The sequence below is a fragment of the Quercus suber genome, unplaced genomic scaffold (assembly GCF_002906115.3).
Source record: "Quercus suber isolate HL8 unplaced genomic scaffold, Cork oak 2.0 scaffold_681, whole genome shotgun sequence".
NCBI classification, from domain to species: Eukaryota; Viridiplantae; Streptophyta; class Magnoliopsida; order Fagales; family Fagaceae; genus Quercus; species Quercus suber.
Window position 1 is genome coordinate 163,552 of NW_027070122.1, and position 66,500 is coordinate 230,051.

Genomic DNA, 66,500 nt, shown 5'->3' on the forward strand with positions numbered 1-66,500 from the left:
GGAATCCTATGTTGGTTAGAAAAATAATAATGAGATGAAGTAATTCCTATTGAGAGTATTAATCTCACACTGATAAGAAAAGAAGCAAGGTGGTGTGATAGTCCCTATAGATAGAGTGGTGGTGTAGTTTTTGAGTGTGAGAGAGTTAGAAGACAAAACTTTATCTAGTATGTTTCCCTGAGAGGCTGTGATTCCCATGAAGTAGTCACAATTCATGCAAAATATAACATACCCAAAACCCTAGAGTTCTCCCAAACAAAGCCTAAACACATATCACTTTAAGAACTTGTTTGAAACATCAAAATCACTTAACCTAGGACATGATCGAACCCTAAAGATCCGGAAACACCTAAAAATCTAGCACTCGTAATCCAAGACCACTCAAAACATCAAGATTACCCTAACCCTAAACCGGGTTCCTTACATTAGGGTGCATATTGTAAGGATTCAGACTTAAGGGGAAAATTAGGGATAAGGAAAAAAGTTGGGATGGGGAGAGGAGGGCGGGAAGGGAAGAACGTAAAGATAAAAATCAAAGAAAAGCAATAGAAGAAATTGAGTGAGAAATGTGCCTGGATTCATTATTGGAACAAAGTGCTTGAGTAAAGAAACAAATGAGTAACTAGATGCAGAGATAGCTGCAAGATATCCATTCCTTGATGTCTCCAAAAGAGGTTTGCTGACCTGCAAATGAAAAAAAAAAAAAAACACTAATCAAGTGCCTTAAGATCTTGAAAGAACAGTGTAAAAGGATAAACTGATGAACACAACACCTCTGGCCCATTGGCAAGTGAGTGCACAAGGATGTCGATGCTTCCAAAGTCCTGTTTCACAGATTCAACAACTTCCTGCAAAACATTAGAAACAAATTGGTTACCAGTGGTCAGTTGGGTCAGTTATCCCATTCATGTCTTTGCCAGTAAAGAGACCTGTAGCTCCTTACAAGAGGAGCATGCATTATAAGTTTTTTACATTTAAAGTTTGCAATTGACCATGAATTTCAATGTTCACCAAAATAAGGATTCAAACAGTTTGTGAAACAAATGCAGCTTAATCATTAGTAGGTTGAGTTAGATTAAATCCTTTTGCTATACATTTGAAAAGAAATTTGACATGTGACATGACAGATAAGACATAGTACAAACTTATAATCATATTAAATCCATCTACTTATTAGTTGAACTTTTATTCAACTTATTAACATTCATTTTTATCAATGTGAACCATGGTGTGATTTAATTTCAATACTTGATTAATTCTGTTGTTCTCTCTCAAGGAAGAAAACTAAGCACTTGTAATTTAATCAAGTCAGTGGCATTATTGCAATTTGGTTTGACTGATACTAATGTGCACACCAAGTGAAGACAAAATACTGAGATAACTTTATTCTATGTTGTGTTTAGAAAATCATGAACAGACATAGGAACTCATAGGCTCATAGGCCGATGGAATACTTTGGAGAACGGTTCATCACATGTTATGCCCAGGTCAATCTGACATAACAAATTGGTGATGTTTACTGAGTGGAGTTAAAAAAGTCTTTTATTCAATAATGACCACTGAAATTAAATAGTGATATATTCACAATAAATGATACCTGAACTGTCCAATTTGAGGATCCAGCATAGCGTTTGTTTGCTTTTACCTGCCCAAAACCACAACTAAGAATATCACCAAGAATACAATTGGACTTTATATCAATTATTCCAGAAATATATGGAGCTTTTCATTACATCCTCAGGAACATCTTCAGGATTGTCATAAACAGCATCCAATGGATACACTTTAGTAATTTCCATTAGAGAACCATCTGGTAATCTGAAAAATCAAATTTCAATTAGAAATCAACAGAGGCTTGGAGACGGTACCACAATTATTAATTGATTACCAATAATGCAGGAAACAGAACATCATATCTTACTTGCGTGACTCATCAAATTTCCCACGCCGTAAACTAGATTCAAAAATATTCAGTGCCTACATAAAACAAAAGTTTGCATTAAAAATTGTACACTTTTGTCATTACTTGAGACTCTAGAATCATAAGATCAAGATAGATCAATTTACATACCGGAACCCATGTACCAACAAGAATTTCAGCACCAGCAGCAGCAAGAGATTTTGCTATTGCCCATCCATATCCATTATCATCAGCTATGCCAGCAATAAATGCTCTCTTACCTGCTAACACAATGTCCCCGTGTTAAATGCAGCAGCATATATGTTACGTTCATATGATTTGGACAAGTACATCTTTGGCTTGACCTTGACGCTGGTGGTCATCCTAAAACATTTCTATTCAAGGCTCATAGCAAGAATGACAAAAACCTTCATGTAACACTTCCTGCCATTGTTCACTCCCAACCTCAAATTTGGGCTTTGCCTCATTGTTACCAGAGAACTGATTTTTGTGCTTTGATTCAATATCATGGTTCAGGTTTCTCCAACATTTAGACATGTGACTTATATATATATGGAAAGATTCTTTGCAAAGCCAAAAAAAGGTAATAACTACAACTACTAGCAAAAAAATTGAAGCAGCCAAGCAGGTGTTGAAACGCCACCCTTTTTCTGCCACTTAACAGCATGGCAACTCAGCAGACTATGTAAGTTTATAACAATGCTCATTTTACATGCAATATCTCAATATTTTTGTTATGCTTATGTGTGTTCAGTTGAGATACATATCAGAACTCAGGATATGAAACTAAATAGGCCTTTGTTGAGATTTCAGTGAGGTAATTGCCTTTTCAAGTCAGTGATCATGGGACACAGGAAAAAAGAGAAACCCCATCTATATTTTGCTTTGAAATGCTTGGTGAAATACCATCTTACAAGCAAAACATATAATCTTCCCAGTCAAAACCTCATCTGCAGTTGTAGACCTGGCCTTTACTTGCAGTATCAATACCATGCAACAAGGAAAAAGGTGGAGGAAGATAGTATGTGAAGCTATTCATTTCATATTTCTTATATATAGGGTGCTAAGCTACTACAATATTTATGAAAGAAAGGACCAAATGATAATAAAGACATCTTACAATGAAAGGGGAAAAAAATAGTTGTCTGACCTCTCAAATCAACAGGCAAGCCAGGCAGAGGCTTGTACTCTGCAGCACCAGACACTGCTCTTGTAACAGCCTTTTGAAATTTTACATTTCCTGATGTGAAGCTCTGGAAGAATGGCTGCCTTGATGAGATGTGGGAAGAGCTGGTAAGCCTTGTCCAAGATGCCTCTTTATGCTCAGCACTGAAATTTGCAGTGTTTGTCATAACTCTATTGCGGGAAGAAGATAAGCAAGAATTGATTGTTGTCATGAGCATGCCAGGGGTTGAAGTAGCCGCCATTTTCAATCACTTTTAAGACCTCCAAAAGTCAAAACAAAAGTCTGCAGTATTGAAAACGTTTATAGGTAATCATCAATGTAGTAAGAATGTTCATGGTATGATTTAGCGTATCATGATAATATTTGAGTATCTACAATGTCAAACGCATAATCTACCACACAGAATGTGAAAAAAAAGTATATCATGCCTGCTTTTTTCAGAAGTTCCTACATATAAACAAGTCAATAAATTAAGTTGAAAACAGATATCACTCAGCTCAAAACAAACCGGAATACACATAATATCTTAATTTCCCAATGAACTACACGCCAAAATAAAAGTAGCAGAATGAAGAAAACTGAACCATGGGCTAAATATGATCTATGTAAAATTCATCAGCATTACCAAGTATTAAGTATCAAGTATGACCAAGAAATTGGTGGAGATTTTCAGAATACATTGAAATCATGTTCACTAAAGCCAAAGAAAAATTGGTCACCAAAAAAAAAAAATAGCATATCAAAATATATGCCAACACTCAACCTGCAACCATGGTATATAAAACTATTTGAAAAGCAACAAATATTGAGAGCATTATATCCAAGATTACCCACAAAATGAACACAGATGTCAACAGAGATTCTTTTCTTTCAAAAACGAAAAAAAGTGATCAATTTTAATTCTGGGAAAGACTCAAATATGAAATAAACCCACTATTGAGGAGCCTAAACCCAATCACATTTATGTAATAATGAGAAAATAACAAGTCATTCAGACGTAAGTTTTAGACTCAACATTCACTGAGAAACCTGTACGCTCATTCACATAGAAAAGATCAGAACTCACCTTAGCTGTGATGTTTGGGATGCAGAAGTTTGAGCTGGGTGATTAGAACTTGGGAGAGAATGAGTGGTTTTTGTGTGTGTATTATATTTATTTATGTGTTTGTGTGTTAAAGTTTCGATGAAACCAATGCTGTGTTGTTTGATGTTTGTTGGTGACTGGTGGGAACTTTGGAAATGTCGAGTAATAGATCAGAGTGGTTCATGAGTTGTTGGTTTTGGCGCTCCTCAAATGACATTTATACCCCTGCTTGCTCGTTAAAACCAGCATGCTCCACATTTTAAAATTCGTGTGTTTCATGGTTTAGACTACAGTGTCCAGTTAACAGATCTTTTTTGAAAATTTTTTATGCTACTTTCATGGAAAAACTGTAAAAAAAAAATAATAATAAAATGATATATCCACAACATTTTTACAACAAATTTTAAGTACTAGATTGTTACTAGTTGTTATTGTTGAATTAAAAAAGTAATCTTAGTGCTGAATTTAAATTTGAACCAATAACAACTAATCATCTGTAATTTGTTGTGAAAATATTGTAGATATAGCACTCCTCGAAAAAAATAGTGTTTGTCATAAAAAAAAAATTTTTTGTTAATACAAGATATAATTTCTACTCTAACCTAATCCAAGTGTATATGTGTATGAAACTCCCTCTTAAAGACTTAAACTCTAACTCTCGCCCCTACACCCTACAAGTATTTATACTTGTAGAGTGACCACCGTACCAAGAGTGCACATGGTAAAAAATATTTAATAAATCAATGCTTTAAAGTATCCGTTAACTTTCCTATATTAAAACAAATATAAAGAAATAATTGAGTGGTGCTGTTTATACCATTAGATAAAACAAATAAAATCTCAATCCCAAAATGAAGAGTATCCTATAAGATGGAACAATGTTAAAGATAGTTCATGATGGAGTTCAGCTTTTTATTTTAGTGTAAAGTATAATTTACACGTGTTTTGATTGTTTCATTTAGTTCACAAAAATTTTCAATTACTATATTTAAATCCCTAAATTTTGGATTAAGATGAAATTGTTAGCATTTTATCCCAATTACCCTTTTTCACACGTGTGGAACATAGGAGCAATTTTATGGAGGAAAGTTCCTTATTCCCAAAAACCTCGTTTTATATATGAGCTTGTTCTCTCTCTCTCTCTCTCTCTCCTTTACTTGAATTGCTTTAATTGAATCCTTTCTTTCAATTAAGTGGCTGTGTTATTGCGTTTAAAATAAAATTAAATGAATAATCCTAAATTTTTAATACTTGGTTTGACTTGGCTCATTTGTTGTCCTAGTATCACCTCTAGGAATCCAAAATCTTATTTAGGCTTTCAGGTCCCATGCCTAAGTTAATTAAAATAATGAATTACATTTTTTATGTTGATTAGGCATGGAGGCTTCCATTTGTAGAATAAGAAACTTATGCAATTTCCATCACATATCTATTCTTTCATCATGTCTTCGTACTACATGTCTCAGGCTCCCCGTTGTAGTACTTCAGTTCAGTCAATACTCAATAGCATTGATTTCCTGCTGCGCAGTGGGTCATGATAGTTGTGGGAAATTGGTGCGCATATTTGCCAGAAAGATTTGGAAGTATAGCTCAGATACGCATAACATCTAGTCAACGGATGGATTCAGAACTCTATAAGAGAATTATGAATTTAATTAAACCATATCCAAATAATTTAGAAATAGGGGCTATCCATAACTTGCTATAATAAGATAGCAATGAAATGAAAATATGTTTGACTGCTATAACATAACTCTTACTGATTACTATTATATAAACACCATTCAGCATATACAACTAATAGAACTCCGCCCAAAAAATCTCTAAAACAAGTAGCATTGGTGTGGAAAAATGGGATGAGGAAGTTTTCACATTATCATGTAGTCTGATGTTCATAGCCACTTTAAGTTGTTCACATAGCAGCAATGCAAGGTCCATCATCCAGCATGTATTTCTAGGGATGTAAACTTGACAAAGATATCAATCGAAAATGGATTCACAGATGTAAAGCATTCAAAGACAGAACCCCCAAGGCTAGCACCTACTAAGCAGTACCTGCTACCAGTTGCCGCATGTCCTATGAATAGGCAAGCTCCTACAACATAATACAATAACGCAGCAAGCTATTTCAGGTAGCCAGGAGATGAGCAAAGCTCTATAAGAGAGTTCTGTCCACATTACTGAGGGCTGAGTACAAGATCAAGATCAACCATTGGGAATAGCCCACAGATCAGTCATCAAAATTAAGATTGTACACTTCAAGTCAAAAAAGTTCTTGTCTGTAGAGAGACGATTTAAGTATAAGATTGATGTCTATGGCGATCCTTCCCCCTTGAAGAATAAGAGGAACTGTGGTAGTCCCGATCTGAAAATAAAGAGGCTCAGATAACAGAACTACGGTTAAACAAGAAACCATATTGATTATGCAATACCAAAGGAAAACAAAATGTGTACCTCGTGACGAGGGATGTCTTGATTTCTCTGAATGTCCTGGGCATTCACAATAACAAGAGAAAGATCATATCACTAGATAATCAGAGAACAATTAGAAAGGAAGATCACACCACGGCACACCCATAAAACAAACAGGGACATGGCTACATCTAGGGTTGGCCCCTCCAAAATTTTTAAAATTTCTTTTATAGTAAATATAATTATCAAAAATTTAGAGATTTAATAAAATAGGTGTTGGCACTTGAAAATATTTGAGTTAGTCCAATGGTGCTCTTAGAAAAATGAAGGAATTTGCCAGTTGGTCTATTAATTATAGAGGCAAGGTAGTTTTTGTTTTCTTTGTTTCATTTTTATAATGTAAAATTTGCACTTGTATCTATTAAATTTTTCTATCATCCATGTCTTTGAAGACTTAAGTGATTACATTGAATTCTTTTATTTGCTTTGGTAGACAATTTTTGTAATTCTTATTGAAAATGAAAATTTTACAAATTTCACTATAGAGACGGTAAAAGATTAAATTTATTCTATGAAAGATTGTCATTAAGCATAAATTTTATAGGAGATACTGAGTTCTCTTTGTTGATATTTTTCAACAAGTCTAATATTAAACATTCAGAGTAGACAACTTTTCTCAAAAGAGTTTAAAAGATGATAAGTTATCCTAAAAATTATGTAGCAAATATATATACATCAAAGTTGATAATGTTGTATACAATTATTTATGAATTATGACTTACTCTAGTATTAAAGTTTATAAATCTATACACATACATGTTTGTAGGAGTTTATCTTGACTAATATATTAGTATCACAATTCGACCCCCCTCAAACAAAAAATCATGGCTACGCCCCTAAAAACAAATATTAAAAATAGCATCAGGTTCGTGAACAAAACTGGTTGTAAACATACCTAAATATTTTCCTCTATCCTTGGAACGGTGACTCCAATCCCTAACTCTATCTCTGTCCCTCTCTGTTTCCTCTCGATCACGTACACGGTCAAAATCCCTGCTCCTATCACGATCCCGGGCCTTTATTCTGCCCTCCTTCTCTCTGTCCCTTTCCCTCTCCTCTCTCTCCCTGTTTCTTTCCCTACTTGCGTCTGTTCTGTGGTCAGAATTTAATTTTGGCAGGGGCTCTTCTCTTGCCTCTCCCTCAACAGACATGTTCTTTAATTCATCATCATTTTTCTTAGACTCCTTCAGCTTGTCAAGGGGTGCTTTCAACAATACATCCTCGGATCCACCAGATTCAGTGTTAACAGTGGCTGAAGCTGACTTGATATTAGCTGTTGGGCTAGTCTGAGGAATTTCCTATAGATCAGCAATGAAATAAAAATCCCAACATGCTAAAGTGATTCAATTCTCCCTAGCCTGCAGAAATTCTTATAGAAATGCAATAAAATAAAAATTCCACCAAGCTAATGTGATTCAACTCTGCGAGGGGAGATCATATTTTAAATATGTGGCATTATGAGGTTGACCAAATTTTCTGCAGTCACCACAATTGCCATCCTTTCTCTAAACAGAGCATTCAAGTGCTGCTGTTCCATCTCCAAAATTTCGGTGGTCTAACAACCCACCTCTATAGCAAGAATCTCTGGAAAAAGGACAGCAGCAGTTAACAAACATAATGCCTCTTGCTGAGGAATTGGCAATTGCGAACACTGCAGAAAGGGTATTAGCAGAGGCTTTATGTTTCCAATGAAACTTAAAATTGTACATGAATAAAATAGAAGTACCTTCAGAACTGGCTGAGATTGTGAATCCCTCGACTGGCTAGAAAACGTAGAAGAGTCTCCGTCCTTACAGACATGGATATATTTTGCCTTGGGGAGGCTGTACAGCTCAGCCAGAACTCTGCATACTTCATCAATCCCAGACTTGTCTGCATCAAATACCTTCCACCATGGTGGATTCTCAGGAAGGGGTACTTGGAACCGACGAGCAGCAGCATAGACAACCCCGCAAGCCACAACCTCACTCTTGAATCGAACACACAAAGTTGTGCGCAAGCTGCTCAGATTTGAATGTTAAAATAAAATTAAACAACAAGATAGATTACTAATGGAAGTGTAAGCCACAGTGAAAGACATGGAACAACTGCAACAATCAGCAGACATTAATCACCACAAAAAAAAAATTTTGGGTGCTTTGGAGTTCGACCTATTATTCTGAAGCATAGAAGAATGCAATTGTCTTACAAACTACAGTGTGACTACCAACTAAACAAATAACAGTCAAGATGTCTTCTGCATCAAACTATATGCATGGCCAGGGCAACATAAAAAAGGCAATTTATAGATTCAAGGAGCTGAAGGCATTAAAGAGAGGCCTAAATATAATATGGGTCTAAAAAGCAAGAAAAGCATAATCATAAAAAATATAACAGAATATGGCCCTAAATAGGTGATTGGAGAAGGATTCATGTAGCCCACCAAAAATAAAAGCACCATACATTGTCCAAAGAGTATTTAGTGTACGCTCAAACATACTAGTCGAATTATGAACACTTCCTACAAAAATCTAATACCATACAATGTAGATTCTATATGATACTAAAGACATCTATGAATAGTCTTTTTTTTTATTTTTTTGATAGTTATGAATACTATCTATATAGATATGTAAACTAAATGACACTTTTTGTTATAAGTAAGACTTAACTGAAGAATACAAATTTTAGATGCAAAGTTTCCTTGTTAAATGTATAACCAAATAATAAGAAAAGAGAGTGCATAACTTTTGTCCATGAGTAGTTAATTTGCAAAAATTACCTATCATTTGCTAGATTCCAAACTTCCTGCCTCAGTTCTGTAGGTGTTTCAAGAATGGCAAGGTAGTTAAATATGAATTTATGAGGATGTTCAACATGACAAACAAATCCCATCTCTTTCAATATATGTCTTTCTGTTCTGCTCAAGTCAGTCTTGAGGTCATGATACTTCTGTTAGAAAAGAAATAAGAAAAACAAGGAAACCATGAGAATTTACGGCTTTTTTTTTTTTGGGGGAGAAAAATAGGAGGACTATATAAGTGCAAAGACACCTTAAGTGCTAAAATTAACCACCTATTCAGACAAAGCTATTATACTTGGTGGTTGCCAAAAAGAAAAAGAAGAACAAGTAATGAAAAAATTCAACTCTTGTGCCACAGAAGAAAATGATTAAAAAAAAAAAAAAGGTAATTCCATGGAAAAGAAGGTGAGTGCTTAACCTGTGAACCGATCTCCAAATGCTCTATAGGTAAGTTCTCCATCCTACATTCCATTCTGTGGAAAACAATAAGGACTTGTCTTGCTTTCATTGGGCTTTCCTCAAGCTTTGATGCAAGCCACACGCAGCTCGCAGCAACTTTCTGCAAAAAATTATCATATCCCAGAAAATTAAAATATCCAATTTAGAAACACAACTATTATTCATTTGTTGCCAAGAAAATGTAAGAATAAAAATACATTCTGGAAAACATTTTTAATGAGAGGTGGAGTGAAGGTAGGGTTCGAACTCATGACCACCTTCATTGATAACCTGATAAATCACTAATTGTCCCAAAATCTTCAACTATTAGGAAATGGTGAATTTAACCATAATTCTAACAGCTAGAACATCATGGATACATTTCAAAGAAACCCTTTTCTTTCCTACATTTATTCTCTATGTAAAGAGAGAATGATAAGAGACAAAACTTAACCTTAACATTGAAGCGGGCAAACGATTTCTTGCAATAGAAACGATGGAATAGAACCTGCCCGGTCGCCACAACCTGAGGTCTGTAAGTAAAAAGATTAAGGTAACATATGAACCAACAAAATTAAGAAAAGTAAACAATTTCATAAACCCACCATATAAAGAAATCAAAAAAACAGGATACAGTTTAAGCAAGATGCCACTTTTTTGGATGAGATCACAGCCATAGATTCGTAAGGTAGTTTCAGTTGCTTCATCAATGCCATCTTTCCGAGAAGGTGAGTTCTTTAGTTGCTCGTCGGTTAAGTAGAAATTGTCAATCGCCGTGTATATCATTCTAAAACAAATAACTCAACCAAACTGCCACAACATAGCAAATAAAAAATTTTAGCATAAAATACCCATCAAATTTTTTCAAATTTTTTTTTTTTTTTAAGTCACAAACTTGAAACTGTGTATAAACATGAATGAAGCATTTAGATTGAGAAAATTTGGAGGTTACCTTAATTATTGTATGGGTGCCGAACCTTGAGGGTCTCTAGATCCTATCGCCGTTGAACTCGCCGGAGGGTGGCTGGTCTGGCCGTTGGGGGTGTACCGGTGCTATTGTGGTGAATGGTGATGGAGACTGCAGAGGCCGTTGGGGGTTTCATTGATTTGGTTTTAAAGTTTCTTAAAATTATTATTTTTGAAAATAACACTAAAACCAATCTATTTTGTTAAGTAGCATAGTTTTGAAACTATTTTAGTATCTAACAACTCGAGCCCAAAATACTCAATTTTGGAATTATAAATCGAGTATATCTTACTTGATTTTCCCATCACACAGCAATTAAGGTGAATATTTGGTCCACGTAGGCATTGAACTCGAGTTAAATGGACTTGAGCCCTGTCATATAAAAATTGAGTCCTTAGGAGTTAGGACTTGATTTAGTGTTGCTTCCATTTGCTTCAAGAATTGGAGATGAACTTTCTTATTCTTCCAAACCTCAAAAACCCATGAACAAAACCAAATACAAAACTCAAAACAAATACCTGATCGGATCGAATCTTCTCCTCTAGCAATATCTTTTCTAGAACTCCAACGTGTTTTTCTCTTCCACTAGAGCGGCAGCAACATAATCGGAGTGGCAGCGATAAATCACACTCACATTAAGTCCGATCTGATTTCCCTTTCTTGAAGCCTTCGCCGCCATCGCCTAAAGCTTTTTAGAATCGCTACCTAGGTTGCTTCTCCTCTAGCAAGATCTTCTCTAGACTCCAACGTGTTCTTCTCTTCCACTGGAGCGACAACGAGATCACCAGAGCGGCGGCGAGAAGCCACATCCACATTAAGTTTGATCTGATTTCCGTCACCTAAAGCCTTCGTTGCCATCGCCTAAAGCTTTTGCCGCCTAGGTTGCTTCGTTATTGCTTTTCTGGTGCTTTGTTGTTGAGTATTAAGTGGTAATAATTGCTGGGTACCGAAATTGAGCCTTATAGACTCAATTTCAATTTAAAAGAATCGACTCTGTAAGGCTTGATTTTCATGCCTACGTGGACAAATTTCCACATCAGTTGCAGCACGATGTTGAAATCGAGTTCAGTGTACTCGATTTAGCATTCCATAATTGAATCTAACAAACTCAAGATGCTAGTTTCTTAAATAGTTTGTAAACGATGCTAACTAATGAATATGTTTAAAAAATGATGTTATTTTGAAAAAAAAAAAATCCTTCTTAAAAGCTTTGGGTTGAATCGAGTTTGGATTAACAAAACTACCCAAGTAAGTGGATTTCTTTATTTCGATTTTTTTTTTGGCTTGTTTATCTCTCCATTTTATATTTAATTAAGTTGCATTTATTTTGTGGGTTCTAGTTAACTTAACTCAAACATCTCTAAGGATTGAATAAAAAATTTAGGGTTCAATCCCCACTTACACCAAAAACCGATTGGTGTCTTATCCTATGATTTACATCCTTTTTGTTCTCTCAATCTTTATAAATTATTGATCTAAGATATCGAAAACTCTTGCTCTTTAGTATCTCTTGGCCATCGAGTTACCGCCCATTCATCTCTATTTCTACTTTGACTAAACTTACATTCAATGCACTCTATTTAATTATACTTAATTGAAAACCTTTAGATTCTAGGGTGTCTTGCCAAATTTCTAACTTGACATTAACTCACTTTTACTTCTCCCTGCTAAAACTATATCATATGCAAAAAAGTATACACCAAGTGAATGTACTTCCTCTTAAATCAATTTAGTGAACTTATCCATCACTAGTGCAAAAATGTATGGGCTTATTGCCGATCTTTGATGCAAACCTATAGTGATAGGAAACTCACTTTGTGATTCCTCCACTTGTTCTCATACTAATTACAACGTTGTCAAACATATTTTTAACAACTTAATATACTTCAAAGGAACCTAATTCTTCTCCAATACTGACAACATAGCCTCTTTAGGTTCCCAATTACATGCTTTCTCAATATCAATGAAAATCATATGAAAATCCTTACAGGCCTTTCTATATTTTTTCATTAGATGTCTAAGTAAGAAAATAGCTTCCATTTTCGTCCTAGCATAAAACCAAATTGATTATTTGATACTGTTGTTTCATGGCTTAACCTATGTTTGATCACTCTTTTCCATGGTTTGATGGTGTGACTATGTGACTCATAAGTTTAATTCCTCAAATAATTTGTATAGTTTTAAAAATCCCCTTGTTCTTGTAAATAGGTATTAAAGTATTTCTCCCCCACTCATTAGGCATTTTGTTAACACTTAAGATGGCTTATATAAGGCAAGAATCAACCTACAAAACATTATCAGCAATTAATATAAGATAAAAGCTTCTAACAAAACATCAGACAATGACACAATAATGAAATTCACAAAGATAGTTTTGCAGTATAAAGTTGATCTCCCAGCTATTTAAAAACTTTTTTTTGGCAATTTTTTAATACTAATTTATTTGACTTAATTTCGTCAGTTTTTATTAATTAAAAATGGCTCTTATACATGCATTTATACGAGGAGAAAATAAGGCAGTCTACCACTCAAAAAACAAGTTAAAACATATAAAGAAAAGGACATAGAACTCATACTGAAAAGAATGACAAGTATACAAAGGCTACTGACAAGGACTCATTAGGAGACATTAGCAAACACACCCTCTTTCTTTTTCCTTTTCTCTTCTCGTGGAAGTAAAGAAAAAAAATCTTCATAAAAATTATATGTCTTGCTATTTAAGCAAGATAAATTTCAACATAATAACATATACATCTTACCGAGAGAATGGTGGGTTCAATTGCTGTAACAATCCACTAAAAGATGGAGAAATTACCATTACATTATATCTTACTGGATTGGTGGGGAAGTGCTTAAGACTTCAATTTAGCTATAAGGTACAGTATAAATCATTAAAAGTGGGGGAAAATATAAATCTCAATGTAACATCCTTAGTGCACCAACTCTTTTTCAGGAAAATGGTTATCTTTTGTACTTCATTAATAAAACCTCTATTCTGTTACATAGCATTTTCATTAGACCAAAGCACAGCATGTACCTGTATAAAAGCTATGAATTCCCAGTTCATTAGTGCAGTTTCAAATTATTATCTCGCACAATTGTAAATTTTATAATAATTTACAAACATTAGAAAAAGATAAGACAGCTCAAATTTTTATTTAGATGAGAAAAAGATTTGAACCTGAAAAACTTGGTGCATGGCTTCGATTTGCTTCCTACACCAGATAAGGAGTCCATTTCTGTTGCAAAAAATTAGTTACATTTTCTCAGTTAATTCCTCTGGATTCTTAATGTAATTACTCTGACTATCAGAAACTCATTAAAATCTTAATTTCGTAAAATTTCACTCACAAAAGGGGGAAAAAGTTTCTTTTCTACAAAAATAAAAGTCCAAATAGTCTATAAGAACACATTGTTTAGTTACCTACATGTAATCAATAGGTATATATTTTAATGAGTTGGTTCTTCTGTTTCCAAAGTGAAAAAGGGCAATTTTAACTATCCAATGCCTTAATAAAGATAGAGTGCTAGTGCATTAAAGTTTAGGCCAACCTAAATATTATTATAAACTTTCCACTTCATTCCCAAACCACCCATAATTAAGAAATACCAGTGAAAATAAAGAAGTTTTTTTAAAATATTAAGTGAGGAGGGATTTGAACCCCAGAAAACTCTGTTGGAACTTGGAAACACCAGAAAGTGCGAGTTGGCTACAAGATTCTTGGCAATCACATGTTTTTATATTGCAACAAAGCATTGAAGGAATTCCCAAACATAAAACCAAAGAAGGATTGCCTAACTTTTTCCAGTTTAATCTTTTGCAAAAGAATACACAATTTTTTTTTCTTTTCAAGGAGTAGGACCCAGATGAAAATTTCTCCGGTAATCGATTAAGTAGTTCATAGGAACATCTTCTCACATGCATTGTTAACAGCTTCTTCAGTTTTCCAACCCTTATATTCAAAACCTTTTTAATGAGTTTTAATCAGAGTCTCTCGCAAACACTATTAACATATAATAGAAGACCCTTCAGGCTATTCCAAAAATAAATAAATAAAAGAAAACCCTTCAGGACCACTCAGGCCCTAGAGCTTGTACACAATTAAAATTATAAACTTTTAGCATTAATTGCCCCCCATATGCAAAAACAACTTGATTACGTACTGCTTTAAATTAAAAGCCCCCACAAACAATTTATTAACTATCGCTGCACATACACGTAGCTAAGCTAAGTAACTCAATTTTTACAAAAAGAAATTTTTTTTTTATAATAAATTAAAAGTAAAAAATAAAAACCTAAAAAAATTTAGAACTTAAACAGAACAAGAAGCAAGAACAACCCAGCTCAGTAAAAACAAAGAAAAAACTAAACCCTAAAACAAGTTCATAACAGTACTAAAACATCACAGTTTTCCGCTACTTTCTCAGAAACCAAGCAGAGCAACACAGCATTGGAACATGTCATAATTGGAAGAGAAGAGAGGAGAGAGAGAGAGAGAGAGAGAGAGAGAAGTACGAACCTTGCTTGGACTTCTTGAAGCCGCCATTAGCGTTGAAAGCAGCTTCAGGCCTTCCTCTTTTGCGAGTATCCATTGGTGATGTTATCTCACAGATCCAGATCCAAGCACAGCCACAGATATATAGTATTTCAGAGATACAAAATAGAAACCCTAAAAAGAATAAGGCTAATAAAGAATGAGAAAGAAGTAACAAAAAAAAAAAAAAACCCTAGAAGAAGAAGAAGAAGAAAAAAAAATGGAAATAGTAAAACCCAGAGGAAGAAGAAAAACCCTAAAAAAATAGGGAAACCCTAGAGTAGAGTAGACGAGGGTTTTTGTGGAGGAGAAGAAGCTCAAAGGTGGGGTGACCGTGACCCGTGAGGTTCCTAAAAAGAAAGAGAGAGAGAATAAAGGTCGTGATGACAGATTTATATATTAATACTATTTATTTTATATATATTTATTAATTATGAAAATTATTATTACATTATTACTCCTAGTGGGAGTTGGAGTAATTATAGGCGGTAAATAATTGGGGCTTTATTTATAAAAAGTTAGGGTTACCGAACTGAGAGACTGTGATTAATTGTAGTAATTTAAAAAAAAAATAAAAATTAGCTTTGGGTTGAACTAAAATTTAAAAAAAAAATTATAATTATAATAATTATTATTATTATAAATTAAGGCTTGTGTTTAGAATAAGGCTTCGAGTCATGTGCGCTTGGGTTGGGTCGGGTCTCCATCACATGAGCAGAGATAAAATCTTGGAGGGCTGATCAAAAAATAAAATAAAAAATCTTGGAGGTTTTCTTTTTCTTTTTTTTTTTGAAGGGAGGGTTTTCATTTTTTATTTTGGAAAAGTTTGAATTAACTTTTTAGATTTATCTAGGCATGTGCATTCAATTCATCAATCATAGTTTCATAAAAATTTTAAAAAAAAACATCAATCATAGGAATCGATTTAATACAACCTAATTTAACTTCTCGTATTGATTTTTTGTAGGNTTTGCATGGGACATGTGACTTCCGCTCTGCGATTGGCCCTGGCTAAGGCGCACTGTGTGTACGCTACCCTCACGATTTTGTCTCCCCTCCAGGTTGGCGAAATGGTCCACGTGTTGGGATGCCCTGGATTCTGCTTGCTGTTCACCTTGTCCTGCCATCATCAACTGTTGTTTTCACTCTTGCACAAGCTTTCCCACAGACGGCGCCAATTGTAGGGTCAGTTTTTGCGGCCAAGCCCAAGGAGGTATGGATTCGGAACCCACTGAGCCCAAAACAATAAATTTTGTAGAGAGTGGGCGAAAGGGCTAGGCAAATAATGAAAATAACAGTATTAAACAACAACACCAATGCGAGAAGTTGAATTAATGTGCTCTCGGACTAATATGAGCATTCTGTCCGAAGAGATGTTTTTCATTGATAATCAAAGGTTACTATTTCTGGAGCTACAACCATCTAATATCTCCTTTCTCTCTCCTGTTTTCCCCCCTTCTATCAGGGGTACCCTTCCCTTATATAGCATTACCTTCTTACATCTCCTACGTCCACTTGTTCATCATCCAGGCTCCCACTTGAGTACATGTCCCATCATCCCACCTTTAGCCTTATGTGAGTGGCGGTAGCTGAGAAAGCACTGTTCAGGTGTCCTGTCCACATAAATGCGGCCAGAAAGGTAGGTACAAAGTGCATTAAATGTGGTGGTTGAAGTATGCCTCCTTGATATTTCTCCGTTGCCGTTATCTTTATGTGTGTCCGAGGTTCCTCTCCCTCTTGACACTTGTCAAATAGATCACTTGAACCTCCCATACTCGTGCTTGATCAAACCTCTTCGGATCCGAGGGCTCATGACTACTCGGACATATGAGCATCTCCTCGGATGGAATACGTGTTCATCTCCAGGCATCCCCCATTGGCGTGGGCATCCGACTGAAACCCCATCTCCTCGGATGAAGAGTGTTCCTCATTCAGGGCCTTGGGCCCAATAAGTTGGGCTGGGTTTTTTCCCCCCACAATAATTATTTGTTGAATGATGGACAAAATTGTTGAATACAATCTAATTTTTTTTCATAAGCCTAACAAATGGACCCTCTTAAAACCCCATTTTGACCCTTATTGTCATTGGAATGCTTAAATTAGTTTATTGGATTGCACACCAATTTTATAATTTTATTTTGCGTTCCCTACTTCTTCTTTTTATTGTATATAAGAATAATAAATTTAGTGAGTTCCAGTTAGCTCAATTGGTAAAGTCTCTAATGGCCTGTTTGGATGTTTAAAAATGGAGGGGGAGTAGAGTAGAGGGAGGGAGAGTAATCCAATTACCTTATTTGAAAGTTTTTTAAGGAATGAGGGGAGGGGTTTGGAGGGATTTGGAGGGGTTTCAACTCCCTCTAGCCCCCAATTTTTAATTCCCCCAAATTGGAGAGATTTGGAGGGGAGTAAAGTACATAAACTATTGACCAAGTAAATTACCTAATTTACCCTTATTATATTAACAAAATTACACAAGGGGAAGGGCTAATTACTCCCTTCCCCCTACTAATTTTAAAAACATCCAAACAAGGTGGAGGAGAATCATTCTCCTCTACTCACCTCTCCACTACTCCCCTCCCCTCTACTCCCCTCTACTCTCTCCTCTCTAAACTTCCAAACAAGCCATAATAGGTGAATAAGAAATCTCGGGTTTAATCTCCACCTACGCCAAAACCAATCGATACCTTGGTACGATGATAAAGAGTTATTATTAGAAGCTAAACTATAGATTGAAACTATCTCCAAAAAAAAAAGGAACTATAAACTTGAATGGTGTTTGGTGCATTAAAGATGAAGATCAAGAGTGTTAGTAAAGAAAGAGCATATTAAAGAATTATTTAAAAGCTATATTGGTAAACTTTAATGGAAATGATACAAAATATTGGAGCGATTTAGGTAACCCAGATTTGGGTAACTCAGTGGATGATGAAAACCATACATTTGCTCAACGAATTAGGATGATTTTGGTAAAAGATACATGAAAATGGAAAAAGTTGTGGGACCTAACGGAATCCCATTGAAGTTTAGAAGTGCTTAGGTGATGTGGGTGTATGTTAGTTAGTTGACAAACCTTTTCAATAAGACATTTTCAATGAGTTTTTTTTTTTTTTTTTTGGCATTGTTGCTTAGGTTTATTGTCACTAGATTTGAATAATTATTAGAACCAATATCTTTTATTTTGTTGGTTTCTTCAATTCTCAGAAACACATACAAAACACAATGATAAGGGATTGATTCCTTAGAATAAGACAGAGGATTATGATGTAGGAAGAGGGTAGAATTAAAAGGATTAGAATGGTGAAACTTAGTATTACTTTGTATCAAAATAGGGAATAGATTGTTGTCTGTGGTTTACTGAATTTCAAACCCTTTTGGCTTCCAAGAAAGTTCTGATTTGGCCTTTAAGGCCGGTTATTGTTCACCCACACACACATATTGATATCTTCATTCTTGCCCAACTGCCTTCTCTCTCTCTCTCTCTCTCTATACCTGTCCTAGATGCCTAGGAAGGCAAAAGCTTGTGGTTTTAGCTGTGCTCTATATTACAGTAAAGAAGTTAATCAATAGGGCAATTGTACATGGAAGGAAAATGTTTAAGTAACCTTTTAGTTTCTACTTTATGGTGGTGGCAGTTGAATCCTCTTAGATCCATTCCATTCAACTTCATGTGGAGCAATTAATTCCAACAATTTAGTCTGATCTCTAATAAAGTATGAAATTGTAATCTAAGTTTTTGTTTTTGAGCTTCTAGTGAGTGTTAATTGTTGGCCTCCATTTAATTCAGTATCCAAGAATTCATTCAGATGTGGCAACCTTGCTTGTTATAGTGATGTCCTTGGCCTTTATAATGCTTCAGATGCAGTATTTTGTTATCAATTGTTTAGAGTGATCTGACATGTGCTTTTGATTGCAGCACTGCTGGATGTCCCTTTGGTGAGAGTTGTCACTTCCTGCACTATGTTCCTGGTGGCTATAATGCTGTAGCACAGATGATGAATCTGGCCCCTGCTGTTCCTGCAGCTACTAGAAACATGTCAGGCCCTCCCCCAGTCATCCCAAATGGCTCTACACCTGCAGTTAAAACTCGCTTGTGCAACAAATATAATACTGCCGAAGGCTGCAAATTTGGTGACAAATGCCATTTTGCTCATAATGAGTGGGAACTAGGTAAGCCTATTGCTCTATCCCATGAAGATCCACGTGCCATGGGACCACCCATGCCGGGCCGTATGGGTGCTCGAGTGGAGCCACACCCACCAGTCCCAGCCTCTAGCTTTGGTGCTTCAGCCACTGCCAAAATCAGTGTTGATGCATCTCTTGCTGGAGCCATCATTGGTAAGGGTGGGGTGAACTCCAAGCAGATTTGTCGCCAGACAGGAGCCAAGCTTTCAATTCGAGATCATGAGTCTGATCCCAATCTCAGGAACATTGAACTTGAGGGGACTTTTGAACAGATTAAGGAAGCAAGTGCCATGGTAAGACAGCTAATCGAGACTGTTTCATTGTCTGGTCCCCCAAAATCCCATGGAATGATGCCTGGGGCTGCAGCTCCACCGGGAAGCAACTATAAGACTAAGCTGTGTGAAAATTTTACTAAAGGATCTTGCACCTTTGGAGAAAGATGTCACTTTGCTCATGGTGCTGCTGAATTGCGTAAGTCAGGAGTGTGAAGGCTCATTCTGGTTTTCCCCTCTTTAGTTCATGGCACAAGCTGTTACGCAATCTTGTATTAGTGGGAGGTATGTCTGGATTGGCTATGTAGCGCAACGTAGTAAATTGAAGAGATAATATCTGAGTTTTTGGGAATCTGGTTTATTTAAAAACGATCATAGCTTTATTAACCGTAATTTACATTCTGATAACTTTTGTGTTTGCCATTTTGCTAATATTTAACGGGGTATTGGTATTTGTGGTTATATCTTCCCATTTATATATGATGAATTTGTCGAACCTTTTCACTTGTCAAAAGAAAAAAAAAAGGTCAAACATTGGGCTACTAAAAGCAGATTGAACACTCGTATAAAGATTGCACTTTGCCTGATTGGCACAAAATCTTTGATTATCTTAGTGCGTCAAAGTATCATCTAATTAGAGGATTGACTGAGTTTTCTTTTCTATGATTCAAAAGCAGATGTGAAAATTTTCCTATTTGAATAAAACCTACCCCTCATCCAATTCTTGATACTAATTCATGTTTTGGCTAATGATAAAGAACAGGACAATGTAAATGATGAAGGGAATGAGTATTCAGCAAACCTACCAACTTGATGAAAATCTTTTCAATCCAATCCAACTGATGTTTTGGAGTTGGTTTTTGTGGGTTGGGTTAGAATTTTATTTTGAGCCTTAGGATGAGTTTGATAAGTTTTTATTTTTATTTTTTTGACACCCATTTGCCCCAACTCAACCCGATATGATATATAAGATTTTTTTTTTTTTAATTACCGCTAATATTATTTTTCAGTTTGATTAATTTTGGTATTTTAATAATTAGTTTTGATGAATTTGGAAATTTAGAATATAACTTAAGCATATTATATGAATTGCAATAATTTATTATTAAAAAAATGTAGATAATTGATGAAAGCCTTTTTTTTATATGACATAAAACATGTACACACAACCCATTGACCAACCTAATCCAACACAACTCATGGGTTGGTTTCTACACATGTGATTAGTTGTGAATTTTTCAACTCGACTTTATCAGGTTGGGTTGAAAAAAGTTATTCAATTTGACTCATGCACACCCTTAATAAAAGATTGAAGTTAGGGTTCTTACAACAAAGGGGAGATAGAAGCAAGTTTTGATGCTTTTAATTTATTTTTATTTAATAATGGAAAAGTTCTATGGCCCATAGAAACATTTATTTGTACTCAAAATAAATTTGAGCTCTTTCATCTATTTTTTTTTTTTCTTTTAGCCATTACCGACCTTTGATTATTAAAATTTATTCAAAGTGCATGGAATGCTGGAATTCCAACTTGTACATCTCTATATCTCTCTCTCTTAGGGGTGTGCATGGGTTGGGTCGGGTTGAGGGGATTTTTTGACCTAACTTACCATGGTGGGTTAAAAAAAATTCAACCCAAGTCAACCCATCACATAAGTCTAACCCAACCCAACCCACATGGGTTGGCTTGAATCCATGGGTTGGACAATTTTTTATTATTACTATTATTATTAAATTGAGCAGAAAAAAATATATCACACTTGCCACCTGAGTTGATAAACAAAATATACATTAATATATGAACTAATATTCCATCTCAGTTATACATTAATATATGAACTAATATACATTAATATTGGCTTTTATATAGGATGGGAGGAAAAGCTCGTTATTTTTTAAAAAATTATTAATTATAATTATATAAAATTTATATATAATTTATATACCCACCCAACCCAGCCCTTTGGCGGGTTATCCAACCCGACCCGCTATCAAAAAATTTTGTAACCCAACCCAACCCACTAAGCCCTAAAAACCGACCCAACCTGGCAGGTTGGGTTGGGTCGGGTTGGTTTTACAGGTCAGTGGGTTGGCTGCACAACCCTACTCTCTCTCAATGTCTTGAGAATTATAGAATTTTCTTTTTATTGTAATATTCACAGGATTTAGTAATACTTTGATTTTTTGAATCCTTATTCTTTCTAATGAAAATTAGTGTTTGATTGGGCGTGTGAGCTCTCTAATGTGCGACTTTCGATTGTCAACATATAATGTGAATGACTTTTAAGACAATCTAGTGTGAGTTTATAAGGGGTTGAGAGATAGGGTGACGAGAGGAATTGCCACTTGATTTAGTTTATTAGATCCAAGACCTTTATGTGCAGAGTCTATCATAACCAAACTTGAGTTTGGACTCTGCAGTTAGAGTTAGGATTGATAAGGTGTTAAGACACCCAAACTCGCATAAACTTGATCAAGCTTTATTAGTGGCGTAATTATCCAGTGCTATGAGAGCACAATAAGTTCATGCTCTTGGAACTCAGAATAATTACTTTTATTAGTGTTGCTTAAGCCATGATTAATTAAGAAATTTATTAATATGAGGACCACATCTTAATCACACAATTATTACATTAAAGTAAATCACGGGAATTCAGAAGAAAAAAATCAAAGATGATACCACTACATAAAATAAAAGAGAAATGAAATATACAATACACGAGTTCTACAATTTTTTTCTTTTTTCTTTTTGGGGAGGTGTTTGAGAAATCAGCTTGCAATAAATAGAAAGAAACAGTCCTCGCGAGAAGTATCAACCACAAGTTCATGGGACTGTCTACAGGAATATCACAACAGTCAAACCAAGGCCTTGCACCTATGAAATGGGTTTCATAACTTCTTGCCAGCAAGTGCTCATATAGTTTCCCTTTTGCAACGGACATTTAAATTGCGTGTACTATATGTTTTTGCGTTCTCCTAATCTTGCTGTCTCCAATTAAGATTAAGGGCAAATTGCAGACATACTTTTAAAATATGGAGTTACCGTACTTATACTCTTTGTGGTTTGTTTAATAAGGCATTTTTACTAGCTTTAACAAAATTTGATGATGTAGCAAATGCCAATACCAACCATTGAAAAAGAATTAAAGAAAAAAAAAATTGTTCTACATTCAAACTTATGCTTTTTAAATATAAACAAACCCAAATAAGTTGAAAAGGAAAGTTAGAGAGAGAGAGCCAGAAGTGTGAGTGTAAAATGGTTATTTACTTTAATTTTTTCTCAATATGTGATATTGGCACTTTCTATGTTATCAAATTAAATTAGCAAAAATGTTTCATATATTTAAACCATAGAGATCATTGGTTTATAAACGAATAAACATAACTTTGAAGTGTCATAAAATAAACCATATGATAGTTCCATGTTTAAAGAGTATACCACAAGAGTGGTATGTTTAATTTACTTTAAAATTTATAATATTCATTATTCAGTATAATTACATTTTAAGATGCTAAAATCATTTTGGATCCTTACCAATTAAATATTTTTGATCATGAAGTAAACCATCTCCATCCCTGATCATGCAAGTTTAAATCACATAACAATGACGCAATCGGTCACCAAATTTGATCTTAGGTTTTTGGTACTTGAATCTTCTGATAGAGCCACAATTGGGCTAGCAATGTTGCAATTAGGTGCCGAATTTGATCTTAGGTTTTTGGTACTTGAATCTTCTGATAGAGCCACAATTGGGCTAGCAATGTTGCAATTAGGCGCCGAATTTGATCTTAGGTTTTTGGTACTCGAATCCAGTGAGGGAACAGTTGGGCTGGAGGAAGCAATGGGCCTCCCATTTTTTTTTTTAATTTTAAATTCTAAATATATAATACTCATGTGTATGAGGTATTCAGTTTTATTTAAAAATATATAGGTTTATTAGCCCCCATTCCACTTAAAATTTATTTTAGGAATTTAATTATATTTTATTAAGAAAATCAAGGTTGGAATCCCTCTTTAACTTGTACTTTCACTTTATTTATTTATTTTTTAAAAGACATTAATAATGATATCCTAATAATCATATATAAAAGCATTTCTCTGCTTTCAAATCAAAATCACATTTATACATAACACAATAATTAAGTTGTCTTCTTAAAAAAAAAAAAAAAAAAAAAATCTAATTTACCTAATAAAATGTATCATATAATAAGGATTCAATCGAAGCTGTAATAGATACTGTAGGGATATTGGGCCCAGGGGTTCATTATCTATTTGTATATTGGGCTTGTGACCCAAGCCGAGGACAAGAGGTTATCCGAAGAGGAGAAATCTTTGTCAGAAGAAACTGTGTTAGTGAATAAAGAGGTTAGTTTTGGTCATAATGGCTCAAGAGGGTGGGCCAAGGATAAATGCCTCCTCAACTGACCAAAGTTAAGGTTCAAAGAGGTAGTCTGTCGACTAGGGTAACATTCCAGGAAGTTCTGTTGGAGCGGATAAGCGTTGTAGAGACATCAGACATGGAGGAGTCCTAAAATATCTTAAGGGAAAATTGCTGTCACCGCATTAAATGCTTTGTAGCTAACTCTCTAGCCATATTAATGTGGAGATGATACCTGAACAGTGATCTTCAGCTTTACAGCTACTACACAAAGACTTCAGGAAGGTGTTGATGAGACAAGTATTAACACCAACCATCTGGCCTACACATGGAAGCTGGAGATGAAAGGGGAAGATAGTATAAAAGAAGAAGGAGACAATGAGAGAGAGGGATCAAGAAACTAAGAGAAAAAAACACTGTAGCATTAAGAATAGACTTNTTCTTATATATTTCTTTCAGGTTTGATTAAAAAGTCTATTCTTAATGCTACAGTGTTTTTTCTCTTAGTTTCTTGATCCCTCTCTCTCATTGTCTCCTTCTTCTTTTATACTATCTTCCCCTTTCATCTCCAGCTTCCATGTGTAGGCCAGATGGTTGGTGTTAATACTTGTCTCATCAACACCTTCCTGAAGTCTTTGTGTAGTAGCTGTAAAGCTGAAGATCACTGTTCAGGTATCATCTCCACATTAATATGGCTAGAGAGTTAGCTACAAAGCATTTAATGCGGTGACAGCAATTTCCCTTAAGATATTTTAGGACTCCTCCATGTCTGATGTCTCTACAACGCTTATCCGCTCCAACAGAACTTCCTGGAATGTTACCCTAGTCGACAGACTACCTCTTTGAACCTTAACTTTGGTCAGTTGAGGAGGCATTTATCCTTGGCCCACCCTCTTGAGCCATTATGACCAAAACTAACCTCTTTATTCACTAACACAGTTTCTTCTGACAAAGATTTCTCCTCTTCGGATAACCTCTTGTCCTCGGCTTGGGTCACAAGCCCAATATACAAATAGATAATGAACCCTGGGCCAATATCCCTACAGTATCTATTACAGCTTCGATTGAATCCTTATTATATGATACATTTTATTAGGTAAATTAGAAAAAAAAAAAAAAAAAAAAAAAAAAAAAAAAAAAAAAAAAAAAAAAAAAAAAAAAAAAAAAAAAAAAAAAAAAAAAGGAAGCTTACTCTTTGATTTTCAAAGGGTGTTCCCACCAGTGACCGGTGTTAAATACCATAATATGAGCACCATGCCAATTCTGTGCGGCTGAAAGTCGGTCTAACCTCATAATTTTACTACCACAATTTTCTTTCACTTGTTTTAGAAAGGGGCTCCAGTAGAACTCCACATAACAATTATAGTCCTGTTACATTGCAGATTATTCATCTTGTTAAGGATTTTAGCTGTCACTATGTATGAACAGGTACATAAATACGTAGAAGAGAGCATATGATGAAACAATCATTTTTCCTTTGTTCTAAGAACCTTGTAGGCATTACTTTTCACATTAATATAGGGAATGGAACTTCAAATACCAAAAAAAAGTTTGAAGTTCAGGCGGCAGCTAGGGAATGGAACTTCAGGCGGCAGCTGGGGTTTGTTTTCTTTCCTCTCTCCCTTTCTCTCTCACTGTGGGTTTTTACAGTAGGTAGAAATTTTATTTTATTTTTAATTTGGTACCGGTTAATATTTTTCCTCACTTAATTTGTAATTTTTTAATTAAAAATATGCCACGTCATTAAAGAAAATGCCAAGTCATTGTGAAATTAGCCACGTAAGTAACACCGTTAACAGACGTTAGTAAAAAGACCAATACAACTCAGTTTTAAAACTTAAGAGACTAATTATGCTCACATCAAACTTGAGGGACCAATTGCACACAAAGGATAAACTTCAGGGACAAATAGTGTAGTTTTGCCTTAAAAATGTGTAATTATGTAGCATGGTTTTCTTCTTTTTTATTGGGGGAAATAATTGAGTTTTTTTTTTTTTTGGTAACAAGTGAGGAGGGGAAAAATAAATGAATTAGAATATTGGAATTTGTGTGGAATATTGGAACGGATTTTTTTTCCTCAAAATTTTTTTTCTTATTAAAGTAAATTATTTGGAAATTTGAGGGTGATTGAATGTTGGTTTGGTTTGAAAGGGCAGTAGTGCAGCTTTGATAGTCAACCATGGTGTTTGTGAAATTTTAAATAATGGCCCCATAAATTAAAAAGAAAAAAAAAATACTACATTTATGCAAATGATTATGCAGTATTTTTTATATTCTTATTTTCATCATAAAAAATTTATATTCTTATTACTCTTATATAATTCCTTATTCACCAAATCAAAATAAATAGATAATTTTAAATAAATAATTTAATGGATATTTTTTTATTATTCTTATATCATACCAAACCCAAATTTGGCTTATTTATAAATAAATAAACATAAATAATTTTTTTTTATCAAGCCTAGTTTAAACTATTTATGAACAGTTTAGTTCATTTACAATCTTATGCATGGGTTGCAAAAAATTGCTCTAAATTTTTACATATTTGCATAAAACACTAGAATGACTTAAATAACGGTTCACTAAGATCCAAGTAGGGTGGCAAATGGGCGGGTTGGGTTATAAATGGGTTGGGTATGTAGTTACCAATTCCATTTATGACCCGTTTATATATAAATTAATTATCTATTACCGGCCCAACTCATTTAATTAGTAATCTGCCCATTTAACCCCATATATACGTCTAAAACTAGTTAAATACTTTATTGACTTTTAAAATTACCAAAATACCCTTAAATATCCAAAATGACTCAAATACCCCCTCCACTTTCAAAATTACCAACATACCTTTGGACATCCAAAATGACCAAAACACCTCTAAAATGATAAATCTGAGCTTTTAGAAAAACCACTGGATCGATGAAATTGCCTATGTCCAGTAAGAAGAGTTTTTTGGCTGAATATTGTAAAAAATAAAGTTTATTTGTAATATGGATATTGTTCAAACTTATTTAGCAAAATGAGGAGATAAGCGAATTTCGGCAATGCCATTTCTGAAATTCTAAGAAAAAGTAGGAGAGAGGGGAGAGAAATGATGTGGCGAATGTGGAAGAGAGAAAAAGGAATTTCGGCAATGATACTGCCAAAATTTTTTTTTTTTTTCAAATTGTTGAATTGCCGAAATTGGAGGATTAAAAAAAAAGAAAAAAAAAAAAAAACTGAATTGTGGCAAGAGTAATGCTACGGCCATATACTATTTTACCATATTTTTTACAAACTATTGTTATGACCAATTTCTTACTAGTTCTCATTAAGGTCCACCAATAATATTACTTTTTTATTTACCAATAATTACTCATCACATCAACCGTTTATGAAAGTTTGTGTAAAAAACTTTGTACCTCTAGTATTTTACCAAAAGGGGAGGATTAAAAAAAAAAAATTTGCGGTAAGATTAATGCTACAACCACACTTTTGGATGACTAAAAGTGTGTATCTCTATAATTTTACTCCAAAAGTGTTGCTATAACATTAATCTTACCACAATCAAACTTTTTTTTTACTCCTTCAATTTCAGCAATTCAATTGCCACAATTGATTTTTTTTTTTTTAATCATTCACTTTTAGCAAAATGCTAAAGATACAAACAAATTTTTTTTTTTTTCAAATTGTTGAATTGCCGAAATTGGAGGATTAAAAAAAAAGAAAAAAAAAAAAAAACTGAATTGTGGCAAGAGTAATGCTACGGCCATATACAATTTTACCATATTTTTTACAAACTATTGTTATGATCAATTTCTTACTGGTTCTCATTAGGGTCCACCAATAATATCACTTTTTTATTTACTAATAATTACTCATCACATCAACAGTTTATGAAAGTTTGTGTAAAAAACTTTGTACCTCTAGTATTTTACCAAAATGGGAGGATTAAAAATAAAATAAAATAAAGATTGCGATATGATTAATGCTACAACCACACTTTTGGATGACTAAAAGTGTGTATCTCTATAATTTTACTCCAAAAGTGTTGATGTAACATTAATCTTACCACAATCAAACTTTTTTTTTACTCCTTCAATTTCAGCAATTCAATTGCCACAATTGATTTTTTTTTTTTTAATCATTCACTTTTAGCAAAATGCTAAAGATACAAACTTTTTTACAAAAATTTTCGTAAACTATTAATATGACGAGTGATTATTGGTAAATAAAAATGTGATATTATTTATGGATCCTAATAAAAATCAGTAAAAAATTGGTCACAACAGCAGTTTGTAAAAATATAGTAAAATAATTTGTAACCATAACATTACTCTTACCACAATTTAATTTCTTTCTTTCTTTTTTAATCCTCTAATTTTCGCAATTCAATTGCCCCAATTCAATTTTTTTTGGTCATTTCATTGCCGAAATTCCTTTTTCTCTCTCCCCCTTTGTCACATCATTTCTCCCTTCTCTAACCTACTTTTTCTCAAAATTTTGACGTGTCACCGAAACTAACTTCTCTCCTCATTTTTTCTAAATAAATTTAAACAGTATCCACGTCACTTCAATTTTTTACCCTATTCAGCCAAAAACTCTCCTCATTTTTCTAAATAAATTTAAATAGAAACTTCATTTTTTACCATATCCAGCCAAAAAGACTCCGGTAAAACGTCTGAAATTATAATTTTAGAAAAATCCATATGAAAATTTCAACCAAGACATGAGTATATGGGTACAGAGCTTAGCTCTCCAACAAATTTCAAACCAATTCAGTAATAACTTCACTAAACTTTCAAAAAGAGAAACAAAATTTTGTCCTATTTCAAAACAAAGCAACACCGATTCAGTATCAAACTAGGCACCCATATCAAAATTTTGGCGCATCATGGGCTAATCTTTAAATTTCAAGTAAAGAAAAAAGAAAAACCTCAACCCCAAGATAAAAAACAAAGAGGCCAAAACAAAATTTTATAATAAACCTAAAAGAGCACCTCTGTTGTGCCCTCTCTTTCGGCGATGAAGTCCACGCCGGCTTCCCCAAGCCGGAGCCTGAGGTCGAAGCAGAGGAGCAGGAGGAGGAGGAAGACTTCGGTTATCCTTCAATGGATCTGGAGCCGAGCGCGTTATCAGCGAGTTGCTTGTGGGAGATACTCAGGAGGTTGTTGTCGGCGGCGAGAGTTCCGAAGTCGTGGAGAGAGACGTCGAAGAGGCTGTGGAAGGCGGCGGAGGAGCTCAGGCTTAGGGTTCCAGCTAGAGCTCAGGTCGGTTTCATAGGATCGGTGTTGCAGAAATGCCCTGGGCTCGTCAGACTCTCCCTTAGAATGGAAAGGTTAGGGTTTCTGATATGAAACTCTGTCAGATCTAGGGTTTTATCGGACCAATCGGATTGTTCTATCTCTCTCTAGAATTTCCTTACTTTTGTTTGGTTACTGATAAAATGTGAGGGAAAGTGTTTAAGGAGGGTGAGACTGAGGGCCGAATATTTGGTCTTAAAAATTTATTTAAGTTTTAGATTTTAGAAGAGTGTTTTTTTGTTTGAAAGGAGATTTTAGAAGTGTTTAGTGCCTATTTTTTGAGAAATTATAGAGTCATCTGGTGGACCACTTGTCCATCATTTTACTAAAATTCTTCCACTTATTTAAAATAAAATTGCTGAATCAGTAATTAATTTTTATTTAAAAAAATTTTCTAATTAACAATTTTAAACAAGTGTCAGTTTTTTAGTGGAATGGTGGACCACATCACTTGTTCGCCACGTGAATCTTATAATTTCTCCTATTTTTGGGTTTATTTAATTTTAAATTTTAGATGGGTTTAGTGAATATTAGTGTATTTATCTATTTTGAACCATTTAATTAAATAACAAAATAGGTTTTTATTTGTATATATTAAGAGGATTCAGAAAGTTAGTTATTGTTTTTTTTCCTTAAAAAAATACCCCCAAATTAATTAACCAACAACTTAAAAATTGAGTTAAAATAGTAAATTGGTAAAAGAAAGTTAGTTATTGATTTTTTTAATGTAAAAAATACTCCTACCTAAAACTTAAAAATAGGGTTAAAATAGTAAATTGACAAAAATAATAAATTCCTACTTCTACTTTGAAATGCCTTCTATAAATTTTAGATGGGTTTAGTGAATATTAGTGTATTTATCTATTTTGAACCATTTAATTAAATAACAAAATAGGTTTTTATTTGTATATATTAAGAGGATTCAGAAAGTTAGTTATTGTTTTTTTTCCTTAAAAAAATACCCCCAAATTAATTAACCAACAACTTAAAAATTGAGTTAAAATAGTAAATTGGTAAAAGAAAGTTAGTTATTGATTTTTTTAATGTAAAAAATACTCCTACCTAAAACTTAAAAGTAGGGTTAAAATAGTAAATTGACAAAAATAATAAATTCCTACTTCTACGTTGAAATGCCTTCTATCTTCTAATAAACTTCTACTTTTAAGTTGATTTAAATTCCTACTTCTACTCATTAACTCCCTACAAAATAGGATCACTATTTTGTTAGTTTTAAAAATCCTCCAAATACTCAAATGGGTTGAATTAAGACTTATTCAAATAAGGTGGATAATGAACAAATTTATAGATAGAGATAAAATAGGATCACTATTTTGTTAGTTTTAAAAATCCTCCAATCTACAAAACTCACCCCATGTATTCATTTTTTTTTTTTTACTTCATTACGATGTAAAGTAATATTTACTAAAAAAATGAAAGAGCTCAGAGGTTAATCTATTTAATTCAAATATTCAAATGAGTTGAATTAAGACTTATTCAAATAAGATGAATAATGAACGAATTTATAAATATAGATAAAAATTATCATTGTTAGATCCATCTAACCGACCTTGGCCAAGATTTATAACTTCGCCTTTGGATACACATCTAGGGAAGGGTGTTTATGGATTAGTGTGAAATGAATGAGGACAAAAATGATACTTTTTTTCTTTATATTTTTGGAAAAAAGTATAGGAGGGCATAATTTTTCACAATTTTTTGTTATAATTGTGATGTGGTAGATGTAATTGATAAAGAAAAAATTGTAAGTTTATGTGTAAGTAATAATTAACTATTCACAATTTATCATGTCAAAGTTTGGCAAAAAAAATTGTGAAATAATTTGTAATCTTAAAACTATATATTTTTTAATTATATAGAATATATGAATTTTAATACCGTGTGCCCTAAAACCGCACAATATTATAAAATTTTTAAAAAACATTTATCAAATTTTTTCAAAAGAAATTTGTTAATGAATACCCTAATATAAAAAAGACTTTTTTTATTGTAAACATAAGTTTGAAAGTAATGTGATCATTTTAAAACGAAAAGGGGACTACCTACTGATTCATTTTCTAGGGATTGAGAAACTCTTGCAAAGATGAAAGATCTATCATTATCACCACAGTACTTTTTTTAAACAGTACTATAAAAATTCACTGCTTTGCTTTCTGCTTCATTTTCTTGTTTGATGATATTTCTAATGGGACCCTTTAATCTCTCATAAATAAAAAACATATCTACAGGGTTTAAACAACTGGTTGGATCGGGAGCTATCATTATCATCAAGATTTTATTTTATGCGAGATCTGAAATCTGATCACTGCTCAATCAAAGTGGTGGCCCTCTATGATGGTATGGATGTTCATGTTCTTGGGGTAGGACCAGTTGATCGTGTCCCTGTTTTTTTTTTTTTGATGAATCGTGTCCCTGCTTTGGAAGAGAACCATGACGGTTGCAGCGTCTGATCAGATTTGCTAGGTAAATATTTGGGGGTAATCAGGTAATTTAGAACAATTGGGTACGAATTTATTTGGTTTGGCTTCTTTTTTCTTTTTCTTTTTCTTTTTTTTTTAAATCTTTTTAAAACTATGTTTTGCATGAGAAAATAAAAGGGGGAGGAAAGATTCTCTTTAATTGAATTTATTTATTTTCCTTTTTTAGCCTTTATGTGATTTTTAAATATTACATGTCTTACATGTAAAGCAATTAACATAATTTGGGTATTATCTTCTCAAAAAAAAAAAAAATAATAATAATTTGGTTATTTGGGATTTGAACCCTAGACTCTATTGGAAAGGATAGGAAATTTTAGTTAAGCTACAAATCTCTTTTTTTTTTTATGAAGGAAAAGACTTTATTAACACAGAACAGAAGACAACAAAAGCACACTAGTTGCCACAATCCTGCTCAACAACAGCAGCAAAAATAGGGGGGCAGCGACCTAAATCAAAAGTACCAAATAGATTACAAGACAAGGACCACTTAGCAAGAAGATGGGCAGCCATATTAGCTGACCTAGTTACCCAAGAGACAAAAACATGAGAAGAATCAAAAAGCAACACTTGCATCTCCATAACTATAGACCTAATCCTCCATGGGGAAGTTTGGCAAGGATTGACAAGAGCATCACAACAAATCTTTGAATCAGATTCTATAAAAACACTCACAGCTTCCAATTTGGCTGCCAACACTAAAGCCCATCTCACTGCTTCAGCTTCAGCTTGAAGAGGGAAGGTGGTATTCACCTTTTGAGAGCAAGCAAAGACCAGCCTTCCCCTCCAATCCCTCGCCACTGCAGCAATAGAAGAAAATAAAGGCCCAATAGCAGCATCCACATTAATTTTAAACGAGAATCTCCTAGGGGGGGACCAAGCAAGAAGCCGCTTCGCAGGTCTCACAGGAATCGCTTCAGCAGCTCTAGAATTTTGAAATTCAGCAAGAAGCCTCCCAATTCTAGAAGATAAGTCCTCAATACTTAGGGAGGTATTTTCAAAGATAACTTGATTCCTCAACTTCCAAACTCCATCAAAAAGAACAGCTCCAAACAATAAGAACAACTCCAATCAAAAAGCTACAAATCTCTTAAATCTTGACAATCGAGTCTCTTATATTAAATACTAATACTAGAGTTGTTTGATTGCATGTGAGTGTTGGCAAACATATTATGTAATTGGATTTTGTAATTTTTTAGCCCATTTGATCACCCTTGGACTCTATTGTGTAGTGATGAAAGAATTTTTTTTTTTTTTTTTTTGATAAATTTGATAGTACAATGGGGGAGATTTAAACTTTTGATGTTTTTGTTGGAAATACCAATAAATAAATGCCAATTGATCTATAAAATTATTGTCAAAATCATATATTTTTCAGATATTTCAAGCGTGTTGATATTAAGGGAGAAGAAGACAAGATTAGTTCCCAAATTCTTTTGTGTAATAATATTGTGATGTATTTGAGAAAAAAAAAACCACCACAAATTGCTATAACCTAGCACAGACAACTAGCCTCATGTTCGTGGATCAAATAATTGCAATATGACATGATATTTCACTTTAACTCCCCCTTTGTTTTCTTGATATTTCAATGATTATAAAATGAGGAAAGGAATTAAGACCTTTGTAGTTTAATTAGTACTTCTTAGTGTTTTTAAGGTTCAAATTCCCTCCCTCCATTACATTTATTAAATTATTAAAGAAAAAATGAGGAAAGGGAATTTGAACATTAAATTCTTCTGAAGAAGATTGTATTATTGAAGTTCAAGAAATCCCAAATATTGATAAATGATAATAAGCTATTGAGTTCTTTTATAGACAACAAAATCTCATAATATATATTTTCATAAGAAGTTAAGGTTTCAACCCATTATAGATCAAAATAAAATAGACTAAACTAAGATTATAAAGGACTCACCACAACTTAAAATAAAAGCGGTGTTAAAAATGTGAGATTTTTTGTTATATCCAGCAATCTGTAAGTGATTTGTTGGGTTCTACTTTGTAAAAGAAACATCTAGGATTATACACTTTTGTGCCACAACTTTGCCACAATTCTAATATGATAGACTGTGTATGGTAGAGAAAAAATTGTGAGTTAATAAGAATATGACAAAAAACTAGTCACAATTTATCGCCTAGAATTATTGTGAAATGACAAATTTTAGATACAGTTCTTTAGGTGCTGTTTATTAGATTCTTCTCTTAAGATTCAGTCATATGACTACTTTACTAAAAAATACACTTTCATCCAATGAGAAAAAAATCTACATGACAAAATTTTAAAAGAAAATTTTTAAAAATAACACCTAAGTATTATACATAAGTCTTACCTATTGTGAAAAATAGTGCGATAAAAAGTGTGATCTTGAAATTACTCATCTCATAATTACCATGCGTCTCACTTGGGCTGTTAATTTGACTACTCATCCTGAAAAAAAAATGCAGTTACTTTGACTTGTATACTGTACTACTTTTCATTTGGCGTTTCAACGTGACACATGCATGTAGTTGCATTTCACTTGTTGTGCTGATACTATGTCTAATATAATATATATATATATATATATATTTATACAAGATAAAATTTTTACTCTAACCTAATTTAAGTATATATATGTGTGAAATTTCCTCCTGGAGACTTGAATCTTAACTCTTACCCCCCACACCTCACAAGCATTTATAGTTGTGGAGTGACCACCGCACCAGAGATGTGCGGTGGTCTAATTTTTGATTCATCAGTTTTTTATTTTCCCACTGATAAGTGTAAATGAGACTATTCAAATCCGGAACTAATTTTTGATTATTACCTTTTAATTTATATACGCAGCACATCAAGGATGCGCGGTGGTCTAATTTTTGATTCATCAGTTTTTTATTTCCCCACTGATAAGTGTAAATGAGGCCATTCAAATCTTGAACTAATTTTTGATTATTACTTTTTAATTTATATACGCAGCACATTGCATAAATGTCAAGATAGTTAAATTTTTTAAAAATTTGGTTAAGTGGCATGTAGTCAAGATTAACCAAAATGTACAATTTTTTTAGTAAAAGATAATATATTTATAAATCAATAATTGGAGAGAGAGATTTGATTTACAATTCATACGTATATTAAAGAAAAATGTACAATTGTACAAATATCAATAGAATTGAATGATAAAATGATTGGATTAAAAAAAGAATGAACAGAAATAAAACAAAACGAAATTACCTTAAATTATATAATTGAAACATGTTATGTAAGAGTAAGAGTGATCTATTTTAATCAAAACTACAAATTATGGTAGATGAGTAAACATAAAAACAACCACAAGCTTCAATCCAAATTTTTTGGGTCAGCATGGTAAATGAGTAAAGCAATTTAAGATAAATGACGGAGTTTAATTTCTTTTGAATATTTTAAAAAAATAAATGTTTTAGTCCTTGACCATGCGCATAATGTGTGTTAAATTACTATGTATTAGCTTACTATATTGCATAACATTTTCTCTTTATTTCAATGTTGAGAGCATTCTCATCAAAGATTGTAAAAATTTTAGTATTTAGCATTTCAAAAAGTCATTTTATCAACTCATTTTACAATACACCTAACATCAAAGGTTCTATATTTTTTATACCTTATTTAATTTTTTTTTTATTTCTTTATTCTTCAATATATATTTCTTTCTCTCTCTTCCTTTCTATCACCCTCAACCCAGCAAACACACATAGACCATCTCAACCCAGCAAACCCATATGCACCACCACCGGGAAAAAAAAAAAAAAAACACCTGCCACCCATACTAACCTGTCTATCCAACAAACTCACACTCTTCCATCTCAACCCAGCAAATCACATCCGCACCCACTGCCACCAGCCACCATTGACCACACCCACAACAATCACTACCACCATCACCTTCACCCATAATCACAACCACAACCACAACCACCAAAATCACAAATCCAAAACCACAATAGCATCCACCAATTAAAAAAACAAAAACTTCAGATATATGCACAACAACACTGAATGACAATCAAACAAAAACAACAACACGGATGAAGACCAACATTGAACCCAAATCTATTTTTGAGAGTACACTGTAGCAAGATGTCAAAATTAATAGCATTCAGCATTCTTGATGGAGTGTGCTTTTTCCAAATTTGATGTTAAAAAATAGCATTTATAGTGTTTAGCATTCTTGATGAAAGTGCTCTAATACAATCAAATATACTTTTTTTTTTTTTAATGATCTACAACATCAAATGATTTTTTTAATAAATAAAAATAAAAAGCTATTTATGCATATCTTATGCATTTACTTTATTTCTATTGTTATATATGAAAATAAAAGTTCAAACATAACTCACACCCAAAAAAATAAAAGTTCAATTGTAATTTATATATATATATATATAAAAGAGCATTCACATCAGCTCATGTATAAGTGTGTATAATAGAAAAAAATGCTCAAATTTACACTTTTTTGTTCAAAAACAGCCCACATCAGTCCGTTTAAACTCTTGCAAAATCTTCTAAAATTATCCTCGAGCTATAGTACCTGTATAAATTTACACGGGCACTGTAACTCGTGTATTTAATTTAATTTTAATGGTTTTTTTCTCTCTCCTCTCTAACGAACTCTCATCTCCTACCTCTCTTCCCCAACTATTACAACATCCAGCGCGCCAAATCAACTGAAAATTAACCCCAACAAACCCACACACAAACAAATCCAAACGGATAGAGAGATCGATGTTTATCGGAACGATCTGGGTTGCTGGAGCTCGTGGGTCGGCCGGTGAAGCATGGAGGGTGGATCGGTGCTTGTGGAGCGTGGATCGGCCTGTGAAGAAAGGATCTGGGTCGCCGGAGCTCGTGGGTCTCGCTTGATCATAACTCGTGGGTAGGCCGGTAAAGCGTGGAGCATGGATCGGTGCTTGTGGAGCGTGGATCGGCCAGTGAAGAAAGGTTCTGGGTCGTCGGAGCTCGTGGGTATCGCTTGATCAAAGCGTGGAGCGTAGAGCGTGAAACGATCTGGATCGGCTGGTAAGAGAAGGAAGAAAAGAGAGAAGGAATGAGACGATCGCTGGTGAGAGAAGGAAGAAAAGAGAGAAGGAATGAGAGAAAGAAGAAGAGAGAGAGAGAGAGAGAGAGAGTTGATATGTTCAGAAGAGAGAGAGAGAGGGCGTGTATATAGTTAGAGGTGGTTGGGAAAAATAATAAAAAAATTGTGTAGAGTGAATTTTTTATTGAAATATCTTGTAAAATAAATGAACTGATGTGGATGTTTTGTAAAAGTGGTAGTGTAAAGTAGAAAGATGAGGTTTTTTCGTGTAAAATAGACAAAAAATTTAGATAAAATAATGTGAATGCTCTAAATTGATAGAAAGATGATTTAAATTATGAATATTTTTGTTGGAAATAGCAAAAAGTGTCAAATGAGCAACGAGCTCTTGACTCAATTGTAAATGAGAGAGAGAGAGAGAGAGAGAGGAGATGGACATGGGCTATTCGGTTTGGGTTGGCAATAACCGGTCCAAGTTGCAGTTAAAAAATAAAAACATTAACTATGTGTGTGTGATTGTCACGCACAAGCAAGAGAGTGGAATAGCTGGGTATTATTAATCCATAGTAACTTTCTCCCTCGCGATTTGCAATGCGTTCCTGTAAGCTGTAATTTCCTCTTTTATAAACAAACAACAACATTTCCAAATCCTCACACAGTTTACAATAGTAACAATACGATACAATTCTCTCTATCTCTCTCTCTCTCTCTCTCTCTCTCTCTATATCAGAGCAAATGCAACCCCGAAACCAAAAGGGATAGCCCAAACCCACTCGGCCCTGGCCTTGCTCACGGTGGCCAGTGACCAAAATGGGCAAAGCCTCAAAGTGGTTTCGCGGCCTCCTTGGCCTCAACAAAAAGACAGACTCACACTCCCGAACTCCCAAACCTCCCAAAGAAAAGCGAAGATGGAGCTTCGTTAAGTCATACAGAGAAAAAGACCTCCACCACCACCACCACCAAACCAAACACAACAACGACCAAACAACAACAAAAGCAGAAGCCACCTCGTACGAAAAGGTTTCGGCCTCAGAGCACGAGGAGGATGCCAACAAGCACGCCATCGCCGTGGCTGCTGCTACTGCCGCGGCCGCAGAGGCGGCGGTCGCTGCGGCCCACGCGGCAGCCGCGGTGGTCAGACTCACCAGCAGCGGCAGGTGCGCCACCAACTCCGCCGTGGCTTACGTTAGCGGAGGCGTCCGTGAAGAGTGGGCTGCACTCAAGATTCAAGCCGCTTTTCGAGGCAGCTTGGTTAGTACTCTCAACTCTAAACGCTTTCTCATCCCACTATTCCATTCTTCTTGTTTTTACAATATTTCAATCCAAATTCGCATTTTCCTAAAATCCAATATTTTTCTTTTAAATAATTACAAATTTTACATAAAATAAGGGATAAGTTTTTATTTTATTTTTTTTTAATTATTAAAAAAAAGAGTTATTCTAAGTAGTAGTACCGTACGCTGGTCTTTTGTCTTCAGAGCTGTGAATCTTTCTGTTCAGTGTTTAGTTTCATTTAATCGGCCGTTAATCTCGACGTAATTACGGGATTATCACTCGGGATTTACAGTTATGGTTGAGCGCTTGACACGTGTCTCTGACCCTCACTCTCTCCGTGAAAATGAAAGGAGCGTTTCTAACTGAATACGAAACGTCCTGTTAATTAGAAATTTTGCAGAATCTTCGTTTGATTACACTTGACTTTTCGTTACGTTTTTCACTAGTTACTTCCTCCTGCAACTGTAAAGACCTGAGTTTCCACAAAAGGAAACCAATGATTCCTGCGACGTCGTTTCGTTTATACTTTATACTGCCTCATCAGATCAGACTTCGTAAGTCGCAACTATCACGTGAATCTTCGTTTGGATCTGAGAGCGAGAGTGAAGCAAATGTCTTCGTCATATCAAAATCACTAATTATGATTTTAACCCCTTGGGAGTGGGGAGGGTAAAATGTCAAATCCAAAACGGTGTCGTTTTCGTCCCTGCCTTTGTGAAGCCCAATGTTATTCATTCCCATAATAATCACTTCTTCCATTCCTATTGCTTCAATGCCCAGCTGTTCTCTCCTGTCGTTTTGCTCAATACTGCATTTTAGAATTGAGTCCCTGTACTTTTCACTTAATGCGTGTTGCTGTTGGTGCCTAAATTTATTACTAAATTTTTTTTTTTACCAGGTTGATAATAAATGTGGGTGAACCAACATTGAACCCAAATCTATTTTTGAGAGTACACTGTAGCAAGATGTCAAAATTAATAGCATTCAGCATTCTTGATGGAGTGTGCTTTTTACAAATTTGATGTTAAAAAATAGCATTTATAGTGTTTAGCATTCTTGATGAAAGTGCTCTAATACAATCAAATATACTTTTTTTTTTAACGATCTACAACATCAAATGATTTTTTTAATAAATAAAAATAAAAAGCTATTTATGCATATCTTATGCATTTACTTTATTTCTATTGTTATATATGAAAATAAAAGTTCAAACATAACTCACACCCAAAAAAATAAAAGTTCAATTGTAATTTATATATATATATATATAAAAGAGCATTCACATCAGCTCATGTATAAGTGTGTATAATAGAAAAAAATGCTCAAATTTACACTTTTTTGTTCAAAAACAGCCCACATCAGTCCGTTTAAACTCTTGCAAAATCTTCTAAAATTATCCTCGAGCTATAGTACCTGTATAAATTTACACGGGCACTGTAACTCGTGTATTTAATTTAATTTTAATGGTTTTTTTCTCTCTCCTCTCTAACGAACTCTCATCTCCTACCTCTCTTCCCCAACTATTACAACATCCAGCGCGCCAAATCAACTGAAAATTAACCCCAACAAACCCACACACAAACAAATCCAAACGGATAGAGAGATCGATGTTTATCGGAACGATCTGGGTTGCTGGAGCTCGTGGGTCGGCCGGTGAAGCATGGAGGGTGGATCGGTGCTTGTGGAGCGTGGATCGGCCTGTGAAGAAAGGATCTGGGTCGCCGGAGCTCGTGGGTCTCGCTTGATCATAACTCGTGGGTAGGCCGGTAAAGCGTGGAGCATGGATCGGTGCTTGTGGAGCGTGGATCGGCCAGTGAAGAAAGGTTCTGGGTCGTCGGAGCTCGTGGGTATCGCTTGATCAAAGCGTGGAGCGTAGAGCGTGAAACGATCTGGATCGGCTGGTAAGAGAAGGAAGAAAAGAGAGAAGGAATGAGACGATCGCTGGTGAGAGAAGGAAGAAAAGAGAGAAGGAATGAGAGAAAGAAGAAGAGAGAGAGAGAGAGAGAGAGAGTTGATATGTTCAGAAGAGAGAGAGAGAGGGCGTGTATATAGTTAGAGGTGGTTGGGAAAAATAATAAAAAAATTGTGTAGAGTGAATTTTTTATTGAAATATCTTGTAAAATAAATGAACTGATGTGGATGTTTTGTAAAAGTGGTAGTGTAAAGTAGAAAGATGAGGTTTTTTCGTGTAAAATAGACAAAAAATTTAGATAAAATAATGTGAATGCTCTAAATTGATAGAAAGATGATTTAAATTATGAATATTTTTGTTGGAAATAGCAAAAAGTGTCAAATGAGCAACGAGAGAGAGACACAGAGAGAGAGAGAGAGAGAGAGAGAGAGAGAGAGAGAGGAGATGGACATGGGCTATTCGGTTTGGGTTGGCAATAACCGGTCCAAGTTGCAGTTAAAAAATAAAAACATTAACTATGTGTGTGTGATAGTCACGCACAAGCAAGAGAGTGGAATAGCTGGCTATAATTAATCCATAGTAACTTTCTCCCTCGCGATTTGCAATGCGTTCCTGTAAGCTGTAATTTCCTCTTTTATAAACAAACAACAACATTTCCAAATCCTCACACAGTATACAATAGTAACAATACGATACAATTCTCTCTCTCTCTCTCTCTCTATATCAGAGCAAATGCAACCCCAAAACCAAAAGGGATAGCCCAAACCCACTTGGCCCTGGCCTTGCTCACGGTGGCCAGTGACCAAAATGGGCAAAGCCTCAAAGTGGTTTCGCGGCCTCCTTGGCCTCAACAAAAAGACAGACTCACACTCCCAAACTCCCAAACCTCCCAAAGAAAAGCGAAGATGGAGCTTCGTTAAGTCATACAGAGAAAAAGACCACCACCACCACGACCAAACCAAACACAACAACGACCAAACAACAACAAAAGCAGAAGCCACCTCGTACGAAAAGGTTTCGGCCTCAGAGCACGAGGAGGATGCCAACAAGCACGCCATCGCCGTGGCTGCTGCTACTGCCGCGGCCGCAGAGGCGGCGGTCGCTGCGGCCCACGCGGCAGCCGCGGTGGTCAGACTCACCAGCAGCGGCAGGTGCGCCACCAACTCCGCCGTGGCTTACGTTAGCGGAGGCGTCCGTGAAGAGTGGGCTGCACTCAAGATTCAAGCCGCTTTTCGAGGCAGCTTGGTTAGTACTCTCAACTCTAAACGCTTTCTCATCCCACTATTCCATTCTTCTTGTTTTTACAATATTTCAATCCAAATTCGCATTTTCCTAAAATCCAATATTTTTCTTTTAAATAATTACAAATTTTACATAAAATAAGGGATAAGTTTTTATTTTATTTTTTTTTAATTATTAAAAAAAAGAGTTATTATAAGTAGTAGTACCGTACGCTGGTCTTTTGTCTTCAGAGCTGTGAATCTTTCTGTTCAGTGTTTAGTTTCATTTAATCGGCCGTTAATCTCGACGTAATTACGGGATTATCACTCGGGATTTACAGTTATGGTTGAGCGCTTGACACGTGTCTCTCACCCTCACTCTCTCCGTGAAAATGAAAGGAGCGTTTCTAACTGAATACGAAACGTCCTGTTAATTAGAAATTTTGCAGAATCTTCGTTTGATTACACTTGACTTTTCGTTACGTTTTTCACTAGTTACTTCCTCCTGCAACTGTAAAGACCTGAGTTTCCACAAAAGGAAACCAATGATTCCTGCGACGTCGTTTCGTTTATACTTTATACTGCCTCATCAGATCAGACTTCGTAAGTCGCAACTATCACGTGAATCTTCGTTTGGATCTGAGAGCGAGAGTGAAGCAAATGTCTTCGTCATATCAAAATCACTAATTATGATTTTAACCCCTTGGGAGTGGGGAGGGTAAAATGTCAAATCCAAAACGGTGTCGTTTTCGTCCCTGCCTTTGTGAAGCCCAATGTTATTCATTCCCATAATAATCACTTCTTCCATTCCTATTGCTTCAATGCCCAGCTGTTCTCTCCTGTCGTTTTGCTCAATACTGCATTTTAGAATTGAGTCCCTGTACTTTTCACTTAATGCGTGTTGCTGTTGGTGCCTAAATTTATTACTAAATTTTTTTTTTTACCAGGTTGATAATAAATGTGGGTGAGAATGAGACTAATGGTGGTTATGGTTTTAAATTTGGGTTTTAACATGGAGTTTTTGTTTTTGGTATTAATATTTTGGAAATAAATAAATCTGACATACCGTTATTTAAGTGCTTTGATTGGAAGGGACCACTTTGCCAATATCAAGAAATTTCTGTTTCCATATTTGTAGCTTGGGCAATTTGGTTGCAAACTTTGGATTTATACTTTATAGTGTGAAACATCATGTTGAATTTGTGAATAATATGTAGTATATGCTAGATTTCAGTGCTCACCGACACGATTGACATTATTTTCTTAGATTTTAATTGCTTGAAAGATAAGAAACAAATTGGAATGTGAATTTGTGCTTTGATTTTTTTCCCCCCACTTGTAGCTCGAATAAATTATGCAGCGGTATGTGCACTTAGTCTTTGTTTTATTAACTAATAAGTCTATGTACACACAATTTTTCATCCATCTTGCTAAGGTTCTAAGTAATGATTTTAAATTGTTCACAATATACAACTTCTACAACTACAAGCTATGACTAAGTGTGTAAAAAAATGAGCAGCAGTTGGAATGAGATGCCTTTTATTCTATTTTTTAAATAAGGGCTCGATGACCAATAGTTCAACTCTTTCCATTAAACTTTGGCATTGTGGGTGTTGTAGCCTTGTATGACAGTAGTTGGTAGTACCAATAATTGTCCCTACCAGCAAAAGGTTTTTGTTTTAGAATGTGTTTTCTTAAGCCATACAATAATTGTTTCCTAAGAGACTTGTTATGACTTTTTCCAAGCAAAGTTGGGTTAGTTGGGTTTTAAATGTTGTATTATAAAAGTCTAGACATCATGGTCACAGAATTGATCAACTTTTGTTTGACCCTTTATGCTGTGGCTAGTGAGACGTCTTTGTCTTATTCATGTCATGTCAGACTTTTGGTTTTGAGACTCTGGCTTTTAATATGGTTTCCTTTAGGCGCTTGTTACATTTAAAATTATTCATTGTTTTGCACAAAAGCTAGTCGAAGATTTTTACTTGGCGCCCTAATTTGGAAGATTGCCTTTCAATTTGAATGTCTTCAGTAAATGAAACAGTGTGGTCCTCACACTATATATATCTCAGCTGTCACATGAGTGTAATAACTTTCTGGTCTTAATTGAACAATACGGTTTTGCCAATTTAAGCTGTCCTGACATTTTTGAAGCAGAAAGGTCATATAACTAAATTTGTCTTAATGCAGTGGTACATTGTGTACCATAGCTTGATTATAATTTAATAATGCACCTATGATATTAATTGTGCACTTGATTGGTGCATAATCACGTGGTTCAGTGTTTGTCAAGTAATTTTTATTTTTATTTTTTGGGTGTTTTTAAGGCTAGGAAGGCATTGAGGGCATTGAAAGGATTAGTGAAGCTTCAGGCATTGGTAAGAGGACACATTGAAAGGAAGCGAACAGCAGAGTGGTTACAGAGGATGCAAGCATTGTTGCGAGCACAGGCGCGAGCGCGTGCAGGACGGGCCCAGATTTCAGAGTCTTCACAGTCGAGTAGCAAGTCTTCTCACTTCCACCACACTGTAAGAAAAATTCAAGTTTCCCTCCAATTTACAAAATTTTTGCAGCCTCTTTTGTGGGGTTCCTTGATAGGTTTCACACTTTAGGGAATGGACTTTTTCTTTTTTCTCCATCCAACTTTTAATTTTTTTCATTTAGTGTATCAATATCAATATGTGACTTTAGTGAATTGTTCATGAGTGATGTATTCTATATACAGGGTCCAGCAACGCCTGAAAAATTTGAGCATGCCATCAGATGCAAGAGTACCAGATCAGATCAATCACCAATGCTCACGGTATCCCTCCTTTTGCTTTATTTTTCTCAATTCCAAACACCATTAAATTAATCCTGCTGGCTTATGTTCCATCACTACAAATGCAGAGAAATGGCTCAAAATCAAACAGAAGGCTCATTGGCAATCAAGATGAAGCACGCATAAGTTGGAATAGGTCTGACAGTCGGAAGGACGGGTGTTCAACAAAGATGGGCACTACAGATGATGAAAAGAGTGATAAGATCCTTGAAATCGATAGTGGAAAACCCCACTTCACAACTAAACGCAAAAATGTCCTCCACTCTTCTCATCATGTTCTCGCTTCTGACCAATGTAGTCACAGCTTTACCACTTCAAAGGACTCAACTGCCCATCAAACAGTTCCTAGTCCATCTTCTTGTGAAGTCCAATCTTTAACCCCGTTGAAATTCTCTCACGAAGTTGACAGTCCTTTCTGCACTGCTGATAATAGCCCACAATTCTACTCTGCATCATCGAGAGGTGGAGTATCAAAAAGTAGCCCCTTCACTCCCACAAAGAGTGATGGCTCAAGAAGCTTCTTAAGTGGTTACTCAGACCACCCTAGCTACATGTCTTACACTGAATCTTCAAGGGCCAAGGTGAGATCTCTCAGTGCTCCTAAACAAAGGCCACATTATGAGAGGACTAGTTCGACAAAGAGGTATTCTGTTCATGGATTTGGTGAATCAAGATCGAGTGCACAAAGAATCTCTAACTTGCATGCAAACTTTGCGAATAAAGCCTACCCGGGATCTGGTCGCTTGGACAAGCTTGGGATGCCAGTGGGTTATAGATACTAATATGTTTATACTGTTTTATATTTTTCGTCTATCATAGGTGCCTAATTATGTATTTAGGTTAATTTTAAACTAGGTATCAAGTCTAATCTACAAGATATGAACTACTTCATGTGTTTAGGTTAATTTTAATCTAACTGAATACTAAGATGACTAATGAGTATCTTAGTGCACGTTACTTTAACGAACCGAGTAATTCTCAGGAAAATGATTACTTGTCAAAGTAATGATAAAATCTTGTGGGCCTAATCATGTCCTTTTCCCCTTAAGCTGCTTATGTGTATATTTTATAAGGATCATTGTTTTGTTTTTATTGTGATTGCACTTTGTTTTTCCAAGCCGACCATTGGAGACTACCGACAAAAGATCTAAGTATGTTTTCCAAAAGCTTGTACTCTCTGTGTAAAAGTTCGTGCAGGATTGTTCAAATTACATGGACAAAAAAATAGGAAGTACAATACAAATGAAAAGGCATTGTGATGAAAGAATAAATAAATTGAAGGAATAAATTGAAGAAAGTCAATCAAGACGGCTACTGTTGTTGTGACTTGCGATCGAGTTGTACAATTTATGTGTAGTAGTTGAGGGTATAGCCCACATGAAAGATCAGATAACAAGGAAAATTCTAAAATGTGGACTCTGAGATAGACATTGTCGGTGGTTTAGGTGGGTCTGCGGAGTGTGGACATATATGGCTCTTCTGACCGGACCAGTTCCGGTTAGACTACGGTCCCTTATGGTCAATCTCTCTGCATTTACAAATAGGTCAAATAGTTCAACTCAACTTCTCAACCTGCACCACTATTTACATGTACTAGGCTTCATTTCACGTGAGTAGAAATGATTTTATACACAATTAAAATATTCCCCTTTACAAATGCGTGGATCTCAATGACTACTTAATAGTACATCTTCTTGGCTTTACCTTGCTTTCTTTTCTTTCTTTTTTTTTAGAAATTGTTTTATACAACTAATGCTTTTCATATAAATGTGTGGTATTTAAATCAGTGAGCCTTTGTCACATATAGGCTGCATGGGGTATTTGTCTCCACTTTGAGTTTGACGTATATTATTATTTATTCCATAGAATATGTCACCCAATTTTGGAAAACATTTTTATTATGTAAATAATTTCATTATTGATATTGTTTTGACTATGTTGATGACTTGCTATCCCTTCCATGAGATTTGTAAATGTAAATGGATTTGATCCCTCTTACACTTAATAGAAAAGAAAAGTCTAGAGAGGAGAGAAAAAAATTCACCGAATGCCTTTTACTATTTGTATTGTTGTGGAACACCCAAATGAACTAAGTGGTAAAAAGACTGAAACTTTATGTGTTTTTTTCCGTGTCTATAACAAAGCTATAACATAAAAGAAACTATCATTTTAAATATGAGAGGAAATTTTTTAGATGTTGTGATTAAACATGGTTAAGTCCTATAATTCTCCTTTAAACCCCTCTCCGCTGCAAAGTCAAATACTCACGCACTTATAGAGCAAACTTCACGCAAAATTAGTCTCCCACAACCTCATAGTATGGGCTTTCACACACACACACACACACAAAAGATCATCTCCCCCCACTTTTAGAATCATTTTAATGATACTAAAAGAAAAGTAAAAAACGAACGTTGGTTTTATGTGGTTGAAGAGGGATAAACAAACTAATAGATTTAAATATTGCAAAACCGATGGCAAATCAAGGTGTCGTGGTGTAGTTGGTTATCACGTCAGTCTAACACACTGAAGGTCTCCGGTTCGAGTCCGGGCGACGCCAAGCTATTTTCTTTTTAGATCCGATTTCTATATTTGTGCCATTCCCAGCTTTTGTATTGGACCCCTTTTGCAGAAGAGTAAAAGTGAATGGGCTCTTCTTCTTAAGCATAGACCAGCAGTTTCACCTATTCCCAGCTTTGTATATTTGGACTTCTTTTGAAAAGTAAAGGTCAATGGGTTCTTCTTCTAAAGCAGTCTAACAGGCCCACCAATGGTATTAGATGCTAAGAGGGTGTTTGGTTTAACCAAAATTCTAACTCAAAACTCAGTTTTCATTACCCAATTTTCAAAATTGGTGAGCCCCACCTCAAGAACTTTGTTTGGTTCAGTTTTTGTTTTCAATTTTCATAAATCAAAACTTAAAAAATTGAGTCAGAGTTACTAAAATTGAGAACAAGTTTTAGGAGTTTTCAAGTTATGGAAATTGAGATATTATGGCATTCTTGTAAATTTTTGTAATTGTGTGAGACCTGCAATCATAACTTGTCTCAATCGAGTCAGACCACAACACACTCTCCCAGCGACTCTCACATCCTTTGTTCCTTTTCATTAATATAGTCTTTACTCCATAGACCCAAACCACACCCACCAAATTTATATTTAATTTCTTTTTCACCTTCCTCCTCTTAGTCCTTTGAACATTTCTTCTTTTGCATTTGATGAGTCATGAGAATTGAGTTTAGAGGTTTGAGTAATAAGAATTGAGTTTTAAGTTGTCTTCAAACCAAACACAGCTAATGGCAACCTAAGGATGCCATGGTACTAGTATTGGATCAATCAAACACATTGTTGTATGCAAGTTAGGCCATACACCCTGCTCCTGGAATAGTATCAAAATGGTGCATAGTAACACAACAATGTAGCTCTCACTTTGGTGCACCACTCACCATGCTCCCCCATAGCTCAAATGGTTCAAATTCTGATGTTCATTAGTTTTTCTCATCCCCCCTCCCTTTCTCTCTCTTAAAAAGTTTTCATCCACGCGACGTGATTCTTAGAACCGGATCGGACCGGGAGGTCAAGCCGTGAAAACCGAGAATCGGGATGGAAATCAGTTTTTTAAGTATAAAGAACCGGGCATATGTGGCAATTCCGTGAACCCCTAAAACCAGGGTTGGATCATACAAACCGGTGGCAAGAACCGTGCGGTCTAACCCCTTAGCAATTTTATTTTTTAATAAAAACAACTTAACACAATTTTATTTTACTTAATTAAATTATCCATCTCTTACAAGGAATAAAAAAAATTATAATTAAAATCCTTCAAAGATATTCAACTTTACTTCAAAAATTAATCATGAATTTTAATGTTTTCATGGTTATTATTTTATTTTATTAACTTTTGTATTTAATTATTAAATATATATTTGAAAATCATTAAATTTCTCTCACATATATAGATATATTAATCAATTTTGCTAGTTTTATAAATTTAATATCTATATTTAGGCTTTAATTAATCATTAAATTAATTATGCCGTCATCACGGTTCAACCCCGGTTCGACCTCGGTTCAACCTCAAAAATCTTGAACCTCTCCCTTTTACAGTTCAATGAATGGTCTGGGTCTGAAAACCTTAGATTCTAATACTATTAATCATCAATTATGTGTTGATTTCCACCGTGGAAACTAGAAATATAATAGAACTAGCGTAAAAGAAGAGGGCAAACAAACATGCGTGCCCTACGCTTCCGGAAGGTTTCGACTTAGACAGAGTTTATGAATACATAGCTTGCTTTTATAAGAAAAAAAAAAAAATTTACTTTTGGGTTGTTTAAGATTCCTTACACGCAAAGAGGAAAGAGGAAAATGAATGATAGTAAGAACTGCAAGAAGAAGTCAAACATGTTCTGTCATATAAAATAAAAGTCACATTCATGTGCAGCTCCCTTGAATCCTTTGGAGTGGTGGGATTTTTTGTCCCATAAGAATAGAACAAAGGGTCTAAATAAAAGGGCGGGTTAAGGCTCCGGTCCATTGCATCAGTGTATTGGAGCCGATACTAAGCCTAATTCCCAAAAATATACACAAACAACAGTGCTGATTGTCATAATTCTTTCTTCAAAAGTTGTGTTTGCCCTCTAATGATTTAAATGTTTTGCTTGAAGCTGATAGGAATGAGTTGTATTACCATAGGTGTGTTGCCAATACTTTGGCCTCTGTGGCCATTTGGTAATTGCCTTTTGTTGTTTATACAAGTACCTGATTAACCAAAAAAATAAAAGTTGTGTTTGTTTCATGGAAACTCTCTTATCTTATTCCCATTTGTTTAAAGATATTTCTTTTCTGAACTATTTCTGGACAAATTCATGCAAATCACATGAAAATTTTACAAAAATCAGCCAATTTTAATTATAAATATTTCCAGGGAAAAACCTTCTCCAATAAAACAAATAAATCCTTAGACACAAGTGGGGATTTTTGGAGAGAGAGAGAGAGAGAGAGAGAGAGAAATAAAACATATTGAAAAAAGAACAAATATAAAATACAAATCCCAATCGTTTGTGTATAATAATAGAAAGACTTCCTGTTCTAGGTAACACTACTTTCTTCATGTCCAAAGAAATCTATGTATATTCATGTACATGAGTGAAAACATCCCGATGAAAAAAAGAACTAAAAAATAATAGTTGGAGGAAGAAAAAGAACCAGAATATGATAAGGTATGGAAACTTAAGATAGGTGGCAAAAGTCCATTAGTTATCACAGTGCCATTTCGAGGTAGGCACGCAGCTAAGATAATGGCACCAGCTGCAGTGATCGTTTCCATTCTCTCCCCTAAACAGCATCACCAATCCCACAGTAAATCTGCAATTTTCAAAGATAGTGTGACTTAGTTTTCTCATAGAATTGCATCATGTATGTTGTTTTTTTACCATAAAACTCCTAATTCAAACAATCCAAGAGGGGGGTAAAAGAAAAAAAAGGTAAAAGACTCGTATATGACTTAAGATTTCACTCCATTAAGACAAGTCAATATACATGTGGCTAAGGATGCTGGAGAGGCCCAGGGGGATTTTGTAGAAATTCAAATAACATACTCTCTGTGTTCTGAAGAACATTTGAGTACATTGTCTTTCAGGACACCATCCAAGTGTTAGGTATAATAATTCCTAGGAGCCCAAGAATGACTACTTGTTTTCCAATAGTCACTTAATTTTTTAAGGTCAAATATTTTCCCCATTCCTTTAAGGTTATTTCATCCAAATTACTAAACCCCAATGAAGACCCAGGAAACACAACAGAAGGCAAAATGGACAAATCCCACGCCCTGTTAATCCCATATAATAAATTAGAAACTAGTGTGATAAACTTACCCAGCAATCAGTAACACCACGGAAACTACCCAGAGAACATATTGGTAAGACTTGTACTTAGAATGGACACGAGAACCAGCTGGAAGATACTGGCTTTCCATCCACCCAATCTGAGGTCGAATTAGCAAAACAAAGCCGAGGAGAAGTCCTGTCAAGAATCCTCCAATATGGGCAAAGTTATCAACGTGAGGAAGAATTCCAACCGCCAAGTTAATGACAACAATAACTATAAGCGTGAACAGTGCTGCAGCCTACAGGAGAAAAAAGAAGAGGCAAAAGTTAGAAATCGAAAAAAAAAAATTCCATAAAGAATAGGACACGCAACATAAAATGAAAAAGAATCATTCAAACAGTAAAGCCTCTCCAACTACTAAATTCATTTTTAAATTCTTTCCCCAAAATTTTCTCAGTCCACAGTCTCTGCCCAGGTCTCATTGACTCACCATCACGAATAAGGAGGCTATTCATCCCAACTACTATTGAAAAATATTGTACAAACATCATAATCTTTGCACTTGCAAATATTATTGTTCAGTGGTGTAAGCCTCATTATTAGATGTAACTATGAAAGACATGAGGCAATCAATCCTAATGCTAGGTATGGACCGATAATAATAACAACAGTGACAACAAGAACGAACCAAGAGCTAGCAACAAACCTTATTGCTATAAATGGTCCAATTGGTTAAAAGCTCTGATAACATTGCACCAAGAAGGCCAAACAAAGCACCAGAGGCACCAACAGAGATACTTTTTTGAATGAAGAGGCAAGATAATATGCTCCCACCAAATCCTGATAACAGATAGAGTAACCCAACTCGCACTGCAAGAAAATAGCCAAAATTTATGTTAGAATGCTTGAAAATCAGAGCAGAATTTAAAAACCAATAAAGTGCGTAAACAAGAGCTTCATAAAGGGGTGAACTAAGGTTCATGGTCCGTAGATGACTGCATATGATAATCACCCATGGGAATACAATTTTTTTTTTTTTTTTAATTTTTTTTACAGCATTTGGATGCACAGAATTTATATTGTCATTGATAAAAGATACTCATACAGAAAAGGAAGGTCCAAGCGTAAATATATTAATATTTTGATATCCTACTGATGACCAATACAAATAGATGAATGATTTCAGCTTTACAGTGAACACAATGACAGCTTTTATAGCCACATAAAAACATTTGGATAATCCAAATTCTTTAATCTTGAAAGAAGCCCATTTTAATTAACCTAATAATGAATTTATAGATTAACCTCTTTTTCAAAATTGCACTAGTTTGATGTAGGTACACATTTAAATTCAAGCCACAGTGGAAAGCATGGCATACCAAAACCAAATTGCTGTTCTAGGCGGATCCCAATGAAGATCAAGCTCAACATGTTTGCAAGCAGGTGAATAACACCGGCATGCAACCAGATACAACTGACAAGTCTCCATCCTTGATGTTGGTACACTACCTTTTGCCAGTCCAAAGCTCCTAATTTTTCCAATCTGCACAGTTGGAGTATAATATAAATTAAGATATCACCATAACTACACTTTTTTTTTATATGTAATCACCAAATTGAGAGAGGAATGAAATGAATTGTACTTCCAAGCTCAAGCAATTCAAATCCAACCAATAACAGCAAACTGCATAAATGTGTATTAATATGATCATGACATATGGCTCCAAATAACAGCATGATTTTACTTGATTTGCCAAGAGAAAAACAGTAATGATAATTATAGGTATAAATGATGCAACTAAGACTTACTTAAAAGAAGTGTTCCCATATCTATGTCTTGCTTTTAATTAATCTATACTATTATTAAAAGAGTAGCGTGTGTTAGTCTCATTATTTGATTTGTCAAAAATGTCCTTACTAAGAAATTAAAACCAAAAAGGACAAAATTTAAAGAACAAGTTAAAACTGTCAAGCTAAAAGTATAAATAAAAATCCTTAAATTAGGTAAAGCGGGGGAAAAAATTGGGATAGTGGAGAGGTTATACTTTTAAAATTTAACCATCTACAACTACAAATATATGGAACATGAGTTAACAACAGTTAAGATAATTAGACAAAATAGAGTTTTACTTTAATAAAAATAATTATTTTTTTTAAAAAGAAAAGACTTTTGAACATGTGGGAGCATTTGTGACGAGGGTTCCCCCCCACCCCCCCCCCCCCCCTCCCTCAAAGTATCTAATAAAGGCTTGTTTCCCACCACATCTTTTAGCACAAATTAGACCAGACAATAACTGATTCCTGCTAGAACCCACTTTTGTATTATGATTCTTATCACAGTGAATGATCACTCATTTTATCCAAAAAGGTAGTCCACAAGAACAGGAAACCAAAAAGACTAGCAGATAAAATAAATCAAATAAATGGGTGACATATCATTAAAGACTACAGACGAAACTAGAAAGATAATTTTTTTTTTTTGAGATAAAAAAGTATCCACAGTTAATGACTCATTTAATTTTAGGATGGGATGTCACATCCATTAATTAAACCAACTCAAATCTGCTGAAGATAACAATTTTGATCCAACCACCGCACACTCTTGATGCAATGATTACTCAATAAGTATAAGTGCTTTGAGAGTGTGGAGGGCAAAAACCAAGGTTCAAGTCTTCAGAGAAAGCTTCACACACATATACTCTCACACACATATACTCTTAGATTAGGCTAGAGTAGAATTTTATCTTTTATAAAAATAAAAATTAAAAAAAAAAAAAACAATTTTGACCCCCAACCCATGTTGAAAAAATGACGAACAAGGATCACTTTCATGTATCTGAAAACCTAAAGCTCCAGTCTCTTCCCAAATTAACTCAGATAATATGGAAGCACCAATTAAAGTTACAAAAGCAAAACAGGAAAAAGAAAAATTAGTGCTAACAAATCCAGAAATCTCTCATGCTTCACCAAAAGATCACTCCCTCTAATTGCCACAAGCAAAAAAACATATACTAGACCTTCATTAATCATTAGAGGAATATTCTGGATTCCAAGAAAAAAATTGAGGAATTTTCTAGTGTTTGAACAGTGATACAGATAGCTAAATTGTTCAATTCTCTTTGATGAAATCACAGATAACTCATCCATCATGTTGATACACAGCGGCTTATATTATTCTATAATCCAAGCTAACCATGATTTGGGGCTGTCAAAGAGCTAAGAATAAATTGGCCCAACACAAACTAGCTGATCCATCAATAGAATTTTCACCCCTTAACAGAATGGCAACAATCAGAAACCAACCTCCCTAATGCAAATAAATCTTTAGAAGTCCAATCACTAAAACCAGATCACAAGAGAGAAAGCACACATTGATAATTGATAATGAATTAAAATTCAGCCACACAGATTAAATCTCATCCACCAAATTTATAATTCCACACGTCTAACCTCAGGCAGAACAATTCACAATCCAAAAATAAACACAAACCAAATCAAAAACAAGAAATTTCTGCATAAACAACTACTAACTCCCCAAAATCCCAAACTAATAACCATCAAAGAAAACCACAATATCTCCAAAAAAAAAAACCCACAAGCCCAACAATCCTAATCAATAAAAAAGAACCCCAACCAAAAAAATCAAATCCAACCCACTTCAAAAGGCAAACAAAAAAGAACAGAAAACAAACGAAAACCGAGAGTTGGGGGGCAAAGCAGGGAAAACTCACGTAGCAGAAGAGGGACCAAAGAGAGGGTTATCATGGAGAGGCTGGAAAGAAAGCCTGCCAAGAAACTTGGCCACGCAAGCCTCGTTCAAATTGGGATTGTCTTTGGGGCAGTTGTTGATGTACATGACCAGAACGAAGACAGCAACATTGGCCACCACAAACATAGGAATCAACCATGAAGTCCATTCATTGTCCGAGGCTTGAACATCGAAATTTTCCCGGTTGTACCTTCCGTTTTTTGCTCCTCCTCGCTCAATATCAGAGCTAGCCATTCTTTTGTTTCAATCTCACAACAAATCTCTCTGTTTTTATTTATCTATTATTTTTTTATATGATGTGGGTGTGTGAGTTAAATACAATAATACGGGACTTCGAAAGTTTCAGTCTTTTCAGAGACACAGAGGTTGTTTATTTATATTATGGAGACAGAGACAGAGAGAGACTGAGAAGTACTGGCTTGGAAGGGAGAGGGAGTCCAGGGACTAGCAAAGAAAAGGAGGACTTTGTTTGTGAATTAATTTCCTCTCAAAAATAGGAAAAAAAGTTTTTCAGATTTAACCGTTGTTGTCTTGCACTGTAACTCTTTTTGCCCTCTCCGACTCTCGTGTCTGATTCCGTGGGGCTTGCTTTCTTGGCTGTTTGATTGCGTTGCTTGTTTTTTTATGTCTGTATATTGGCGGTGACAGAGATATATTAGTAGTAGTAGTGGGGTTTGATAGAGTTACCTGATTCCAAATATATGTTTGCCTTCGAAATTACTTATTTAGCCTTGAACTTGAGAAAAGAGTGTCTCGTGAGGTTAAGACACCAATTAGTAAATTTTACTAATTGAATTAAGTAGAATTTACAAATCAATTGTTCTGTTTGTTATGGCAAAGATAAGAAAAGAAATTACTATTTCTCATTGCCATAGTTATAGAATAATTCAAGGCTAATATGTGAGAATAATGTTATAATATAAAATAAAAAAAATAAAATAATGGAGATAAGAATCATGAAACCCATCCAATAAAATTGGTGAAAATTTTTTTAACAATTTTTTTTTTTTTTGCACAATAAAATTGACTGAGAACTGATTAGTTGACAATGTCAAATTGTTTATCATAATGCATTCTTAATAAAGTGCAATTGATGTCAAATGTCTTATAATTAACACTGGCACTTCCTATAAAATAGTATTTCTAATGTGTTTAGGTTCAGTTTCCATCTCCCAACTATTGAATTATAAATAAATAAATAAAGTACAATTGATCACATTGGAAGTCTAGTTAGGTTTGATCATATACATATTCCAATGACTAGTTGGGTTTGATCATTTTACATATTGAAAAGATATAAGTATTAAATGCATTTGAAGTTTAAACCCAAGCCCCCACCAGAATAAAAACAAGTCTAAAACTCTTTCACGTGCATAATAATTATCATTTGTCAAATTGTCATTTACAATTTTACCAACCCAAAAAAAAAAAAAACAAAAAACAAAAATGAAATGGTATTTTTACTTTTGTCACTTTGTCTATAGAAAGGATGAGATAACAAGGGAGCTACATTCAAATTAAAGTAATGCATTGAATCAGAAACCAAAGATGAAAAAGAACGTTAACTCAGCCCAAAAAAAAAAAAAAAAGAAAAAAGGAGGAAAAAGAACGTTAACTTTAACGATTCTTACAAATTTTATCTTTTGCATGCCCTTTATTTTGAAGGGCCTTCTGTTTCAAAGTTACAATCAAACCCATGCATAAAATTACTATCAAAGTAATTTGCTTAACGAAAAAAACCATGTTAAGTACGAAAGTTACCTTTTTGGTTGTACAATCCAAAATGACTTGGTCTTGGTTGCATACACCAATTTTAGATACAATATATTTTCAAATTTACTGAGGTGAAAGTGCTCTATTGCATTAATAAGTTGGAAGTGAGATTCCATTTAAAAGAAAATAGTGAAAAAGGGTAGGAACAAGTGAATTTTTTAGTTAAAATTATTTAGAAATTGGTAAATAGTCCATTTGGTTAGACATTTTAAGATAATAAAATAGCATTTTTAAAACCCTAAATTTTGTTTTAAAACCATAATTCCTTATAGCATTTTTACAAACATTTATTTTAAATTCAAAATATAGTTTTCTGCCAACAAGGGCTTGGCTGAGTGGGTAAGGCTCAAACGCTTCGTGCAACACATCTAGGTTCGAGTCCCGCTGCCCGCAGACTTTCGTTGGTGGGTAAACTTAGTGGTGAGGTGTACTCACAAAATGTGAGGTGACTCTTACACAGAGGGTACAGAATGGGTACCGACTACGGACTCCCTGACCGAGGCCACTGGCTCCCTGCCCGGGAGTGTAATATGACCATAAAGACCCCCATTTTTTTTGTTTCTCAAAAAAAAAAAAAATACCGTTTTCTAATAGTTTATTCAAAAATGGCTTCTCTTTTTACTTTTTTTTTTTTTTAACTTTTTTTTCCTTCCCTCTTGTGCACCAATAATGAGAAATGAACTAAAAGTCTAAAACTGTTAAACTAAAGAAATAATTTGTAAGTTATCCCTCTACATTAATGTTTTGATCTTTTGTCTAATTTCATTATGACGCGTCAATTCATTTCATTATTTAAATAGAAATATAGCTCAAATATGAATCACATTGAGACAAACAAAAACGCTGATATTTTTTAAGTTTACAAGGATCACGTTTCACATGTTACAACAATCTTTTTCCCCAAAATATCGTACTTTTGATAGCTTTTGTGCTTTTTAATGTATTGCACGCTTTTCTTATCAAAAAATAAAAAAATAAAAATGTATTGCACGCTTTAACATAAAGTGGCCAGGAACTCATGCTAGCGATTGCCCACGCCCTTTTGGAATTTGGATATCCAAGGGCATGCTTCTCCTCCTTCAAAATTCTATACGATAAAGTCTACATGTAATGGTTGAATTGTGCTAAAAATGTGAATTATTAATTAATATTTATCTGTGTTAGAAAAAGTGTTAGATAAAATAGGAATTCAGCCTCTTTTTTTACATCATAAAGAATTTAACATCATTTTTTTAACCCTGCAATTCGAATTTCTATCCCTAAATCTTCAAGCATTTTATTTGAGAATTGTCAATTGAATTACAAGACTATCGGCAACAATTCATTATCATTGTTAAACTTTAAACATGTAAATTAAAAATAAGAATACACATGAATTAGCCCCAAATCATGATAATTCATTTATTCAATATCTTAGTTGTGTAACTCTTTTCACTCTAACTATGACAATAACCCAACCAGTAAATAAAAACTTTTAGGTTCGATCATAAAGTGAAATCTTTATATTTTTTTTTGAGAAAGAGGTAAGAGAAGCTTCATTAATGAAAATAACAAAAGGACAAATTACAACGCTAAGTCACCCTGGAATACAGCATCCAGGTCCTCGGGTAGTTCTTCCACCCAAACATCCATATCTGCAGATAAAACTGCTCTACGGGCGAGGGAATGTGCTAACTTATTTCCTTCCCTCTTAACATGATGAAAACTACACAACTCCAAACAAGAGCCCAGTTGACGAGTCTCCTCAATGACATGACCATACATGGTGAGACATCTTCCATGGTCGTTTAAAGCTTGTACAACCCGCATACAATCCCCTTCAACCATAACCTTGAAGACACTCAATTCTGCCGCAAGAGTAACCGCACGCCTAGCAGCCAATGCTTCTGCCAATTCAACCGATTGGGAATGCTTGATCTTCTGACTTAAAGCTGCAATGATGTTGCCACCTGAGTCACGAACAACCACACCCAGCCCGACTTGATTCAAATGATCAAACACAGCTGCGTCATAATTTACTTTGTACACATTTTCTGGAGGTGGGGTCCACCTAACAGGGGGGTGGTTGATAACTGGAGTCAAAGCTTGTTTCTTCGCTTCTGAGAATTCATTCGCCAGGTTATGAGCTCGCTGACCAATCTCCAACAGTGACCACGTAGGCTGGTTCTCCCGTACACGGTTTCTTCGTTGCCAAAGACACCACGCGATGGTTGCAAACCAAGCAACATGGAAGCTTGAGTTCTGCAGCAACACACAATCAAGCAGGTCCATGAAGGTGCGGTGATGTTTCTCATATAGTGATACAAAACTCCTCACAGACCGCCACACTACTTGGGCTTGCTCACAATACCACAGACTATGGAGAGAAGATTCCTGAGTTTCGTCACAGAGAGGGCAACGATCATCCCCCACTACATGTCTTCGATATAGATTCATCTTCGTTGGCAGCGACTCCTTTACGGCTCTCCATATGAAATGACGAACACGGTTCGGGGCACGGATTCGCCAAATCCCTTTCCACACACCCTTAAACCCCTCAGAAGAGGACGAACCAGCATTGGATGCCGAAGTGACACTTGACATCATCTGGTATGCACTTTTAACAGAATAGTTACCGCTAGGAGTTAGGGGCCAGGTAAGATAATCTTCATTGTTGTCATCACTAACATAAATTCCTTTAATGACGTCTGCTTCCCATGGATAAAACACATTATCAATGAGAACCTGATTCCATTGCCTGGGGTTATGTAGAAGCAAATCACCAACCTTCTCAAGATTGGCTTCCGGTTGAGGAGACACTACCAGCCCAGGAGTAGTTTGAGGCAGCCACCTGTGGTTCCAAATATCAATCAATTGGCCATTACCCACTCGCCATACAGCCCCATTTCGGATGACTTCTCGGGCCTGCAAAATACTTTTCCAAGCATAAGAGCCTTTGGGATGAACAGGAGCTTCTAGGATATTCCCATTTGGAAAATATTTGGCACTAAAAACTCGGAATAAAAGTGTGTCTCTTTGGTGAAAAAGACGCCAAACTTGCTTAGCCAACATTGCATTATTAAATCTTTGAATGTCTCGGAAGCCCATACCTCCTACGGATTTAGAAACACATAAATTACTCCAATTTATCCAGTGAATCTTCCTATTTTCACCTTGGCCCCACCAAAACTTGCGAATCATAGCTTCGATGTCCTTGCACAACCCCATTGGTAGCTTGAAAACACTCATAGAATACGTGGGGATAGATTGAATAACAGCCTTTATCATAATCTCCTTTCCAGCTTGTGAGAGCAACTTCTCCTTCCAGCCTTGCATTTTTGCCCAAATCCGTTCTTTGATTTGTGTAAAAGAAGCCTTCTTATTTCTGCCAACAAAAGAAGGTAGACCCAAATATTTCTCATAGTGTTGGATTGCAGGGACACCAAGAGAAATTTTTATTGCTTCCTGTACATACACATCAGTATTCTTGCTAAAAAACAAGGTAGTTTTATCTTTGTTCACCGTCTGACCCGAGGCTTCCTCATAACATGCCAATAACTCCTGAATCTTCTCACATTCCCCCAAGGTTGATCTACAAAACAACAGGCAGTCATCTGCAAAGAATAAATGGGTAAGTTTTGGCCCATTCCTGCAGATAGAGAAGCCATGTATTTCACCATTGTCTGCTGCCTTCTGAAAAATAGCATGGAGGCCCTCCGCACAAAACAAAAAGAGATAAGGTGAGATAGGGTCCCCTTGCCTTAAACCCCTTGACGGATTGATCAGGCCCTTTGGTTCCCCATTCACCAATATCGAGTAAGTTACCGTGGTGATGCACTCCATGATCAAAGCCACCCATGCCTCTTGGAAACCCATCTTCAGCAATATTTTCTTGAGGAAAGACCATTCCACCCTGTCATAGGCCTTACTCATATCTAACTTAAGGGCCATAAAACCTGTCTTCCCTGTATAATTAGTTTTCATATGATGCAAAGACTCAAAGGCAATGAGAACATTGTCAGTGATAAGCCGATCAGCTATAAAAGCACTCTGTGTATCAGAGATATACATTAAGATACATTAAGATACATGGATACACTTAAAAGATATACATTAAGATACATAGTATAATTCTTACATATATAATTTAAATATTATTGATAGTCATTTTTATATGTTTTTTTTAACTCATTAAAAAGTCTTGTAAGAATATTATTAAGTAGAAAATGTAAATTGTCCCATTTTTAATTTTTTTTTATTTATGTTCATTAATTCTAAACTCTTTGGTTTTTATACACAATAACTCACTTGAATAAATATTTATGATGTGGTCCCACATTTGACTCCAAAGTTAAAAAACAAAACTCTCTAAAAATATATAATTTAGGACATATGCTACAAAATTGAACTTCAATTGTAGAATTTAATTGAATTTTCTCTAAACTTTACCTATTAATATATATATATATATATATTCTAAACTCTTTGGTTTTTATACGCAATAACTCACTTGAATAAATATTTATGATGTGGCCTCACATTTGACTCCAAAGTTAAAAAACAAAACTCTCTAAAAATATATAATTTAGGACACATGCTACAAAATTGAACTTCAATTGTAGAATTTAATTGAATTTTCTCTAAACTTTACCTATTAATATATATATATATATATATTTTATAAAACAAAATCCAAACTTCCTCAATTAAATCCGAAAAACTTTACCTATTAATATATATATATATATATATTTTATAAAACAAAATCCAAACTTCCTCAATTAAATCCGAAAGCTAAAAGCCCCTTAGAAACCCTGGTTAGTGTTTCTAAGGGTTTTCTCTAATCTCCTATTTAATGTGTTTCTTTCCTTTTAAGAGTTTTTATTAGGGCTTTAGAAACCCACCATAGTTGGCTTTTCTCCTATTTAATGTGAAGAGAAGACACCTCTATCAACTGGTTTTAGCACCTTTAAAAAAATGTAAAACAAAAGGTTTAACTTTCAAACAATAAATAATAATGCACCAAATCACATGACAATCACAGCTTGCAATTCCCAACAGTCCAAAATGTTTTAACATTTCCATAGAAAACGACTACATCCACAGTCAAGTTTCACAAGTAATTTCTTAATTTATTCCTTAATTCTTTGGTTAGAGAACAAAGTCAGTGTAACAACATTACAGCAACACGCAAATCCATATATCCCATGCCCTCAAAAAATAGTAAAGACTGCTATCAGCCTATCACATACATGATACATATAATATATATGGTCAAAATCCAACTAACATTAATGCACATATTGAAATGGAGCTAAGAAAAATAAAGACAAAATAGAGATTTCAAAGGGGGAGGGTATTATAGTCATTTGGTGAAAATACCAAGTGGGGGCACGGGTGATACAAAAATAAAGACCTTGGTTAACACTATCACGACACGTTTTCTCTAAGCTTTTTTTCTTTTTTTGCCGTAAATAATTGGATAACACGTTTGGTCGTAGACGTAGACCCCGCTTTTGATGTGGGAACTGGGAATGAAAGTGGGGGCACGAAATAAAATGTGATGCTGAGTTTACGCGTATACGCGTGGACACACAGCAATACAACACGCATTAATGCTAAACACAGAAAATTACATAATTTTTGCCGCAGTTCATTGTACGAAAAATTGTGAGCAGTAGAGAATACACCGTATGTTCATATTTCTATTATTCACAATTTATAGTATAACAAGTTGTAGTAAAAATTATGTAATTTTATGATTTTAGCAATTTTTAAAAAATGTTAAGATTATAACAAAGTTTACAAATTTTATCACAATTAACAACGTGATAAATTATGAATGAATAATAATAAAAAAAAAGTTTATACATTTATCACACACAAATCAGTGTACAGCGGGTTGCGGTAAAAAATGTGTAAAAAATTGTGGACATATTTTCTTTTTCTCCGACACACGATACCCGCTATGCTGGCAATGGAAAATGGTGTGATGAGTTGGCAATTTAGGTAGTTGGGTTAGAGCCAGTTGGCTCATTTTGCTTTGAAGCTACTCTGTGGCAATTTGCCATCTGGCGTATATGACTACATTGAAGTCTTGTCAGCCACCAATAAAATAATTTTTGACAGAGACGTAGACCTTGTTTCGTAAGTTGCTAATGTAAAGCATATTAGGTTGTTGACGGAGTACCACGCTTTCAAAAAACAAAAATGAAAAAACATAAGAAATATATAAGATAGGATAGAGTCAAAGCTAGGACTTTCTAATTTTTTGCCAATTTGTTTTTGTCTTAAGCGACATGAATTCGACTAGTGTAGGACCTTTAGGTCCCAATTCTTGGTGGTATCGTGTCTCCAGCATTATAATCCCACGTTCGATTTTGAATATTTTAAATACTTTTTAGCAAAGTTTTTTACTGCTTTATCCCAAGGTCAAAATAGTTCTAACTTCTCTACTTAGTAGTTTTTTTTTTTCAACTTAGTAGTTGGTACTTAATAATGACAATCTATGGCTAAGGTTTCTAATATTTATATATACACACACGGTAACCTATGTTACTATAGGGGATGACCTCTGAGTAATAGTGGCTTCAGAAATTTTTCTCAAGATGGTTATTAAAAAACTTAAATTAAATATAATCTAATAAAATAAAATCTGAATATATCGATATCACAAAAAGCATAAATACATAAATTTTTGAAATTTTATTCTACGAGTTCTCATATTTTGAAATTAATATATGATAGTTTTGTTATTAATTCTATCAACTGCATCATTTTTAATGTATATAGTCAAACAATCATTAAATTACTGATATCCCATCCAATTACGAACATTTTGACTAATAAGTAACAATATAAACAAAACACATCATCTTTTTTTATTATCTATTCCAACCAATTTTTGTATTCTTTAAACTAATTAGTATTAAATCAACACAATGCTCCATAAATTTATTTTTTAGGGAAATCATGGCCAAGAAGTTGACAAAAACCTCTTTGTAAATATGAAAAGATGAGCCATTTTCTCATAGCCTATAATCTTAGAGAAAATTATTAAAGTCAATACATATTTGCTTAGAATATTAATCTTGCAATACAAGTGATTTCCTTATAAGAAATTTGTTCAAGGTGCAAAGTAATAAAGGGTAAACTATAAGTTCATTCAATATATTCAATTTAGGCATTCAACTGTTATATTAATCATATTCAATCAAGTATTCAGGCATTACTTAATTTAGTGCATATGCGTATGTATTAAATATATCACATAAATCCAACAAATTCAATTAAAGACTAAAATAAACACTAGTAGACTAGCCATTTGAAAAGGTGTGTCCTTTGAGAACACAATTTAAAACTCACAATTAAACATTTGATTTGGACTTTTGGGCTAAATTGTATTTGTTTGGGCAATTTTTTAGAAGTGTTACGTTCGCAACATTTTTTGACACTTTTACAACAAATCTTAAATGAGCAATTTTTACTAGTTTTAATTTGAACCTATCATAGAAATCACTTTTTTGTCCACTAATAATAACCAGTAACAACTTACTACTTAAGATTTATTTGTGAAACTGTTGTGAAAATGTTGTAAAAATTATATATTTTTTAAATTCTTTGGTTCAACCATCAACGGAACAAAATTTTGGAGAGATCAAATTTTTATTTAGGGTGGTTAAGATTTTTTTTCTAGGGTGTTCAACAACCCATATTAATTTAAAATTCAAAAATTTTTAAGTATTATAAAATAAATAAAAATCAATTCAGGTTGGTCATGTGACCACCTTGAGTAACACGTAGAGCTGCCAGTGCCTCTGAGAAGTTAAATGAGCCAAGATGTTGGACCAAAATGATGGCCAGAGGTACTAGGCCCGGCTTACGTCCCATGGAAGATATCCATAACAGAAATGAGGGAAAAGGGCTAATGGGGCTGGATCCTTTATTCCTAAGAAGAGAAAATGAGACTTACTGTGCCGTAGAAAAGTCTAACCCGAGGATTCTAGACCGAAAAAATCGCTGGGAAGAGGGAATTACCCAAAAAGTGGCATGCAATCCAAACAATAGTTACTTTCATATTAATTAGGTGTTCCTACCTAATACATGCCACATTTAATGCTGAATGACCAGCCTAAATAATGTTTGACACCTCAAAAGTCAAAAGTCTATTTTCATCATGAAATTGAGAGATGAGACACTCGATGATTCATCAATGATCTACTGACATCCAGCTTAGTAATCTATTGAAAGTAGAGATGACAATTTTTCCTCGCCCCGCTTAATCCGCCCCTCCCTGCTTGGCACCGCACGGGTTTTTCCCGCCCCGCAAAGGTGGTGGGGCGGGGATTGGGCAAGATTTTAGCCCCCCTATACCCGCCCCGCCCTGCGTTGCTAAGGGCTATAATTGTAATTTTTTCATACCTTAAAACCCTACTATTTAAACAAACATATCAATATTAGCTTATTTATTCTACCCAATGTGGTTCTCTGCCTTTATTTTGTTATGTGATATACTATGAATTTTTTTTTTTTTTTAATAATTATCTTGTTAAACACTTAGATATATTATTCAATTTTTTCTAAAAATTGATTTGATTTGATGTGATAAATTTAGTTGTAATTTCAAGTATATTTTTATTAATGAAATAAGTTTCGTTAAAAAAATTGTACTAGTTGTAGGGCAAATTAATAAAAAGTAGAGTTTTACGGGAAGGGGCGGGGATGGGGTAAGAAAGTTTTTCCCGTCATATGGAGCAGGACAGGGATGGATAAAACCATGCGGAGCAAGGATGAAGACCCCATCCTTCGGCTCCGTCCCGCCCCATTGCTATCCCTAATTGAGAGGGAGGATTATCAGAGGGTATAAATAATTTCTTCCTCCACGCTAAATGAGGATCGGAAAATTCAAAAGAGAAAATGTTTAAGCCTTAAGATTGTTTCTGCTTGTATAAGTTTGCTTATAACCTTGGCAGAAGTGTATTCACATTCTTAAATCTAACCTTGGCAGGAATGGCCGTTCATTCTGATTCTTGATTATTCTTGTTTAGTCTTTCCGTTGTGCATTACCCTATTGTTTTACAAGTTAATTGTGATGATTGGAACCCTAGAACGGCCATTCCTGTTCCGAGTGTTTTTGACCCCATAGTTACTTTCTCAAAGCATAATATAATGAAATATTATATGCACAAATAATGCCACGTGCCAAAAAATTATTTGTTCATATAAGATTCTTTATATCTCTTCCTTCAGGTTAGTTATTAGTACTTCAAAAAAAAAAAAAAAAAAAAAAAAGGAAAAAAGAAGAAGAAGTTAATCTATTAGTATTAGTCAACCGTTACATCACTTTTAGTTCTACAACTGTTTCATCACTCCTTCGAATCCCGTTGCTACCTTTTAGCTTAATTCAATCAATTATTCTTTATTTACTTTATTTTTTTCGGGATATTTTATCTTCATGGTTTATAATTTCTGTTTGGGATTAGAAATTGGTGGGAAGGCTAAGAATAAACCATCATCAATGATCCTTCCTACAAAATTCTGCAATGCACTAGCCTATAATTAACCTGCACAATACGCAGATACTTTTATTTATTTATTTATTTATTACTCTTTAGATATATCATTGATAAGTAGCTTAATGGGATTGAAGAAATTATAATAATGAAAAAGAAAAAAGAAAGGAAAGAAAAAGTGTTCAATAAAAACGTAAATATTGTTTAAACTTTGCCTTTACAAAAATAAATAGTTAAATACCATCAACTTTCACTTAGTAGGGGAATAAAAAACAAATTTCAAATCTATTAATTTCGATTATTTATTGAACTTCCATGGTTCCATATAGGAATCCAAATGTCAAAGATTCTCCATTTTTATTTAACATACAACACTTTTATATTAAAAAAAATCAATTTATCACATTTTAACCCCACAATAATTATAAAAACCTAAAGTAACAAAATATAAAATTTGATAGCGGCAATAGATCCCAAAAGTAATACATATAAAATTTTACAATAAAAGCATTAAACTCTATTGGCACCTCCTGATTTTTATAATAAAAACACCTAAGGTTTAAATTCTCATGCTCTCAATTATCAAAATATCAAAAATCCATATATAATTTTAGGCCCTTACAAGAGCATATTTAATCCTTCGTATAACCCCACATTGCTTGAAACAAAGGCACCTAACATTTCTAGCCCCCTGCCAACATTCCTTACGATTTGTAACAACTATATAACTACCACAGGATTCTTATGATAATCCTTCTTGGTAAGCTGACTTGACTGAAACTACAAAACTATCACATTAGTTAGAATGCCACAAATGTAGCCCTTCAAAGATGTAATGGTTTAGTAAGATATTAGTAGCACAACTATGATTTAAGCCATTTGTTTTATCTTTTTCTCTTTTTTATTTTTATTTTTTTTTATATAATTACAATCTATTTCTAAAAATAGCATTCAGAAACTTAATTTGGGGGCCTTTGAAGCTATGAAACTACTTTATTGAATTAAACTAAAGTAAGCTTTAATTTAGAACAAACAATCATCTATAGAAATTTATTTCGAAACTTCTTTAAATTGTTAAATTTTTGGCTAATGAGTAAACAAAATATAATATAATTTTACCCGATGATAAAATACTCCCTTACACTTGGGAATGTGATTTCACTCTAGAGGTTTTAGTGTTATAAAACCTATAACTACCACTATTCCTTTGCAATTTTTCCTTTTTTGACTTTAATTTCCTTGATTTCTTTTATACTTTTCTGTGGCAATTTTCCACTTTATTTAACAATCAAAGACTCAAAATTTGTGACCTTGGAATAAAATTATATAACAAATTGGTCTACAAAAATAAAAGT

At 34.4% G+C, this 66,500-nt stretch overlaps 6 protein-coding genes and 1 non-coding gene across 10 annotated transcripts in view; 3 read left to right on the forward strand and 4 right to left on the reverse strand.

Annotated features, from left to right (window-relative positions):
• Positions 1 to 4,307, reverse strand: part of LOC112025575 (enoyl-[acyl-carrier-protein] reductase [NADH] 1, chloroplastic) — a 7,315-nt gene extending 3,008 nt beyond the window's left edge. Inside the window, exons 1-8 of the mRNA XM_024058247.2 lie at positions 4,174 to 4,307; positions 3,072 to 3,389; positions 2,072 to 2,181; positions 1,922 to 1,977; positions 1,734 to 1,818; positions 1,598 to 1,645; positions 774 to 848; positions 573 to 684 (exon numbers count right to left, since the gene is read on the reverse strand). Coding sequence (XP_023914015.2) covers positions 573 to 684; positions 774 to 848; positions 1,598 to 1,645; positions 1,734 to 1,818; positions 1,922 to 1,977; positions 2,072 to 2,181; positions 3,072 to 3,348 — 763 coding nt within the window. The 5' untranslated portion in view covers positions 3,349 to 3,389; positions 4,174 to 4,307. The remainder of the gene's footprint in view (positions 1 to 572; positions 685 to 773; positions 849 to 1,597; positions 1,646 to 1,733; positions 1,819 to 1,921; positions 1,978 to 2,071; positions 2,182 to 3,071; positions 3,390 to 4,173) is intronic.
• A 1,517-nt stretch (positions 4,308 to 5,824) lies between these two features.
• On the reverse strand, positions 5,825 to 10,979 carry LOC112025555 (cyclin-L1-1). Of its 3 annotated transcripts, none has more exons than XM_024058237.2 (9): positions 10,836 to 10,979; positions 10,518 to 10,693; positions 10,338 to 10,416; positions 9,864 to 10,004; positions 9,425 to 9,594; positions 8,390 to 8,663; positions 7,559 to 7,949; positions 6,646 to 6,681; positions 5,825 to 6,556 (listed from the first exon to the last, which is right to left on the reverse strand). In XM_024058237.2, the coding sequence occupies exons 2-9, from the start codon at positions 10,667 to 10,669 to the stop codon at positions 6,486 to 6,488; spliced, it is 1,314 nt and encodes a 437-aa protein (XP_023914005.2). In that variant the 5' UTR covers positions 10,670 to 10,693; positions 10,836 to 10,979; the 3' UTR covers positions 5,825 to 6,485. The 3 variants fall into 3 exon arrangements, with proteins under 3 accessions (XP_023914005.2, XP_023913992.2, XP_023913998.2); XM_024058224.2 differs by having other exon boundaries at positions 7,559 to 7,961; XM_024058230.2 differs by having other exon boundaries at positions 7,559 to 7,961; positions 10,861 to 10,970.
• Positions 10,980 to 19,258: 8,279 nt separating this feature from the next.
• LOC136064410 (zinc finger CCCH domain-containing protein 31-like) lies at positions 19,259 to 20,301 on the forward strand. Its single transcript, XM_065766107.1, has one exon. It carries the CDS (start codon positions 19,375 to 19,377, stop codon positions 20,053 to 20,055), a length of 681 nt encoding a protein of 226 aa, XP_065622179.1. The 5' UTR covers positions 19,259 to 19,374; the 3' UTR covers positions 20,056 to 20,301.
• Positions 20,302 to 32,394: 12,093 nt separating this feature from the next.
• On the reverse strand, positions 32,395 to 35,912 carry LOC136064406 (uncharacterized). Its single transcript, XM_065766101.1, has 2 exons — positions 35,813 to 35,912; positions 32,395 to 33,044 (listed from the first exon to the last, which is right to left on the reverse strand). The coding sequence occupies exons 1-2, from the start codon at positions 35,910 to 35,912 to the stop codon at positions 32,395 to 32,397; spliced, it is 750 nt and encodes a 249-aa protein (XP_065622173.1).
• A 1,775-nt stretch (positions 35,913 to 37,687) lies between these two features.
• On the forward strand, positions 37,688 to 45,331 carry LOC111999477 (protein IQ-DOMAIN 22). Of its 2 annotated transcripts, none has more exons than XM_065766106.1 (4): positions 37,688 to 38,306; positions 43,790 to 43,990; positions 44,188 to 44,265; positions 44,352 to 45,331. In XM_065766106.1, exons 1-4 carry the CDS (start codon positions 37,866 to 37,868, stop codon positions 45,063 to 45,065), a joined length of 1,434 nt encoding a protein of 477 aa, XP_065622178.1. In that variant the 5' UTR covers positions 37,688 to 37,865; the 3' UTR covers positions 45,066 to 45,331. The 2 variants fall into 2 exon arrangements, with proteins under 2 accessions (XP_065622178.1, XP_023887371.1); XM_024031603.2 differs by lacking the exon at positions 37,688 to 38,306 and adding an exon at positions 40,854 to 41,487.
• A 1,438-nt stretch (positions 45,332 to 46,769) lies between these two features.
• Positions 46,770 to 46,843, forward strand: TRNAV-AAC (transfer RNA valine (anticodon AAC)). Its single transcript has one exon. It is a non-coding gene; the product is annotated as a tRNA-Val (tRNA).
• Positions 46,844 to 49,305: 2,462 nt separating this feature from the next.
• Positions 49,306 to 54,491, reverse strand: LOC111999499 (RHOMBOID-like protein 2). The gene is made up of 5 exons (XM_024031624.2): positions 53,844 to 54,491; positions 51,492 to 51,655; positions 50,819 to 50,982; positions 50,160 to 50,410; positions 49,306 to 49,650 (listed from the first exon to the last, which is right to left on the reverse strand). Exons 1-5 carry the CDS (start codon positions 54,113 to 54,115, stop codon positions 49,539 to 49,541), a joined length of 963 nt encoding a protein of 320 aa, XP_023887392.2. The 5' UTR covers positions 54,116 to 54,491; the 3' UTR covers positions 49,306 to 49,538.
• Positions 54,492 to 66,500: the final 12,009 nt, after the last annotated feature.

Bases quoted from the DNA above. Each gene is read 5' to 3' on its own strand.
- LOC136064406 (XM_065766101.1), bottom strand. From the start codon at position 35,912: ATGGGTGAAGGTGATGGTGGTAGTGATTGTTGTGGGTGTGGTCAATGG. The intron at 33,045-35,812 runs GTGAGTTTGTTG...TATTGTTTGGAG, and splicing joins CTGGGTTGAGATGGAAGAGT to CTGTTCTTTTTGATGGAGTT.
- LOC136064410 (XM_065766107.1), top strand. From the start codon at position 19,375: ATGATGAATCTGGCCCCTGCTGTTCCTGCAGCTACTAGAAACATGTCA.
- LOC111999499 (XM_024031624.2), bottom strand. From the start codon at position 54,115: ATGGCTAGCTCTGATATTGAGCGAGGAGGAGCAAAAAACGGAAGGTAC. The intron at 51,656-53,843 runs GTGAGTTTTCCC...CCAACTGTGCAG, and splicing joins TTTGGTCCCTCTTCTGCTAC to ATTGGAAAAATTAGGAGCTT. The intron at 50,983-51,491 runs GTATGCCATGCT...ATTTTCTTGCAG, and splicing joins AGAACAGCAATTTGGTTTTG to TGCGAGTTGGGTTACTCTAT.
- LOC111999477 (XM_065766106.1), top strand. From the start codon at position 37,866: ATGGGCAAAGCCTCAAAGTGGTTTCGCGGCCTCCTTGGCCTCAACAAA. The intron at 43,991-44,187 runs GTAAGAAAAATT...TTCTATATACAG, and splicing joins CTTCTCACTTCCACCACACT to GGTCCAGCAACGCCTGAAAA. The intron at 44,266-44,351 runs GTATCCCTCCTT...CTACAAATGCAG, and splicing joins ATCAATCACCAATGCTCACG to AGAAATGGCTCAAAATCAAA.
- LOC112025555 (XM_024058224.2), bottom strand. From the start codon at position 10,669: ATGATATACACGGCGATTGACAATTTCTACTTAACCGACGAGCAACTA. The intron at 9,595-9,863 runs GTTAAGCACTCA...CTTTTCTAACAG, and splicing joins ATTTGGAGATCGGTTCACAG to AAGTATCATGACCTCAAGAC. The intron at 6,557-6,645 runs GTACACATTTTG...CTTTATTTTCAG, and splicing joins AAGACATCCCTCGTCACGAG to ATCGGGACTACCACAGTTCC.